At 38.8% G+C, this 64,061-nt stretch overlaps 2 protein-coding genes and 1 long non-coding RNA gene across 3 annotated transcripts; 2 read left to right on the forward strand and 1 right to left on the reverse strand.

Annotated features, from left to right (window-relative positions):
* Positions 1 to 18,075: 18,075 nt before the first annotated feature.
* LOC113039061 (GTPase IMAP family member 8-like) lies at positions 18,076 to 26,233 on the forward strand (the record flags this gene model as incomplete). The annotated part of the gene is made up of 4 exons (XM_026196935.1): positions 18,076 to 18,113; positions 18,460 to 19,017; positions 19,408 to 20,088; positions 24,885 to 26,233. Coding segments are annotated over exons 1-4 (2,589 nt in total), but the record flags the coding sequence as incomplete, so codon positions are not given.
* A 16,588-nt stretch (positions 26,234 to 42,821) lies between these two features.
* Positions 42,822 to 44,941, forward strand: LOC113039231 (uncharacterized). The gene is made up of 3 exons (XR_003274907.1): positions 42,822 to 43,162; positions 44,207 to 44,378; positions 44,570 to 44,941. It is a non-coding gene; the product is annotated as an uncharacterized LOC113039231 (long non-coding RNA).
* Positions 44,942 to 47,214: 2,273 nt separating this feature from the next.
* LOC113039062 (uncharacterized) lies at positions 47,215 to 53,276 on the reverse strand. Its single transcript, XM_026196936.1, has 5 exons — positions 53,176 to 53,276; positions 50,804 to 50,865; positions 48,643 to 48,760; positions 48,420 to 48,453; positions 47,215 to 48,167 (listed from the first exon to the last, which is right to left on the reverse strand). The coding sequence occupies exons 3-5, from the start codon at positions 48,725 to 48,727 to the stop codon at positions 47,321 to 47,323; spliced, it is 966 nt and encodes a 321-aa protein (XP_026052721.1). The 5' UTR covers positions 48,728 to 48,760; positions 50,804 to 50,865; positions 53,176 to 53,276; the 3' UTR covers positions 47,215 to 47,320.
* Positions 53,277 to 64,061: the final 10,785 nt, after the last annotated feature.

Raw genomic sequence — 64,061 nt, forward strand, 5'->3', positions numbered from 1 at the left:
ATGAACCGCAACACTGGTTTGTCTTTGGGTAGCAAGCGAACCTGGTGGAACATACCCTTTATGTCTCCACTCACAGCCACACTGTGTTGTCGGAACCTCAGGAGCACACCTAACAATGATGGTCCCAGCATCGGACCAGGAAGTAGCTGACTGTTCAAGGACTGCCCTTGATGTTGAAAGGAACAGTTAAAGACGATCCTGTCCTTACCATTGTGATGTACGATGTGGTGTGGAATGTACCAGGACTCTGAAGTATTGTGCGCTTCTTCTGAGGTTATCTTGGCTACATATCCAGCAGATTCCAATTTATGGATTTCAGTGCAGTAAGATTTGGCTAGTTCAGGATCTCGTGCCAGTCTGCGCTCTGTACTTCGAAGACTGGGAAGAACAGCATCCTTGTCGGCATGGAGTATGGTCATGGGCAGGCGTCGGAGCAAAGGTGTGGCATAACGCTGAACGCAATCTATGTTCACTCTAGTGGTGTCATTCTGGAGCATGGCGAGAGCGTCTTTGTCTTGTTTGGACCTGGTGACCATTCTCTCATTGTATGGGAGGGTGTCGACCAACCAAAGTCGTTCAACATGCCGAATCAGATCATCATGTGGTGGAGCGGTGGTGATATGAAGGCACTGCTGATAACGCCGTGAGGGCTGCTTGGGGCTCATGGGACCTTGAAGAGACCATCCCAGCTGTGTTCTGATGGCTATTGGACCTCCGTCTGGACCTCGGCATACAGGCAGTATTGGCATTAAGAGGTGTGGCATGTCAGAACCAATGAGAAGTAATGGTTTTACTCTGTCAACAGGGTGAAGAGGAAGAGCTCTCAGATGACGATAAGCTTGTTGAAGTGCAGCCACTGGGTAGTTATGTTCTGCCAGGCTCAAACCGGTCGCAGTAAAGGCATTGGGGATAGTGAACCTCTGCATGGGTTTGGTGACTGATGAGACCTCAAAGGAAACAGACGACCCTTCAAGTTCTGTGTGAGATTGTTGAACAGTCTGTAAATGAAGTAACTCTGGGGTACAGGTTAGCTTGAGCTGCTGCAAGACTGGGGAAAGCACGAGTGTTCTCTCTGACCCATCATCGAGAATGGCATGTGCCTCCATTGTGTGGTGTCCATTATGGAGGAGGACCTTGACGACCTTCAGCATGACTCTGGGTGTACGGTTTGGTCTGTCCAAGTAAACCCGGGTAGATGGAAGGCTGACGGTAAGGACAGCACTGGTGGTGTCTTTGATAGAATTGTGAAGAACTGTGAGATGTAGCTCTTTACAGATTGTACATGGACGTTTGAGGTTGCAAGACTCTACAGCATGGAACCGTCCGCATCTCCAGCAGCGTTTACTATCTTTAATCCAAGCTACAATCTGGGAGGTAGTCAACTTCTTGAAAGCCTCGCAAGAGTTGAGATAGTGTTCCCTGTTGTCACAGTGTGGACAGTATGGCTTGGGTTTGGAGCTGAACTTAGATGCTGTCGGCTCAGGAGTCTTGGTTGTACTCTCCCTTGTCAGGAGAACTGGCCTTGGCTGCTCCCTGGGATGAGGTGCTCCTCTAGCTCTACCAGGGGCCTTTAGAGTCTCACTCTGGTACATAGCCGCGGCTCTGCTGGAGATCCGTTTTGCTTGGGACTTTATCTGGAGCCAGTCTGCAAAATCAGGAAGTGTGTAGGTCTTGTCTGTGCCCGTTTGGAGAATACCCCGACTTAAACAGTATTCAACAAAACTGTCGCGATAGGCTGGTGGCAGTTTACTCAAGAGGCGGTCCACATGTGAGCCACACAAAAGCTCATAACCATTCTGGCCCTCAAGAGTTCTCAGCATACCCACTAAGGATTGTATTGACAATGCAAATGAGTCAAAGGCATTAGCATCACCCAACTTAAGAGGTGGGGTGCTCAGGATGGCACCCAACTCGGACTGAACAAGCTGTCTTGGCTGTCCATACTTGTCTTGAAGCGCCTGCAGAGCAGCGGTGTAAGGCTGGGGGTGGTACATGAAGGATTTAGCTAGCTGATGAGCACTGGAAAGTTTCAAATGGCTTAGTAGAACATGGTATTTATACTGTTCACTGATATGATTGTGATTACTCAACAAATTGTCCAATGCTAGTTTAAACAATGCAAAGTCACTCTCAGCACCACTTTTGAAAACTGGTAACGTGGGTCGTGGAATGCCATAGGCTGATGCAAACAGGAGCTCTGGACTCGGGTGAGGTGAGTGGACAGCTGGGGGGAAAGGCCCAGATGAAGCTGCTTGAACGTAACCAGGAGCATGAAGTGCTGTCGCCAATGTTTGGTGGCTGGAGACAGGGAGCTGCGATGGAACTGGGAGTGTTTTCACTGGCATTGTTCCTGTCTGTTGTAGCCCGTAGCCAAGGGTAGGTACTGTGGCAGTAACAGGTTGCTGGGTCACACCCTGGTATGCAGCGGATGTCGGGATGGTGTACACTGCTGGAGGCTGAGGTGCCACATTCGATGTTAATGATACAGAGTGTACTGGAACGGCAGTATGGGCAGATGGTGCAATGTCAGAGACTGGCAATGAGAATGCTTGTGGCCCTGTGTGAGGTGCAACAGGCAAATGTGTACCTGCAGAGTAAGTGACAGGTGGGGCCCACTGTGGCGGTCTAGGTGATGGCAGGGAAACTGCAGAGACATCAGGATCAGGCAGTTCAGTAGGACAGGGCAGCAGCGATGATGTCACAGCTGGTGACTGGAAGTGGTGCAGCTGAGGTGAACAAGCCTGCTTGAGCTCCATTGTAAGCTGTTGCGTGTTTGGAGAACCAGAGTCTGGAGGAACTGGAGTGGTCGTACCAGAGTCCATAGACAGCATGGAGGATACAAGTTTAGCTACTTCAAGTTCAGTCTCTGCTTGTTGAAGCTTATGCTGTCGTTCTAGTTGTTTCGACAAGGCCTCCTTTGCGGCAAGCGCCTCCTCTTGCATACGCTGGGCTTCTTTTGCTTGTGCTTGCAGTCTTTGGTGTTCCAGATCAATCAGTGAGTCCTCTTCTACTTGCTGCCGTAGACTGTCATACTGTCTCTGTTTAATCTTCTCCTCCAACATAGCAGTCTGGACGCTAGAGAGCTCTGGTGGGACATAGACACCAGCTGAAGTAATGGAACGCCTACTCGTCCTGGAGTGAGAGCTGACACCACTGTGAGACGTTTTCCTCGAGCTGCTTCGGGGCTCACTAGGACAATGAGAGGAAGCTTTTGGAGGAGGGTCACTTGAAGGTTGGTAGCCAACATCATAATCATCCAGATGGGTAGGTAGATTAGTCTTGCGTCGAGGTCTGGAGCTTGTCTCAGATGCGTCACTTTGTGCTTTGTCCATATTGGTTCAATCTTGCTCTCAATCCGGCTCGAAGGACCACCTTTGTAACGGAGGCACGTTACAACTCTATATTACACTGGCTGAGGCGGCCAAATATGGACAGGATTCCGGTAAGAGAATCAGGGCTGGAGAAGAGATTCTTCACAAAGATGCTTTTATTTAACAGTCTTTGGGTTGTCATCGGCACTAGTCATTCTTTGGCACTGACATCTGTATTAATGGTCTAAAAGAATAATAAAGAAATATAATTACAACAATATTCTGATAATTATTTACACTAACATGATAATCAAACATATGCAAATAAACACTGATTATACACTCAAGTCTGCATCTTTAACATTAACAGCAGCCTAATCTATGCAAATAAACATGACATAGTTGTGCAATGATGCGATATTAATGTAAACACAAGTCTGACGCAGAATAATAATACAGCTGATGCTAATACAGATTAGCGCATTTCTCTCGCGGCAAATTACGGCCGCTACGGCGCTCAAAAGTCACCGATGATAACCGCAGAACAATCGCGGGACATCAATAAGATACATTATATAGACATACATATGCAGATGTACTTACATCAAGGCATAAACGCATTATACAGAACAAAGCAATTGTGCAGAAATGAGCGTTCACCAAACCGTCCTTTGTGTGTCACATAGTACATCAGTCCGTGTTGATAACAACTCTGGTCCCTAGGACAGGCTTTCGTACAAAGTGTGTCTCACTCATATAACAGCTGTTACGTCCATAGGGACACAATTGATTTTGTCTTTTGATTACATTAACCATTGGGTTTACTGTGTGTGTATGTGTGTAGTTTGTGATCTTGTTTCTTTCACTCCTCCTTCCTCTCTCTGCTTGGCAGGCTAATGAGTGCCACCTGTCTCCTGTTTAGCTCATTAGCTGGAGTATAAAGGAACCTCCAAGATCTGCAGTCCAGTGTGAGAGGCTGAGGCGTTCCATCCTTGCAACTGCCATCTTCTAGTTCCAGTGTTGGGATTTTAAGCTCTTGTTTAAACTCTTGTCTACTTAAGTGTTTGTTGATTGCTTCACCTATAGTGTTAAAGTGAAGTTATTGAGAGTTGCAGAGTGTCTGTCATTTTTAGTGTAACTGCTTAAGTGGAAGTGGAATATTTTTCTTGTAGGGAGGTGGATGTCATTTATTTTAGAAACTACCCTTTTTCTCCTGTGTTTGAGTTAGAGAGGAAGTCAGGGAAGTATCTCTGTGCTTTTTAACTTCAAAGTCTAATTCCTTTAGATGAATCAATAAGGCCGGATCAAAGCTTGCACTTTCAGTAGGATTTACACCAGAAGCAAACCCTTCAGCCACCGCATTCGTCACAACCGCAGGGTGTTCGTCAGCTTCTGGTAAAATACCATTGTATACGAGCTGCCTAAACAAATAATCCTCAATGTCTTGCTTTTTCTCTTCTTTTACTATCTCGATGTTAAAGAATTCTGCAATCAAAATTAGATATTTTTTTCTACATTTCTGAAAGATATCTGTGGAGGGAGACAGAGTAAACGCCAACAAATCAAACTCCATTTCTACGTCCACAGAGACTCTCTCTCCCCCTCTAAAGCAAAGACAGCGAGAACTAGATGTTTAAGAGAAAAGAGTAATTGTACTCACCGAATCAACGCAGTCGTAAAAATAAAATAACGGGCGGACGAGCCCCCACTTGTTACGTACCCCTTTAAAAACAGAGATCTAGGGGTGAAAAGGGGGGGTAACAAATAAACGGTGCAGAGAGACTGAGAGAACTGCCGTCTCCAAGTTCCAGGGCTGACACACAAGAAAGCTCAGTAACAACAGTTTGAGCAAACAACCAGAGGTATTTTATTTAACAGAATGGAAAATATATATAAGGCTTCAGGAGGGGAAAGGCCAAAACAATAAACAAAAAGTTTCCTCTGACTAAAGGTTTTCAGTGTTAACTTACCTACCAAACAAAAAGAGAAAGAAAAAGCACAGAGATACTTCCCTGACTTCCTCTCTAACTCAAACACAGGAGAAAAAGGGTAGTTTCTAAAATAAATGACATCCACCTCCCTACACCTCTACCACTCTGGAGAATGAGAATTTACGGTTAAAACTCAGAGTGGTAGAGGCAGAAACTGATAGAGAGGTTAAATTCCGTACTATAGCATTACGGTTGGCGGAGGTGAGCAGGAAACCTATTCCAGCTCCGCGCTCGAGATCTCCCTCTGTTTCTTCTCCTCCTACACCTGTAATCGCACACACAAGGAGTGCTCAGGAATTTGATGTCAGCAAATACATCAAGCTTGTGCCTCCCTTCCGCGAGTCAGAGGTTGATGCCTACTTTGTCGCTTTTGAACGCATCGCAGGAAAACTTAAATGGCCGAGTGATATGTGGGCATTATTGCTGCAGTGTAGCTTAACAGGTAAAGCTCAAGAGATCTGCGCGTCGTTGCCAATTGAGCAGTCTCTTGATTATAATATCCTTAAAACTGCTGTTCTCAGAGGCTATGAACTAGTTCCTGAAGCATATCGCCAAAAGTTTAGAGTCCATGCAAAGTCAGAGAGACAGACGCATGTAGAATTTGCGAGAGAGAAAAGAGTAATGTTTGAAAAATGGTGTCTCTCCAGTAAGGCCACTACTTTTGAGCAATTGCAAGAATTGATCTTACTGGAGGACTTTAAAACTTGTCTTCCCGAAGGTGTTGTCGTTCATTTAAATGAACAAAAAGTACATTCGTTGTTGAATGCTGCTGTATTAGCAGATGAGTTTGTTTTGACGCACCGCAATGTGTTTCCGTCTGCCCGATTCTCAAACATGCCGTTTACTAATAAAAACACTCTGCGAGATTTGCCACGTATATCCCCCAATATGGCAAAAAGTAACGGAAATAGGGACAGGTCTGCTTCTTCAGGTGGAAAAGATAAACGTTCCTGTTTTTATTGCCTTGATGAAGGGCATCTAATTGCTGAGTGTCAGGCTTGGAAAAGGAAAAACACTGAGACTAAATCCAAAAAGGTGGCATTAGTGCAAACCATCTCTGAAATTAAGGATGAATCCATTCAACCTTTTCTTCTTTCTGGCTCTGTTTCCTTGTCTGACACTGCGCATCAATCTGTTGTGATTTTGCGTGACACTGGCTCAGCACAGTCCTTTGTCTTAAAATAATTACTGCCCTTCTCGCAAAGCTCGTACACTGGCACGGATGTGTTAATTCGTGGTATTGAAATGGGGTGTGATAGTGTTCCTCTCCATAAAGTACACTTAAAATCTGATCTTGTAAGTGGATTAGTTAATCTTGGAGTGCGGGAGCGGTTGCCATTTGAAGGGGTGGGTCTCCTACTAGGAAATGACCTGGCAGGTGGTCAAGTGTTTCCCAGACCTATCGTAGGGAACGAAGGCAAAGCTGATGATACTTCTAGTCTTTCCCAACAGTTCCCCTCTACATTTTCTGTGTGTGCAGTGACCAGAGCACAATCAAAAAAAATTTGAAGACGTTGTAAATCTTACTGACTCATTCTTACAAGTGCCCGTTGAACCTCTAAAATGTGAGTTAATGATAAAGCCTAAGTTTGGGGAAGGTGTTGATGTAATTAACCCACATGAAGCTCTTGGTGTTGACCGAGCTCAGCTAATTGCTGCACAGAAGGCAGATCCATCTATTACTTCATGTTTTGATGCTGCCCTTGCCTGTAAGAAAGTGCCCGAAGCTAGAATTGCCTACTACTGTGATAACGGGGTGTTAATGAGGAAGTGGAAGCCAGAGGATAGTGATTCTGATTACTATGAGGTTCATCAAATCGTCCTTCCTGCTGCTTATCGTCCACAGGTGCTGAAGCTTGCCCACGAAAATGTACTTGCAGGGCATTTAGGTGTCAATAAAACCTTTCACCGTATAACCAAGTACTTTTTTTGGCCAAAGTGCAAGTCCTTAATAGCGGAGTTTTGCAGAACTTGTGAGATATGTCAGAGGTCTGGCAAACCAAATCAGAAGGTCCCCGTTGCTCCTCTGCACCCAGTGCCAGTGATGGCTGAACCGTTTGAACGGTTGATACTATATTGTGTTGGTCCACTCCCAAAAACCAAAAGTGGTTACCAATATGTGTTAACCATCATGTGCACCGCAACCAGGTTCCCTGAAGCAGTTCCCTTGCGCACAATTAAATCCCCTGCTGTGATTAAGGCTCTTGTGAAGTTTTGTACTATATTTGGGTTACCCAAAGAGATCCAAACAGATCAAGGATCAAACTTTACCTCAAAGAAATTCAAGCAGATGTTAGTTGAAATGGGAGTGTCGCACCGCATGTCAACTGCATATCATCCTGAGTCACAGGGGGCCCTGGAGCGATATCATCAGACCTTAAAAGCCATGATTCGAGCATATTGTGTTGAAACTGGAAGAGAGTGGGATGAGGGGCTTCCTTTCCTTCTGTTTGCCACTCGTGAGTCTGTACAAGAGTCAACTGGGTTTAGTCCTGCCGACCTTGTGTTTGGCCACACGGTTCGTGGCCCGATGAAAATGCTGAGTGAACAGCTGCTTTCTGAGAATCATTCGCCTGTGTCCGTGTCAGAATATGTCAGTTCTTTCAAAGAGCGCCTGCATTGTGCCTGGGGCATTGCAAAAAGGCATTTAAGTGTTACCCAAGTAAAAATGAAGTCCCGCTATGACAAGAAAAGTGTTAACCGTAAGTTCAAACCTGGTGATCTTGTCCTGGTCCTTTTACCCGTTCCAGATTCTGTGTTTGCAGCAAAGTTTTCAGGCCTCTATACTATTGAATGAAAATTGAGTGACACTGATTATGTGATTGCCACCCCAGACCGGAAAAGACGTAAACGCGTCTGTCACATAAATATGTTGAAAAGATATCTGAAACGTGATGAGGGAACCTACGACGCTACTCCAAGTGTTACCCCTGTAGCTGCGGTCTCAACTGCCAGTTATTGTCTTGCCGAAGCTGGCTTGGTAGATAAAGTTCCTGTCAGCTCATGTGGAAAACTTAAAAATTCAGTGATTCTAAAAAATTTGCCTAATACTCTTCCCTATCTTACGGTCTACCAACGTAAAGAACTTCTTCAGCTAATCTCCAGATACCCTTCACTGTTTGCTGATGTACCAGGCAGAACTTCAGTGCTGACCCATGATATTGATGTGGGTGATTCCTTGCCAGTAAAACAGCATGCCTACAGAGTGAACCCAAATAAACGTGCAATAAAGAAGGAGGAGGTGGAGTACATGATACGTCATGATATTGCCATGCCCAGTCAGAGCCCCTGGAGTTCCCCCTGTTTACTGGTACCAAAGCCAGACTCATCTTTTCGATTCTGCACAGACTATCGCAAGGTGAACAAAATCACCAAGGCGGACTCATTCCCATTGCCTCGAATGGAGGATTGTGTAGACCGGGTGGGCTCCTCTAACTTTGTATCAAAATTAGACCTCCTTAAGGGCTACTGGCAAGTCCCCCTAACTCCCCGTGCTTCTGAAATTTCCGCATTTGTGACACCACATCATTTCATGCAGTACAATGTTTTGGCGTTTGGGATGCGAAATGCCCCCGCTACCTTTCAACGCCTGATGCAGAGGGTCCTGGCAGGTGTCACGCATTGTGAGGTCTATATCGACGATGTTGTTGTTTATTCACGCACATGGGAAGAGCATGTTAAAACACTTGAAAGTGTATTCAATAAGTTGGCAATAGCGTCACTAACTTTAAATGCTGCCAAGTGTGAATTTGGAAAAGCAGTGGTCACTTATCTGGGAAAACAAGTGGGTCAGGGATGTGTGAGACCTGTGGTTGCCAAAGTGGAGGCTATCTAACAGTTCCCTACCCCCAGCAATAAGCGTGAGTTGCGCCGATTTCTCGGAATGGCTGGGTACTATCGAGGGTTTTGCAGAAACTTCTCTGCAGTAGTTTCTCCACTCACTGATCTCTTGAGTAGTAGCCGAAAGTTCATCTGGGATTGTGAATGTTCGCTAGCTTTTAGTGCAGTGAAAGACCTGTTGCGTAACGCACCTGTACTTCTAGCCCCCAACTTTGAAAAGTCATTCAAATTGCAAGTGGATGCCAGTGCCACAGGGGCAGGTGCAGTGTTATTACAGGAAGATGAACATGGTATTGATCATCCGGTGTCCTATTTCTCAAAGAAGTTTGGGTCCTATCAGAAGGAATATAGCACCATCGAGAAAGAAGCTCTTGCTCTTTTACTGGCACTTCAGCACTTTGATGTATACATAGGAGGTAGTGCAATCCCTCTTCTTGTGTACACCGATCACAACCCCTTAACTTTCCTAGCCCAGATGTCTAACTCGAATCAACGCTTGATGCGGTGGGCGTTATTTGTTCAGGAGTATAATCTCGACATTCGTCATATGAAGGGCTCTGAAAATGTGATTGCCGATGCGCTGTCCAGGACCGGTGGGACTGAAATTTAAGTGATGCACTTTTTTTTTTCTTTTTCTCCAAGTCGGAGGATAAAAGAAAAAACTTAGTGGTGGGGGTGTTACGTCCATAGGGACACAATTAATTTGTCTTTTGATTACATTAACCATTGGGTTTACTGTGTGTGTATGTGTGTAGTTTGTGATCTTGTTTCTTTCACTCCTCCTTCCTCTCTCTGCTTGGCAGGCTAATGAGTGCCACCTGTCTCCTGTTTAGCTCATTAGCTGGAGTATAAAGGAACCTCCAAGATCTGCAGTCCAGTGTGAGAGGCTGAGGCGTTTTCTTTGTCCTTTTTCTTATTGTTTGGTAGGTAAGTTAACACTGAAAACCTTTAGTCAGAGGATACTTTTTGTTTATTGTTTTGGCCTTTCCCCTCCTGAAGCCTTATATATATTTTTCCATTCTGTTAAATAAAATACCTCTGGTTGTTTGCTCAAACTGTTGTTACTGAGCTTTCTTGTGTGTCAGCCCTGGAACTTGGAGACGGCAGTTCTCTCAGTCTCTCTCCACCGTTTATTTGTTACCCCCCCTTTTCACCCCTAGATCTCTGTTTTTAAAGGGGTACGTAACACAGCTTTCTGAACGAGAAGAAGAGACTGCGGGACTCAAGTTATTTTCACACTATACTGAATTCATCGTAATGAAAGAAAACACTGAACTCTGAAGAACATCACTGAAGAGAAGTTGACTTGATTGAGTTTGATCCAGCAGAAGTGTTACTGCAGCTGGACAGATGTGAATGTGTCTACTTTATAATACTGTAATGAATGTGGTTCAAAAGGTGAGAAGAGACGGCTTTTCAGCTTTCAGATCTATAATAATTCATATCTCATATGATCACTGTCTATCTGTATTATTTGTGTTACTTGTTGAAATCATATTCTGTCCTTGGGTTCTTGAAATGTGCTCTGTAAATAAAACATTATTATTGATCATATTATTATAGCTTTCATAGAACAGTATGACAGTATCAGCATGGCAAGATTTAAGATATGTGAGGCAGAATCTGCTGTATAGAGAGGGTTTGGAATGTGTTTGACTGTTGGAATGACTGGAATCCAAAGCATTAAAACATTAAAGATGCGGGGTGTGGTGGAAATATTCATTTAACATTGCTTCTGTAGCCTATGCCTATAAGTGCATGTGTTTTCTTAGAATTGCTGTGTGGGTGACTGCACCTACTGCTGGTCCGTGAAACACAGGAGGACGGTCACACAGAGTAGCAACAACAAAAATGCTGGAATCAGTCGACTGAGATGTATGGTAATTTAATGTTTAGTTATATCGTAGTTCTCTCTGAATGTGTAAGAAAAAGTCGAACTACACTGCACTGGCTGTTAAGCATTGAAGGTTAGAATACCGCCGGTGCAGCAGTCGATTCTGTTACCCTCGAAATGTCTGTTTCCCTTTACACAAACATAGTCAAGTCACCTTTATTTCTATAGCACTTTAAACAAAAATGATTGCATCAAAGCAACTGGACAACATTAATTAGGAAAACAGTGTGTCAATAATGCAAAAATGACAGTTAAAGGCAGTGATTTCAGTGATGTCATCATCTCAGTTCAGTTTCCGAGTACGATCAGAACTAGCGTTCACAAGAAGCAAGACTGCATGTACGGCAAGTCAAATGGTTTAAAATACCGTCTTAAATCCTTAACTTGAAAATAGTTTTAAGACAAGGGGTTTTACAACTCGAAAATTATTTTCTTTTTTTTTCTTTTTTTTTCAGATTTATTACCGATTTCAGTGTGATGCTTGAGGCTATGGCTATTCTGTTTTATACTGTCTTATACTTATTCATATGCTCATTTATTTTTAAATAAATACAACAACCCTGCTGTTTTTGTATTTATGTATGCACTGAATGCTTAAAAATCTTTGTGTGTGGTGTGTGCAAAACATACACTAGAATAAGTATACAATGAACCATAAATGTTGGTAAACAGACTCTGTGCCTTGGTCAGAAAGAATGATCTTTGTTGCCCCAAACCTGTGAAATAAAGTAATGCAGTACACAACTGCTTCATATTTAGTCAGAATAGCATATTTTGTGTCATGGTCAATAAATGTACTCATTTAAATTTTTGGTCCTGAACATGCATTTGTGATTTTCCCCAATAAATAAATCCTAGCTGTTAACATAACATAATCAGATTATATGTCTCACAGCAGTGTTGAAAAGGAAAATATTTAGTAGTCTTTTTAACCATTTATCAATGTCCACCCCATTACAGGCCAGTAGAATCCAGCTGAAATGGCAAGCTTGCTTTTTTCTAATCCTAAAATAAAAATGGTCTGGCCTCTTTTTGTCCAGCAGCCACCTTTCTTCTAAACTTTACATTGTTTCCTGAGAAGATGTGATTAAGTTTGCCATCTATTGAAATAGCTTTATTGTTAAAATCGAAACAAATAACCTGCAATGAGGATATAAAGGCCTAACTGAAGGAACATGCCTATATAAACTGAAATAACAAAACAGGTCATTGTCCATGTGCTAGTTGCTTTAAGTCAGTTAAGTATAGTTTCTTGACAAGCACTGACTTTTTGTTATTATAAAGTGTTGGTGTATCATTATACTCACTTTACTATGAAAAAAATGTGTCAGTGTAGAGAAGTCACTTACCATCAGCTCGGAAATGGGAGGACATATGCAAGTTAAATATTTCTGCTCTTTTTTTTTTTTTTTAAGACATGGATAAATACCTTGAATTTTGTAATTTAGAATTTCCTCATATAGGTTTGATCTATATTAACTATATTCCACTCTATCAGTAAGAAGGTTAACAGATTAATCAAATAGAATATTAGTTAAAATGTATTGTTGCTCTATATGGAAACGTCAGCATGGACTGATTACACTAATTTGCAATGGAAAAATTGAACTGCAAAAACTCGGACATAAGACAAAAACAAAGGAACAACTGCAAGATGAAGAAAAATAATAATAGAACATTAACTGGAGTGTGAGAATCATTTTACTATGCTGCAGTGTAGCAAGAGATTTGTCCCTTTTTGCTTTCCTTACATCCAGGTGTGTTTGGTGTATTTGCATGGGGCAGAGTTTAGGCTACTTTGGGGCAATGTTTGATAAACTATTTGGTTGGGTTTATTACAGACCTTGCAATCCGAGGGGAAACAAGAATTCCAGAGGGGAACAGAATCGACTGCTGCGCCATGAAATATAAAAAGCTATTTTCTGGACTCAAGACTGAGGATGTTTTTTGCAGATGTGTGTGTTCAGTAGAGCTAATGTTATATTTTTTGGCCAACCAGTGTGTAAAATATAGTGTGACAGTATAGATTTAAGTAACTATAACACAAGAGCAAGCTTTGACTTATTTATTTGCTCTGTGATTAAAGGGCTGTTTAAAGTCTTTTTTCTCTTGAAGATGTCTACAGCTAAGTCATGAAATTACAGAAAAGGCGATTAAGCAGGAAACCATGTCTCTCAAATGCAGGTTCAAATGAAATTCCAATTCGAGGTCAATATTAGACATAAGCTGATTTGTATTTTTTTATTAGTAATTTAATGCACAATTAATTTTGAGCACAGTGCACTTACAGTATATTATAAAATGTGAACATTTAACAATTTAAATGCATAAAAACAAATTTTATATTCTGGCATTTATTTCTACTGTTGATTTCTGGCCTTTTCCACATTTTTTTTTTTTTTTATCATTGCACGTCTCATCCATGAGTAATGTTGCAGAGCAAGCATTAATGAGTTTTGAGAAGCTGAATGAGCAATAAAGCTAAAGTGAGCCCCTTTATTAAAGTATCTGGAGGTGAGAAATAATACAAAAATTGTCATATTCACCCATTGTTACTTGATCTATTGCAATCTCAATTCAGTTAAGTAGAAATTAATTGTACTCAGTTGTGTTTAAGGCACTAAAATAGCCCATTATGCCTACATTATAGTCAAACACATTTTTTATATAAAACAATGAAGATTTCTGTGCCACCCCAGACTGGTTGCTGGCCCTTCCCTGGCCACCCCTATAAAAACATCCTGGCTTCGCCACTGACCTGAGGGGAAAACAGATGTCTGAGAATGACCTGAGGGGGTCATCTAAGTCCTAAATGTGTGAGAAACAGCCCATAGAGAGTGTTCCTTGTTATCAGAATCCACAGAAGAGCAAAAAACAAGAGAAATGGAAGCTTTAGCCTAAGTTCTGCCAGGAAGACTCAATCACTTCGTCACTAATTACCTTCATCATTATCCAATCACGTCTTTATACTCCTGTATAAAAGATCGTACTTACACTTGTTTGAGTTCGCAGATGCCGACGCGACAACAACCTCCACCCTCCCCCCCACCACCAGGATGTTCCTGTCCTTACCTTCCAGGGGGGTCTGCTGCGCCCCTGCCTTCGTCTTCAGGCAGGAAATGCAGATTCGCTACCCTCGGATTACGAACCATGGACGGGGCCTTCCGCCAAAGAAATTTATAATTGTGCTCGCTGAGCTGTCAATAAATGTATGCTTCGTACATACTTCTATCTCCTGAGTCTTTCTGGTAGAACTAGAAAAATAGAGGCTGGAAATGAGGCACAAACCAGTGGATCTCGAGAGAAAAGAGGGCAGAGACTTGTTAGACGGAGCAGTATGGATAGAATAAATCCAGAATGTAAGTATTTGTTTATTATGGAGCTTATGTTAGATATCACCTTTACACTCAAGAGATTCATCAGACTGACTTTCTGCAGTCACAAGAAATGTGCCGTTAAGAAGTTTTACAACAAGTTTTACGGCAGCGATTTCAAACGCTCATTGGCTCTTTTGACCCCAAAGTTTAAAGTAGTTTAAAGTGGTTTAAAGTGGGCCTGCACCAGGATTCAACCATGAATGCCGCTATGGGCTTAAAGTGGGCCCTGTAAGGATCTTTAAACCGATACCGATATTTACCAATATTGAATTTTAAAGCCAATATCAGCCGATAATATCGAGCATCCCTAGTTGTCTAAATATGTGTTTCTCCCCCAAGGGACAGGCGTCTGGGACTGGACTATTATTTGAAGTGTTACGGTAGGCCTGACACCTTTCTGAAAGTCCACTAATCAGCATAATTCAACACAGTGTAAACTTTGACCTATTTTGATGTTTTTTACATTTTTGGGAAGTTGCATTTTTAATTTTCTGCACGATTAACAAAAATGGCTTTGGTGACCAGCATGACTTGAAATGTATTGAGTTACAATTACTCAATCTCAACATGCTTGATTAGCCTACATGTAGAGTTACTACAAGGTTACTAAAAATTGTACAGTAAGTAATTACATAACTCAATAGGCCTACATAGTTACTTTGTGCCTCTGCCATGCAGGACCCATGTGTTCCCAGTTCAAACCCAACTTAGGACATAAATATGCCATGCAGGACCCATATATGTGTTCTCATTTCAAAACCATGCCCACTTGGACCATGCCTGTCCCTTATTGGGCCCATGTAATCAGCTCATATGGGCTTCCTATGTGGGACTCATACTACAAAACCTACATGGGACCTGCTGATTTCACCCAGTCAAAGCCCATGCCCGCACAGTAACCATGCAACCCGTACTTAACCCATCTGGGCCACACATGTCATTGCTGGCTGGGTGGACTTGGGACCTCCATAACTGCCAGACTTGGAACCACATGACTCCTGTAAGACGTGACTACCCTGTAAGGGAAATCAAAGTTCACCAACACAACAAGGAAAAGGAGAGAAGGGCAGGGCAGGGCACAATCAGGCAACATAGGAACATTAGACAACAATCTGGCACAAGACTGAAAACACAAGAAAAGTCAATTACAATATACAATGTCTAAAACAATTGTTTGATATTTTCTGTTACTTGCATTTTTGCTGTTTCATGAATTGTTTTGTTTCATAACTACATCTAAATGATCACTGAAAAGCCTTCAAATGGTACATACACACAGCAACACACTAAACAACTTTGATGGTGTTAAACCAAACTCACGATGGTGTTTAGCACAGACAACATGCGTTTAGTTCATTAAATGTCAGCAGGCATGGACAGATAAATGCACATAAGATTTGAATTACTTTCAATACTGGTCTATTCATAATGTGAACAATGCACACTCTTGATTTATAATACTGTTCCTAATATATTTAATTCAGAAAACACATCTAGTTTATGCATTTACACATTTGCTAAAGGAGATAAATATTCATAGCTACATAATTATTTTCAATAATATTTTTGCTGAAATCTTTCAAAATGTTTTAGGAAATTAAAACTACATGAATTTTTGAACTACATGAACATGTAAGACTTGTCTGCAAAGCACAGCTCCAGCCCATGTCTCCCCCTGCAGGATACTGTAATGATTTATTTTTTATGTTTTTCTTCATTTCCTCGTCATTCAAACCTTCCCTTTCGGTTGACCTTCAAGGTGTTGGAGAGAATGGCGCAGAGATCAGGTAAGACATGAGTTTAACAAGCTATTTGTGCATTACCTAGTTAAATTATTCGTATTTTCTATCATAATCTAATAATCACATTTTCGTCTGCATTATAACATTTTTGTCTCAGTAGGTGGAGGTACTTATAGGCCTATCATAAACGTATTTTATATTTAATAGGCCTACAAGTAATAGCCTAATCGTATTTCGTAAGTAGGCCTATATACATTTTTCTGTTAAATTTAGTTTCTTTGAAGAAATATCCCCTTGTGTATAATTGTTGTACTGCTGTTTATTATTTTGGCTTGCAAACTTTAATTTACATAGCTGTAAGATTTTATTCTGTTTGCATCATTGAATTAGTATTGTCCTTTATCAATGCAAAGCTGTTTTGAAACAGTGTATTGAGCTGTAGCTATATAGAAATAAAAGTGACTTTAATCGATCAAAGCGTGTTTATGTGGAGTAGGAAACAAAACACAATGCATGAATAACCTATATTTGTTTATTGTGCAGAAAATTATTAATTGGTTTACCTATGTTTTTAGATGATAATGCGGAAGTTATCGAAAGAGGGTATGCTTTTCTCTTGATCGTAGATGGCACAAAATTTAATCTCCGCAGTTTTGAGTAATAGCAACGCTAATTTGGTAATTTCATCTAAATATCACAACATTTGTGCATCGGCGTATGTTTGCTTTTGACATTGGTGGGGACATAAACCCAAGTAGGCTACCCAACCAAAAAAAAATTAAATAAAAAATTACAATTATTTTGTAAACCAACAACATCAGAGTACTGATTGTCTTTATCACACATTACTTTATTTGAATATTAATCAAATTGGTCCCAGGATAAATCTGAAAGAATACTCTGCTGTAATAACTAACACAACTTTCATGCGCATCTTGAACCACACACTCTTATTGCAGTGTTGTTTTTCTATTGTGGATATTTCAGCAAACATTTGATTTGTTAAACAACATCATTTTAAAGTTAAAGTTTGTCCGAGGCGGCTCAGGATGCTGTTCCAAATCCTGCTGCACCACAGACTGCACCTTATATATATATATATATTTTTACCATAAAATCACATTATATTTGTCCCAAATTATTGTTAATGTTCATAATGACTTTATCCTAGACTGGAAGATTGTGTATTTTAAACTCACAACCTTTTTATATCCGTAGGCTATGTTTTATATAGGCAGCTAATAATAGCCATAAATTGTGCTTTCTCTTTCTGTTTGCTCTGTTTTGTCAAAAACCTTCGAAAAACTTCAAACTCATCGATGCAACTTTGTTAAATCCTGAAGTGAACTTGTATATTAACTGTTCTGGTCTGCTGTCTTGAATTGGGTAAAATACCCGTGAGTTGTATTTTGTATTAGGCTAAATGCGCGTCATTGAAACCGCACAGTTTTCTAGATAAAACTTCTTAGGTAATATCAATAGTATGTCATTTCAGATGCGCTGTAAATTACAAAAACACATCCAAATATTTAAATGTTTAATCAAAATTATTGCTAGGGACAGTCTGGCACTCGCTGCATATTGGATATTGGTGGGGACACGTCCCTGGTGCCCAATAACTACACATACACACACACATACATATATGTATTTATTTAATTTGTATTTTTGTTACAAGCTGTACCACCCCCCCCCCCCCACCCCAAAATATACATTTCTGTCATCAGCAAACAGAGTTGTTTATACTTAGACACATTAAATATATAATTTAAACACAAACTATTTTGGGCATAGCACCAAACCTTGTGGAACACCACAAGTGACTTTTATTAAATCCAATTCAACATTATTTATTTGTACAAACTGAGACCTTCCACCAAGGTAACTCCTAAATCAAGAGGAGGCTTTTCCTCTAGAAAGCAAGAGAGACCAAAGTCCAGAGGACATTCGTCCTGACAGTAAGTTAATGTATTACTAGTAATTAATTTATAAGACTATACAGCCTGCATAGTACTTGAAGCTGGAGAAATTTGGTAGTTTACATTAATGCATTTAGCACATTCAGGCTGTACATTTTTTATTAGTATGTGTGTTCCCTGGGAATTGAACCCACAACCTTTTACACTGCAAATGCAATGCTCTACCACTGAGCCACAGGAACACCTTATTAATAAAAAAATGCTTAAAGCAAGACTAATTGCCAGCATGTTAATTCCAGAATTAGTGCTCTTAAAAAGATTGTTGTTTATTGTTTGATTCAATATATTAGAGGATTGTATCATTTGGCAAAATTGTGTGTTTCAGTGAGTGATCTCAGGATTGTCCTGGTGGGGAGGAACGCTCCAGAAAACAACCGAGTGGGAAACTTGATCTTAAATAAACAAGTGTTTGGAAAGAAAGCACCACAACCTGATGTGGAGACGTTCAGTGAAAGAGTGGAGAGAAGAAACATCACAGTCATCAACACAACTCACCCGCTCAACCGAAGAATCAAACTACACAAAATAGCACAGGAAGCATCAGTGGTGTCTCATCCAGAAGCTCATGTGATCATACTGGTGCTTCAGCACAAGGATTTTAGTCAGAAGCATAGAGATATATTACCTGCTGTGTTGAGCTGCTTTGGAGAACATGCAATGAAGCGTACAGTGATTCTGACTACTGATGATGAGAAACACACCATTAAACCAAAATCTGTAAAAGAAAATACATTTATTCAAGAATTATCTACAGAATGTGGAGGAGGACATCTACAGCTTCAAAACACACAACGCTCTCAAATACTTCAAAAAGTGGATGAAATTATCACTCGCAGTGGTTTTGAGGACACAAAGCAGGCCTCGTCGCTGGATCAAGTGGACAGTAAGTCTTATTCTTAAGAGCAAATGGTAAAATAGGCTCAGGCATCTTCTTCAGTTTATATCATTTAGTTTCATTATATTTATTGAATTTGTATTGACAAACTGAAAATACATGGAGACTGAATTTTAAGCGGATCATTTTATTTCAAAATATGAACACAGACACAGAATAAAGGTGAAAGAAAGTATTTAAGGATGAGCCTACATTATTAATAGCATGGTCAGGAAAATAAAACAAAGCATCATTTTACTACTAAAGAAATCCATTAAAGCCATAAGTGGTATGTCTGTGAGGGAAGTCACTAGACATTACTGGGCTGGACAGGTTAATTGTTCTTTTTAACTTTCAATTTCTTTTGTCTCATATTTTATGTCTCACTTTGTTTTTCAGAGCCAGATGTTTATCACAGATCTGGAAAACAAAAACTGACATTGGTGATGTGTGGATTTGATGCAGAACTGCAATACTCCATGTCAAAACTTTTACTGGGGACAAACACACCCATATCAGTACAAGATGAGTACAGCTTGGTGTGTCTGATGAAAGAGAAGAAGATTCATGGACGTCAGATCACTCTTGTGACGCTTCCCGTTCTCAGTCGTCTCTCAGAGGAAGAAGCGATGCATCAGACTCTCCGCTGTGTGTCTCTCTGTCATCCTGGAGTTCATGCCTTCATCATAACTGTTCCTGTTGGTCCACTGACTGATGAAAGCAAAGAAGAAATAGAAACGATTCAGAAGTTATTTGACTGTAGAGAGCATTTTATACTGCTCTTCACAACAGAGCTCACTGTTAAAGCACCAATGACAGATTTCGTCAAATCCACTCCAGAATGTCAGAGGTTAATCAGTCTCTGTGGAGGTCAGTACAGAGTGATGGGGTTGAAGGAACCTAAAAGCTCAAGACAGATCCCAGATCTACTGGATTATATAGAGAACATGAACACTGAACCATATTCACTTCAGATGCATGTGAAAGCTCAAGAGAACAGAGCCAGATGTGAACTTAAGAAAGAACTGAGTGATCTGGAGAGCAAAATCAAAGAGTTAGAGGAGAAACTTCAGTCAGAGGGTGAGCTCTAAAATTACTTTAAATGTCTCTCATGGGAATTGATTAAAAATAGTATTGCATTTTGGCTATAAGGAAAAGTTCTAGTGAACTCAAATAATTGCAGAAAAAAAAAAAAATCTAAATACTGTGAAATTGTATGGATATAGTGTAGATGAGGTCAACAGTCCAAAGGAATACATATTTCAATCAATCAATCAATCACCTTTATTTATATAGTGCTTTAAACAAAATACATTGCGCCAAAGCACTGAACAACATTCATTTGGAAAACAGTGTCTCAATAATGCAAAATGATAGTTAAAGGCAGTTCATCATTGAATTCAGTTATGTAATCTCTGTTCAGTTGAAATAGTGTCTGTTTTAATTTGCAATCAAGTCAATGATATCGCTGTAGATGAAGTGACCCCAACTAAGCAAGCCAGAGGCGACATCGGCAAGGAACCAAAACTCCATCGGTGACAGAATGGAGAAAAAAACCTTGGGAGAAACCAGGCTCAGTTGGGGGGCCAGTTCTCCTCTGACCAGACGAAACCAGTAGTTCAATTCCAGGCTGCAGCAAAGTCAGATTGTGCAGAAGAATCATCTGTTTCCTGTGGTCTTGTCCTGGTGGTCCTCTGAGACAAGGTCTTTACAGGGGATCTGTATCTGGGGCTCTAGTTGTCCTGGTCTCCGCTGTCTTTCAGGGCAGTAGAGGTCCTTTCTAGGTGCTGATCCACCATCTGGTCTGGATACGTACTGGATCCGGGTGACTGCAGTGACCCTCTGATCTGGACACAGACTGGATCTGGTGGCCACGGTGACCTCGGAATAAGAGAGAAACAGACTAATATTAGCGTAGATGCCATTCTTCTAATGATGTAGAAAGTACGGTGTTATGTGAAGTGTTCCGGTTCCAGTTTACCTAATTAATGCAGCCTAAAAATCCTTTAACGGATTTGGATAGTAAAAGCATATTAGTGTGTTATGTGTATGCCAGGTTAAAGAGATGGGTCTTTAATCTAGATTTAAACTGCAAGAGTGTGTCTGCCTCCTGAACAATGTTAGGTAGGTTATTCCAGAGTTTAGGCGCCAAATAGGAAAATGATCTGCCGCCCGCAGTTGATTTTGATATTCTAGGTATTATCAAATTGCCTGAGTTTTGAGAACGTAGCGGACGTAGAGGAGTATAATGTAAAAGGAGCTCATTCAAATACTGAGGTGCTAAACCATTCAGGGCTTTATAAGTAATAAGCAATATTTTAAAATCTATACGATGTTTGATAGGGAGCCAGTGCAGTGTGGACATGACCGGGCTAATATGGTCATACTTCCTGGTTCTAGTAAGAACTCTTGCTGCTGCATTTTGGACTAGCTGTAGTTTGTTTACCAAGCGTGCAGAACAACCACCCAATAAAGCATTACAATAATCTAACCTTGAAGTCATAAATGCATGGATTAACATTTCGGCATTTGACATTGAGAGCATAGGCCGTAATTTAGATATATTTTTGAGATGGAAAAATGCAGTTTTACAAATGCTAGAAACGTGGCTTTCTAAGGAAAGATTGCGATCAAGTAGCACACCTAGGTCCCTAACTGATGACGAAGAATTGACAGAGCAACCATCAAGTCTTAGACAGTGTTCTAGGTTATTACAAGCAGAGTTTTTAGGCCCTATGATTAACATCTCTGTTTTTTCTGAATTTAGCAGTAAGAAATTACTCGTCATCCAATTTTTTATATCGACTATGCATTCCATTAGTTTTTCAAATTGGTGTGTTTCACCGGGCTGCGAGGAAATATAGAGCTGCGTATCATCAGCATAACAGTGAAAGCTAACACCATGTTTCCTGATGATATCTCCCAAGGGTAACATATAAAGAGTGAAGAGTAGCGGCCCTAGAACTGAGCCTTGAGGTACTCCATACTGCACTTGTGATCGATATGATACATCTTCATTCACTGCTACGAACTGATGGCGTTCATATAAGTACGATTTAAACCATGCTAATGCACTTCCACTGATGCCAACAAAGTGTTCAAGTCTATGCAAAAGAATGTTGTGGTCAATTGTGTCAAACGCAGCACTAAGATCCAATAAAACTAATAGAGAGATACACCCACGATCAGATGATAAGAGCAGATCATTTGTAACTCTAAGGAGAGCAGTTTCAGTACTATGATACGGTCTAAATCCTGACTGGAAATCCTCACAAATACCATTTTTCTCTAAGAAGGAATATAATTGTGAGGATACCACCTTTTCTAGTATCTTGGACAGAAAAGGGAGATTCGAGATTGGTCTATAATTAACTAGTTCTCTGGGGTCAAGTTGTGGCTTTTTTATGAGAGGCTTAATAACAGCCAGTTTGAAGGTTTTGGGGACATATCCTAATGACAATGAGGAATTAATAATAGTCAGAAGAGGACCTATGACTTCTGGAAGCACCTCTTTTAAGAGCTTAGATGGTATAGGGTCTAACATACATGTTGTAAGTTTAGATGATTTAACAAGTTTATACAATTCTTCCTCTCCTATAGTAGAGAATGAGTGGAACTGTTCCTCAGGGGGTCTATAGTGCACTGTCTGATGCGAAACTGTAGCTGACGGCTGAATGGTTGCAATTTTATCTCTAATAGTATCGATTTTAGAAGTAAAGTAGTTTATAAAGTCATTACTGCTGTGGTGTTGGGAAATGTCAACACTTGTTGAGGCTTTATTTTTCGTTAATTTAGCCACTGTATTGAATAAATACCTGGGGTTATGTTTGTTTTCTTCTAAAGAGAAGAAAAGTAATCAGATCTAGCAGTTTTTAATGCTTTTCTGTAGGATATGCTACTTTCCCGCCAAGCAATACGAAATACCTCTAGTTTTGTTTTCCTCCAGCTTCGCTCCATTTTTCGGGCTGCTCTCTTTAGGGTGCGAGTATGCTCATTATACCATGGTGTCAAACTGTTTTCCTTAACCTTTCTTAAGCGTAAAGGAGCAACTGTATTTAAAGTGCTAGAAAAGAGAGAGTCCATAGTTTCTGTTACATCATCAAGTTGTTCTGAGGTTTTGGATATGCTAAGGAATTCGGATACATCAGGAATATAACTTAAAAAGCAGTCTTTTGTGGTAGAAGTGATGGTTCTTCGATACTTGTAACAAGAAGTAGAATTTACAATTTTGGCTATATGAAGTTTACACAGAACTAAATAATGATCTGAGATATCATCACTTGGCTGAATAATTTCAACACTATCAACATCAATTACATGTAACAGTATTAAATCTAGAGTATGATTTCGACAATGAGTAGGTCCTGAAACGTGTTGTCTAACACCAATAGAGTTCAGAATGTCTATAAATGCTGATCCCAATACATCTTTTTCATTATCGACATGGATATTAAAATCACCAACTATTAAGACTTTATCTGCAGCCAGAACTAACTCGAATGTAAAATCACCAAACTCTTTAATAAAGTCTGTATGGTGCCCTGGTGGCCTGTATACAGTAGCCAGTACAAACATAACAGGGGATTTATCATTAACATTGGTTTCTCTGGATAATGTTATATGAAGCACCATTACTTCAAACGAGTTATACTTGAAGCCTGCCCTCTGAGAAATCCTGAAAACGTTGTTATAAATTGAAGCAACTCCTCCCCCTTTGCCTTTTAGACGCGACTCGTGTTTATAACAATAATCTTGGGGGGTGGACTCATTTAAAATAATGTAATCATCAGGTTTTAGCCAGGTTTCTGTCAAGCAGAGCACATCTATATTATGATCAGTTATCATATTATTTACAAAAAGTGTTTTCGTAGAAATGGATCTGATATTCAATAAGCCAATCTTTATCATTTGTTTATCCATATTGCATTTGTTTTTTATTTGTTGAACTTCAATTAAATTGTTAACCTTAACTTGGTTTGGACGTTTTTTGTATTTTCTAGTTCGTGGAACAGACACAGTCTCTATAGTGTGATATCTAGGTGAAAGAGTCTCTATGTGCTGAGAATTAACTGACCTCTGTGACGGGAGGCAGCTAGCAGACGGTCGGTTTAGCCAGTCTGTCTGCTTCCTGACCTGGGCCCCAGTTAGTCAAGTATAAACACTAAGACTATTTGCCATATTTCTAGACAGAAGAGTGGCGCCACCCCAGGAGGGATGAAGACCATCTCTTTTAAACAGGTCAGGTCTGCCCCAAAAGCTCGTCCAATTGTCTATATAACCTATGTTATTCTGTGGGCACCACTTAGACATCCAGCCATTGAGTGATGACAATCTGCTATGCATCTCATCACCACGGTAAGCAGGCAGGGGACCAGAGCATATTACAGTTTATTTTGTAATGGTTATTTGTAATGGTTCCTGTAGCTGTATCTATCCCAAGGTCACAGGTTCAATTCCCATGAAACACACATATTGGTAAAATGTATAGCTTGAATCAAAGTCACATTAAATATAAGTAACTAATGAGGCCATTTAATGATTGTAAAGCCACAAAACAGGCGTCGAACCAGGTATGAATTTATTTATTTATTTTTGTTCTTTATTCGTGTGTGTCAGAAAAATACAAATAAAATTTTCAGCTGATTTGTTAACAGCTTTGCAAATCTATCAGAACTAAAAAAATGGTCTAAACCAGTTGGACTAATTACTCAGTTAATGGATCACTCTGAATTCTATTTAAAGAATAAACGTTCTGTTATTGATCGATTATAACTCCCATATAAAGGGAAGGCAATCTTGCAGTTAAAAAGTATTTAAATCTACAGCAATCCTAAAGATTTATTTTCTCAACATTTGTTTCTACCAATGTGTTCCAGGTACTAAAGAAGTATTGAATGATCAGCGGTGTCTGAGGATTGTGCTACTTGGGAGGACAGGAAGTGGAAAGAGTGCAACAGGAAACACTATTCTGGGAAAAGATACGTTTGTGAGTGAAGCAAGCATAGATTCAGTGACAACAGTTTGTATGAAGGGAGTTGGTGAAGTTGATGGTCGATCAGTGGCTGTTGTTGATACTCCAGGACTCTATGACACAACACTGAAAAATGAACAAGTGGTGGAAGAAATAGTGAAATGTGTTTCGCTCTTGTCACCTGGACCTCATGTGTTTGTCATTGTGTTGAGTGTGGGAAGATTCACCAAGGAAGAGAATGATACTATGCAGTTGATTAAGAAGATGTTTGGTCATAAAGCTGCTCAGTTCAGCATCGTCCTGTTCACTGGAGGAGACAAACTGAAAAATAAGTCCATAAATGAATATGTCAGTGAAACTAAAAATGCTGAATTCAGGAAGCTGATCAGTGATTGTGGAAACCGATTCCTGGTTTTTAATAACACAGAAAAACAAGAAAGAACTCAAGTGATTCAACTGTTAAACATGATAGAAGAGGTGAGAAATAGTAGTCAGGGTCGATATTTCACTAACAGCATGTTTGAGGAAGCAGAGATGTCCATTAAAAAGAGAATGGAGCAAATACTGAAAGAGAGAGAGAAAGAAATTCAGGAGCAAAAAGAAGAGTTACAAGCCAAATATGAGATGGACATAAATAACATGACAAAGAGACTCGAGGAAGAGAAACAAAGAGCAGATGAGGAGAAAATACAAAGAGAAAATGAGTTCAGACTGAACAAGGAAAATCTCATTAAAGAGTTTAAAGAGAAAGAGAAAACAGAAAAGAAGAAAAGAGAGATTGAAAACCAGAAACGATCAGAGGAGGTAAAACGACGAAGAGCTGAATATCTTCATAAAATAGAAGAGATGAAGAGAGAGATTGAAAATCAGAAATCACAGTATGAAAAACAGCAGAAAGAAAGAGAAAAGGAAGAGAGAAAGAGAGAAAAGAAATACAGACAAGATCTAGAAAAGATGAAACATGAACAAGAACGTACTATAGCAGAGTTTCAGAGGAAACAAGAAGAAGAAACTAAGAAGAGAGAATCTGAGGAAAGAAAGAAGATTGAACAAGAAGAGAAAGAGAGACAAGAATGGAGAAGAAGAATAAAAGAGGCTGAGAATGACAGAAAAGAGACTCAAGAGGAAATTAAACGACAGCAGAGAAAATGGGAGGATGAAAAGAAACGAAATATGAGAGAACGAGAGGAAGAAGAAAGAAAGAGAAAAGTGAAACAGGTGGAACAACTGAAAGAAAAACAAAAAGAACTGGAGAAAATGAGAAAGAGTTTTGAAAGAGAGAGAGAAGAAGAAAGACAAAACATAGAGGAGGAGATACAGAAACAGAGAATAGAAGGAGAAGAAAAAGTGAGAGAATATGAAGAAATGAAAACTGAAATGGAAAGACATAAAAGAATGGAACGAAAGAGAAAACTAGAAGATGATGAGAGACAAGAAGAAGAGAGAAAGAGATGTAAGAAACAAGAAGAAGAGACCAAGAAAAGGGAAAGAGAGGAGAATTGGAGAAAAGAAAGAGAAGAGAAAGAGCGAAATGAAATGAAACAGAAACATGAAAAGGAAATGAGAGAGATGAATAAGAAACTTGAAGATGAAGCCAGAAAACAAGCAGAAGAACTGAATGATTTTAGAGAGAAAAAAGAGAAGCACGTTCAGGAGCTTCAGCAGATGCTGGAAGATCATCAGAAACAACGTGAAGTACTGGAGAAACTCTACCAACTCCTGAAAAATCAGAAAGGAGATGAAATAAAACAGAAAGATGACGAAATAAAAGAGCTGCAAAAACAAGTTGAAGAGCTGAAGAATAAATCAAGAGGATGTGTCATTCAGTGAAAATATATAATGAAAATCATATATGAAAAAGTTAAGAATCAAATAAGATTATATGTGTGTGACAGGGTTCAGATAAGTAAGGAGGAAAGGGTCGGCTTGACTAAAACTGTGATTGGAATGTTGCTCTAGGATCAACAAGGATGTTGATCCAAGAACATGCTGTACTTGGTGAAATCACACTCACACAGCTCTCCAGAGCATTCAGCTTCCACGTCTCAGTTCACAGTTCACAGTCACCACTCTGTCTCTCCCCTCTCTGTCTCCCATCAGCTTTATTAGCGGTCTCTCCACACCAATCACTGCAATACATGAAACTGGTGTATGTTATTGTACTTGATCAGTGCTTGAAGTGGGTCAGTACACACTGGTGCGCAGTACCAGCACTTCTATATTTTAGTCTTTAGATTACCTGTACTTTTTTCATGCATAACACAACTTCTGACATGTTGCCAGTACTCAGAGTAAAATCATCTGTCTTGGTAATTAGAAAGGACACTATATAAATCACACTACCTATGTGTCTACCAAATGTTGACTGTATTAAATAGAATTAAAGGCATTGTAAATAACAATGTGTAATTAATAGTATTTGTATTTATTGTAATGCATTGATGACGGTTGTTATTCTCAACCACAGAAGAAACTCATGTTAATAATTCTGATCACCTATTGGATGGATTTTGTTCCTCTGATCAGGATTTTTACTGCCAAAACCCGTCACCTGAAGCCCCACAAACTAATTTCTTGTCATGTTGCTGTAAGAACAATAAATGTGAGGAATGCTGTGAATGAAGAAAGAGAAAAGTGTGTTTCTGAAGATGTTGATGTTCAGCTAAACTTTCAGGTAAAAATGAACACAAGCTCATGCTGCATTAAGATGAATTAAATCTGAATCAGATCACGTTCATATGAACACAGAACTCATGGTCAATATAACGGAGCACATTAAGATTGTTGTAGGATTGTTTTTGATGGTGAAAAAAAAAGCATCTGAACCGGTTCTCAGCCCAGAAGTGGAAGTAAAAGTCAAAGGAAAAGGAAAAGCATTGTTTACATGTGTGTAAGAGGGAAAGATTTACCAAACAGACTGAATTATCATGAGACAGCAATCCTGTAACGGAAGAGGAAAATAAATAAAATAAATCTTACTTAAAGACATTTTCTGCAAATTCTTTACTTTTTATTATTATTATTATTTATTTATTTATTTACCACTTCAGTAAGACTCACTGAGAGTTACCTGAGATTGCTTTGATGTAGTTCTTCCAACTTTTTATAATGTACTGATCCATGATTGATTGATTGATATATTTATTTGTTTTGGTCATATGTGAAATCAGCAATTCTGAAGTACTATCACATGTTTTACTTCTGTTCTGCAATCTTATAATAAAAATGTTGATGTTTACATTTTAATAACAAGTGAATAAAATACTAGACCATACCATAATGTGCATTTACTGTAAAAGTTTAAAAAGTTCTCATGAGAGCATCTATGGGATCTATGTTAGTCTTATTCATAAATGTGGAAAATTCATGGCACATTTAATTAGCAAAAAAATCAATTTGGTATTAAACAGAATATGTCTAAAACTTGAAAACTAGAATCAGTTTAACAAAAAAAAGTCTGGTGTATAAGGATATGTGCACAGGCCAAGCACATTTCTCACTCACACTTTTCAGAGAAATCTTAGATGAATTAATTTCTTAAAAAAAACATCTACTGTATAAGTTATTCACTTCTTCCCCATCGGCTCTGGAGGCAGTGTGGAAAAACAACATACTGACATTACATTGACAGCAACATTGATCCTTCTTAAAAGACAGATTTCCCAGAGTTTGTCAAGTCAAGTCATCTTTATTTATATAGCACTTTAAACAAAATACATTGCGTCAAAGCAACTGAACAACATTCATTAGAAAACAGTGTCTCAATAATGCAAAATGATTGTCAAAGGCAGTTCATCATTGAATTCAGTTATGTCATCTCTGTTCAGTTTAAATAGTGTCTGTGCATTTATTTGCAATCAAGTCAATGATATCGCTGTAGATGAAGTGACCCCAACTAAGCAAGCCAGAGGCGACAGCGGCAAGGAACCTAAACTCCATCGGTGACAGAATGGAGGAAAAAACCTTGGGAGAAACCAGGCTCAGTTGGGGGCCCAGTTCTCCTCTGACCAGACGAAACCAGTAGTTCAATTCCAGACTGCAGCAAAGTCAGATTGTGCAGAAGAATCATCTGTTTCCTGTGGTCTGTATCTGGGGCTCTAGTTGTCCTGGTCTCCGCTGTCTTTCAGGGCAGTAGAGGTCCTTTCTAGGTGCTGATCCACCATCTGGTCTGGATACGTACTGGATCCGGGTGACTGCACTGACCCTCTGATCTGGATACAGACTGGATCTGGTGGCTACGGTGACCTCGGAATAAGAGAGAAACAGACTAATATTAGTGTAGATGCCATTCTTCTAATGATGTAGCAAGTACATAGGGTGTGTTTCCGGTTCCGGTTTACCTAATTAATGCAGCCTAAAAATACTTTAATGGATTTGGATATTAAAAGCATATTAGTGTGTTAAGTGTAATCCATCATAGAGATGGGTCTTTAATCTAGATTTAAACTGCAAGAGTGTGTCTGCCTCCCGAACAATGTTAGGTAGGTTATTCCAGAGTATAGGTGCCAAATAGGAAAAGGATCTGCCGCACGCAGTTGATTTTGATATTCTAGGAATTATCAAATTGAGTTTTGAGAACATAGCGGACATAGAGGATAATAATGTAAAAGGAGCTCACTCAAATGCTGAGGTGCTAAACCATTCAGGGCTTTATAAGTAATAAGCAATATTTTAAAATCTATATAATATTATATTATAATATTATAAATATCTATATGATGTTTGATAGGAAGCCAGTGCAGTGTGGACAGGACCGGGCTAATATGGTCATACTTCCTGGTTCTAGTAAGAATTCTTGCTGCTGCATTTTGGACTAGCTGTAGTTTGTTTACTAAGCGTGCAGAACAACCACCCAATAAAGCATTACAATAGTCTAACCTTGAGGTCACAAACGCATGGATTAACATTTCTGCATTTGACACTGAGATCATAGGACATAATTTAGATATATTTTTGAGATGGAAAGTGCAGTTTTACAAATGCTAGAAACGTGGCTTTCTAAGTAAAGATTGCGATCAAATAGCACACCTACTGTAGGTTCCTAACTGATGACGAAGAATTGACAGAGCAGCCATCAAGTCTTAGACAGTGTTCTAGCTTATTACATGCAGAGTTTTTAGGTCCTACAATTAACACCTCCGTTCTTTTTTTTCAGAGTTTAGCAGCAAGAAATTATTCGTCATCCAGTATGTTATATCGACTATGCATTCCATCAGTTTTTCAAATCTGTGTGTTTCACTGGGCCGCAAAGAAATATAGAGCTGAGTATCATCAGCATAATAGTGAAAGCTAACACCATGTTTCCTGATGATATCTCCCAAGGGTAACCTATAGAGCATGAAGAGTAGCGGCCCTAGTACTGAGCCTTGAGGTACTCCATACTGCACTTGTGATCGATATGATACCTCTTCATTCACTGCTACGAATTGTTGGCGGTCACATAAGTATGATTTAAACCATGCTAATGCACTTTCATTAATGCCAACAAAGTGTTCAAGTCTATGCAAAAGAATGTTGTGGTCAAACACAGCACTAAGATCCAATAGAACTAATAGAGAGATACAACCATGATCAGATGATAAGAACAGATCATTTGTAACTCTAAGGAGAGCAGTCTCAGTACTATGATATGGTCTAAATCCTGACTGGAAATCCTCACATATACCATTTTTCTATAAGAAGCAATATAATTGTGAGGATACCACCTTTTCTAGTATCTTGGACAGAAAAGGAAGATTCGAGATTGGTCTATAATTAACTAGTTATTTGGGGTCAAGTTGTGTTTTTTATGAGAGGATTAATAACAGCCAGTTTGAAGGTTTTGGGGACATATCCTAATGACAATGAGTAATTAATAATAGTCAGAAGAGGATCTATGACTTCTGGAAGCACCTCTTTTAGGAGCTTAGATGGTATAGGGTCTAACATACATGTTGTTGGTTTAGATGATTTAAAAATTCTTCATCTCCTATAGTACAGAATGAGTGGAACTGTACCTCAGGGGGTCTATAGTGCACTGTCTGATGCGATACTGTAGCTGACGGCTGAATGGTTACTATTTTATCTATTATAGTATCGATTTTAGAAGTAAAGTAGTTCATAAAGTCATTACTGCTCTGATGTTGGGAAATGTCAACATTTGTTGTTAAATACCTGGGGTTATGTTTGTTTTCTTCTAAAAGAGAAGAAAAGTAATCAGATCTAGCAGATTTTAATGCTTTTCTGTAGGATAGGTTACTTTCCCGCCAAGCAATACGAAATACCTCTTGTTTTGTTTTCCTCCAGCTGCGCTCCATTTTTCGGGCTGCTCTCTTTATGGTGCGAGTATGCTCATTATACCATGGTGTCATACTGGTTTCCTTAACTTTCCTAAAGCGTAAAGGAGCAACTGTATTTAAAATGCTAGAAAAGAGGGAATCCATAGTTTCTGTTACTGTCACGGTGCAGGGTGCCTTATCAGCTTCCCCTGCGGTCTGTGTTGTCCTGTCTGTTCGGTAGCTCGTGGTCTGGGCAATCAGCGCTGATCGTGGCAGGGTTGTGCAGATCACGAGCTGATTCTTCCCCACCTGTCGCTCATTCCCCCACTCCCTTATATGTCTCTGCTTTTCTGTCTGTCATCGTGAGTAGATTGTTCTGTCTTTGCCCATGTTTTGCATAGTTCCAAGTCTCAGTCTCACCTTCTGTTTTCTGTATTAGGATCCGTAGTTCGGAGATCCGGCAGCGTGAGTGGTCTGCAGTGTGCCAGCCAGCTCGGAGATCACTGTGTGCGACAGAGCATTTTATTATTGTATTTTATTATACATGTCAGTCATTTCTGTCCCAGTGCTCACTGACTTTCACTCTCCAGCCTTCCTGTTTCCCCACGGAGCAATCCAGAGTGGCGGTCGTCATCACTCTCCTGGTGGGTCAAGTGAGAGAATGGGGAACGGCCATGTGGGACAGCAAGCATGACTGTTGTGCGTCATTTGAGGCATTCTCGAGGGAGCTGCGCAAGGTGTTTGACCGCTCGGCACGCGGTATTGAAGCAGAACGAGCATTGTCGCTGCTTCAGCACAGATAGCAGTCGGTGTCTGGTTACTCCATTCAGTTCCACACGATCGCCACGTACTGCGGCTGGAATGAGAAGGCTCTCTGGGATCACTTCCTCCACGGCCTGGCAGAGCAGGTGAAGGATGAGATCTATTCACTAGAGCTGCCCCCTGGCTTGGATGGGCTTATCGACCTAGCCATTTATGTCGACAACCGGATAACTCTCCGTTCTCGGCACCGTAGAGAGGGGATTCCCCATGAACACGTCACCGGGGTCCCGTATGGAGCAGCATGTGACACGATGTCTCAACGCCGCATCCTCCCGGAGGAGGAGCCTATGCAGATTGGGAGAGCATGGCTGACAATAGGAGAGCGACGCCGTCGCTTGGATAATCAGATCTGTCTGTACTGCGGTGAGGTGGGTCACGTGGTAGCTGCATGCCCTGTGGCAGGGCGACGCTTTTCACGCAAGGGAGAGCACATGGTGAGCGTCACTACAACTCGACTGCCACCTGTTGGCCATTCAGAGTTCCAAGCTTCAGTACAGTTTTGGGGAGCTGTTTTCCAGGTTTCAGAATTGATTGACTCTGGAGCGGAGGGCGACTTCATGGATTCCAGATTGGCAACTCGTCTGGGGAACCTATTTCTGCCAGGACCCTTTGTGGCACCCATCTCACTAATATCACTCACACCACCCAGTTTGTCACATTAACTTTGTCTGGTAATCATGCTGAAGAGATTAGATTTCACCTCAATCACTCGCCCACCTCTCCAGTGGTGTTGGGTCACACCTGGTTGGTTAAACATAACTCTCATATTGATTGGACCCGTGGTTCTATTTTGGCTTGGAGCCCTTTCTGTTTAGCTCAGTGTTTGGGTGCTGCTTTTCCCGCTGTCTTGTCTCATTCTGTGTTGCAGGAGGAGCTGACTAACTTGGTGGATGTACCAGAGGCTTACCATGATTTGAGAGCGGTTTTCTGTAGGTCCCGACTTTCATCTCTGCCTCCACACTGCCCGTACGACTGCGTGATAGACCTGCTTCCTGACACTTCTCCACCTAAGGGGCGCCTTTACTCTCTGTTGGGTCTGGAGCGGGAGGCCATGGAGAGGTATATACATGATTCTCTGGTTGCAGGCATTATCCGTCCCTCATCCTCTCCAGCCGTGGCGGGGTTCTTCTTCGTGGAGAAGAAGGATGGTTCGTTGTCCCCCTGTATTGACTATCGGGGCTTGAATGACATCACGGTAAAGAATCATTATTCTTTGCCATTGATGTCATTGGCCTTCGAGCTCCTTCAGGGGGCAAACATCTTTACGAAGTTGGACCTTCGCAATGCTTATCACTTGGTTCGGATTAGGGAGGGGGATGAATGGAAGACTGCCTTTAACACCCATACAGGGAACTTTGAGTATTTAGTTATGCCGTTTGGGCTTTCCAACTCCCCAGCGTTCTTTCAGGCACTCGTCAACGACGTGCTCCGAGACATGGTCGATCAGTTTGTTTTTGTTTATATTGACGACATCCTGTTTTTTTCCCAGAATGAGCACAATCATGTCCAGCACGTCAGGCGAGTGCTCCAGCGGCTGCTGGAGAGTAATTTATTCATTAAGTTGGAGAAGTGTGAGTTTCACGCACAGTCGGTTCCGTTCCTGGGTTTTATTCTCTCGCCTGAAGGTATCCGAATGGATCTCACCAAGGTAAAGGCAGTTGCTGATTGGCCCACCCCAGATAGTCGTGGAGCGGTCCAGCGCTTTCTGGGGTTTGCCAATTTTTACAGGCGATTCATTCGGAACTTTAGCCAGATCGCCCTTCCTCTTACTGATCTCACCTCCACAAGGAAACAATTCTGTTAGTCGTTGCAGGCCCAAGCTGCATTTGAGAACCTTAAGAGTCAATTTATTTCAGCCCCCATTTTAACTACCCCTGACCCGTCTCATCAGTTAATTGTGGAGGTGGATGAATCGGAGGTGGGGGTTGGGGCAGTTTTGTCTCAAAGATCAACTTTGGATGAGAAAATACATCCCGTTTAACATATATGGTTTAACCCCCGCGGAATGCCGGGCATTATTTTTTGGACCTTTCAGGTTAACAATTTCTTATCGCCCGGGCTTAAGAATGGTAAACCTGACGTGGGTTTTTGAGGCTGAGGCTATTCCCACCCTCCCGGTGGCCATTTTGCATCTCAAACGGGTTGTGGCTGTGGTCACCTGGGGGGTGGAGTCCAAGGTCCGCGCGACACTACGCGATACTTCTGTTCCCACTGGATGCCCAGAGGGTCTGCTCTTTGTACCTGAATCAGTCCGAACTAGCGCTCTTCAGTGGGGCCACTCTTCTAGTCTAGCTTGCCACCCTGGAGCGACTAGTACTTGTAGGTTAATCAAGCAGTGGTTTTGGTGGCCGTCCGTGGCGCAGGATGCTCGACGGTTTGTGTCGGCCTGTCCAATTTGTGCTGCGGGTAAGGGATCCAATCGACCCCCAGCAGGGCTACTTCAGCCGTTGTCGGTCTCTTCATGGCCCTGGTCACACATAGCGATGGACTTTGTGACTGGGCTTGCCTCCATCTAGGGGCAAGATGGTAGTTCTCACTGTGGTGGACAGGTTCTCAAAGGCAGTCCATTTTATTCCCCTCCCCAAATTGCCGTCAGCGAGGGAGACAGCGACTACGGTCTTAGATCACGTTTTCCGTATTCATGGCCTCCCGGTGAATGTGGTTTGTGACAGAGGTCTCCAGTTTGTGTCTAGGTTTTGGTCAGAGTTCTGTCAACAGCTCGGGGCGACTGCGAGCCTATCTTCCGGTTATAGACTAATGGTCAGACCGAGCATGCAAATCCAAGATTTGGAGAGAGTCCTGCGCTGTGTGGCGTCTGCTGAACTGTCATCTTGGAGTTCCAGTTTGACCATGGTAGAGTATGCACATAACTCCCTCTCGGTCTCATCTACGGGTTTGCGAGAGGAACAAGGAATCGGAGGACCGTCACCATACTAAGCCCCCTCTTTACGTGTGGTCAGAGAGTCTGGTTGTCTACTAAGGATATTAACTTCAGACTGCCCTCACGTAAACTGGAACCCAAATTTGTTGGACCGTTTATCATCGCCAATGTGCTTAGTCCAGTGTCAGTATGGTTCAAATTGCCCCCTCAGTTTAGAAGGATCCACCCAGTTTTCCACGTTTCTAAGATTAAACCCACCTTTCACTCCCCCCTTCAGCCGCTGACCTCTGCCCCTCCGCCTACTAGGCTCATCGAGGGGTCGCCTGCCTATACTGTACGGCGGCTCATTGATGTGATGCGTAGGGGTAGAGGTCATCAATATCTGGTAGACTGGGAGGGTTATGGTCCAGAGGAGAGATGCTGGATTCCGTCTCGCGACATTTTAGATCGCGCTCATTGATCAATTTCATCAGCGTCCTGGTGAGTCCTCCGGGGATGCCAGGAGGGGTCCCTGAGGTGGGGGGTACTGTCACGGTGCAGGGTGCTGTCTCAGCTTCCCCTGCGGTCTGTGTTGTCCTGTCTGTCCGGTAGCTTGTGGTCTGGGCAATCAGCGCTGATCGTGGCGGGGTTGTGCAGATCACAAGCTGATTCTTCCCCACCTGTCGCTCGTTCCCCAACTCCCTTATATGTCTCTGCTTTTCTGTCTGTCGTTGTGAGTAGATTGTTTTGTCTTTGCCCATGTTTTGTATAGTTCCAAATCTCAGTCTCACCTTCTGTTTTCCCGTCTAAGGATCCGTAGCTCAGAGATCCGGCAGCGCGAGTGGTCCGCAGTGTGCCGGCCAGCTCGGAGATCTCTGTGTGTGCCAGAGCATTTTATTATTGTTTATGTTATTTTGTGTTTTGTGGCGAGAATAAAGATTCTCCTTTTTCTCTACTCTGCTTCTGAGTCCTCTGTCTAGTATGCACCCTGACAGTTACATCCTCAAGTTGTTATGACATTTTGGATATGCTAAGGAATTCGGATATTATAGGAAGATAACTTAAAAAGCGGTCTTTTGTGGTAGAAGGTATGGTTCTACCATACTTGTAACAACAAGTAGAATTTACAATTTTGGCTATATGAAGTTTGCACAAAACTAAATAATGATCTGAGATATCATCACTTGGCTGCATAATTTCAACACTATCAACATCAATTCCATGTGACAGTATTGAATCTAGAGTATGAGTTCGACAATGAGTAGGTCCAGAAACGTGTTGTCTAACACCAATAGAGTTCAGAATGTCTATAAATGCTGATCCCAATACATCTTTCTCATTATCAACATGGATATTAAAATCACCAACTATTAAAACTGTATCTGCAGCCAGAACTAACTCGGATGTGTAAGGGTGGTTTGCCAACAGAGGTTTAGGCTGTAGGATTGCCGAAATGACTAAAGAAACGTTATCAGCACGATGTTATAAAACTGTACATTTCTAGTCTATTACCACCCACTGCCACTTATACCAACGATGGAAATAAGTGCAGTTACAATAGCTTAATATGTGGGAGAGCGTGGCTATTAAGTGACTATATTGTATTGCAATAGGTAGCACTTCAAAGTTAATATTGAATCAAGACTAGTTAACACAATTAATAATTAAAATGGTTTAATAACAATATTTTGTTAAGGTTACACTTGAATTGGTTACAAAATAGATGAAGGATGGTAAAACATAGAGTTAACTGTACCCAACATGTATGTAAAATATTACCTGAAAAGGAAAGAGAGAGGGGGAGATAGAGAGAGGGAGAAATAGAGGGAGAGAGGGCAAGGCCCTGAGAAGAGAGCTCCAGCAAAGGAAAGAGTCAGCAAAGAAAAGCCAGAAGAGAGAAAAAGCCTTGAGAAACATTCACAGTCTTCTTTTATCCCTTCCTTGACCATGTGACTGAAACCCAAATGTGAGACATTCAACCTGACCAATCAGCAGACTACAGCTTCACCCATTGTGCAAAAGGTGTGACAATTATCAGACCCCCGATGTAAACACATGCTGGCCTACAGGCCTTGATTGATATCATCACTTTAATGTCATCAGGAATGCCAAATGGGCCTTTTGTTACTCAAGATAGTTTGGGACAGGAAAAACAGAAGTTTTTGATCATTTTTGACCGTCTTTGATCATTTTGACCTTACAGATGTAAAATCACCAAACTCTTTAATAAAGTCTGTATGGTGCCCTGGTGGCCTGTATACAGTAGCCAGTACAAACATCACAGGGGATTTATCATTAACATTTGTTTCTGTGGATAATGTTAAATGAAGCACCATTACTTCAAACTGTCATACTTTAAGCCTGCCCTCTGAGAAATCCTGAAAACATTGTTATAAATTGAAGGAACACCTCCCCCTTTACCTTTTAGATGCGGCTCATGTTTATAACAGTAATCTTGGGGGGTGGACTCATTTAAAATAATCTAATCATCTGGTTTTAGCCAGGTTTCTGTCAAACAGAGCACATCTAGATTATGATCAGTGATCATATTATTTACAAAAAGTGTTTTTGTAGAAAAAGGACACTATTTTAAGTTGTCCTTGTTATAGTGTAATCATACATTTAAATACTGAGTAATATTAATTAACTACATGTTGTTAGACACGAAGGCCTCTTGGGGCTTATTGCTTTATTATAATAGTCAGTACATGTAACATGTAACAAGGACACCTTAAAACAAAGTGTTACTGTTAACTCTAACCATCATATAGTAGCATTCATCTTCATGTCCTTTAGTATTAAGCAGATGCATTTAACTGAAAATAGCAAGTCAACAAGTCACTGCATCAACAACAGCAATTATTGCAGTTTAAATAAAGCAGTTTATAGTCTTAACATTTGTAATAGACTCATCCTTGACCGACTGTAACCATACTGTAGGCTCTACTCTTCAACACAGTGGTAACCTTCACAAAAATACAGACATAACAACCATTTTAAAAACACAACAGAAGATTAATAAAAAAAATATTATGGTAATGTGTGTGAAGAAAGAAATAGACCTATCCACAGAACAAACTGGTATCAGTTAGCTGAAAGTCCAGGGTTTATTTGAATCGTTGTTCCAGTCAGTGATCAAGAAGCAATGTAAAATTAAATGACTAAATAAATTTGGATGGTAAAGTCAATGTCCTGCATGTAAACATGCTTTAGACAAACACTTACTGAAATGCTGTTCATTGCCGGTAAAAGCATTTGCCCTTTTGCCTTTTTTTAAAACTTTCACAAGCTTTTTTTTTTTTTTTTTATAATAATAATAAACATATATTGTTTAAAGCAGAAACTGGATATACTGAAAAAGGGTTATGAACTGTTTTACTTTCAAGTGCATGCACATTGCACTATTGAGCAAGGTTCGTTGGGTCTTTGTCATTGCTCATGCTTGTTTGAGTCTTACAGACATTTGGTCTGTTTCTTGTGGTTTTATTCAGATTCTCCTCTCTTGAGGTGACTGAAGAGCATGTAAAGATGACGTGATAGGATTGCACATGATTTCTGCCTCTGTTGACATCAAATTGAAAATTTGGAGAGTCTTTGCAATCCGTGAGGGCTGCTGTGACCTGGTTGTTTCATCTGGAAGCTGAATTGTCAGGACGTTTTTAAACCAGCTTCTAGATCTCTTCACAGTCGTTTAATATTTCCAGACCTTTAACACGAGGTATGTATTGCAAGCAGCCATTTAAGAAGTCTGAAAATGTAATCTGTACTGAATCAACGCTGAACTGACTTGATCTGAATAATGACACGTCTTTTGGAGCTGCTTCACATCAGAATCTGAACTGTGATTTACAGTAGATGAAAAGCACCAGAACAGATTCAAATAGTTTAAATAGTTCAATATATATATATATATATATATATATATATATATATATATAGTTTAGTTATTGTGCTTTAACTACAAAATACCACAGTAAAACCACAGTTGTGAGCATCTTTATTCCTTGCTTTAATATTCAAATTTAATAGAAATGCATGAGAACACAGAACAGTGGGAAACTGAACCTTGTAAGGTTCCTTGTAACAAGAGAGAAAAATAGAGACCAGAAATGAGACACAAACCGGTGAATTACAAGAGAAAAGCAGACAGACACTTGTTAGACGGAACAGTATGAGGAATTATCAACCACTGTGTAAGTGTTTGTTCATAACTGAACATTTTAGTCTTGCTGTTGTAGATTTAATTGTTTTCTCTTCTGGCACAAAGAGACACATTCAGACAGATTCATCACTTTCTGAAGGAAACAGATGTGTGATTGTTTAACTGACATGTTTTACTTACCAAGAAGATTCATTTCTAAATGCAAAACAATATATTTAGATAATCTGAAATCTATATTTGTGATTTCTAGTCTAATGCGATCCAGACGGGTCTGTGAAGTTTCATTCTGACATAAAAACTGAGGTGAGATCCTCACATCAAAACCCTTCAGACGATCTCAAGAACAAACAACAGCAGCTGAAGACCTGAACATCATCCTCATCATCATCTCTGACTCCATCACTCCACACTACAGTCTGTTCAGCTCCTGGACACTTTCCTGGACTCATCTGATCACTAACAAACACACTAAGCCCTTTCTTTCTCAGGTCAGTGTTTCATTGAACTGTAGCTGCTGCACTTTGATCATTTTCACACCATGAACATGAGTATCTGAATCACACAGAGACTTGTTTTTGTATGATATCATATTTGTTTCAATTTGCACTGCCTTATATTTCATGCATTTTCGTTTACTATGTGTGTTTTTGTATTCCTGTATTTTGTAATGCATGTACGAGATTCTAAAATAACCAAATACATTCAAACTACAAACAGATATTTCTAAAATAAGTGCGTTCATGGCTGTTTGTAAACTGAATGTATTTGGCTTCCGCTGTCATACACTTTCAGTTATTTTAGTTGCACAAAACATCTGGTTATGCTGTCTGACGTTACAAAAGCTGCTGCTGTATTGCAGAGGCCCTGAACTCTGGCCCTCGGGGGCCACTTTCCTGAAGATTTGATCAAAACGTTTCTAGTGATCCTGCTGAACCTGATTGGCTTGTTCATGTGTGTTTGATGAGGGTTGGAGCTGAACTCTGCAGGAAAGTGGACAATGAAGGCCAAAGTTAAGAAACCTTGCTGTATTTCTCACCATGTTATTTTAATGAATTGTCATAATTATAAATACACTGGTCTGTAGTCTAAACTGTTTTGCTGTTTACAACACTTTATTCTTAGTTATTTCCATATTGCAGCTCATGAATCTGAAGTCTTGCATTCAAAGAAAATTTCTTCTGTTGCATAGTAAGGTGAACTTGTTTTTGCATCCTTCCATAGTGTTTATTGTATATGCATTCATTACTCATATATATATATATATATATATATATGCTGAAATAACATAATATTTGTCATTATATTTGCATGTTGCTTGTATGTGAAGGTGCTTTATAGTGTTACATGCACATTTCTGCCTAAAGACTGTTCCAGTGTTTACCGTACTGTACTTGTATTGCTGTGATATAGTTTTTTTTTCTTTTCACAATGACATTGTACTGTAATTTGTTGACAGGCTTACAGTAAAAGCATAACTGTGAGTCCTGTCCAGTGTCTTGCTCTCAGTATCTACTGTACTTTGTACCATTGAAATTAAAACCTGATGTGCTACAGAGAAAGTCCAGTCATGAGTAATTCAGTTATTATCATCAAAACCACAGCCACGGTTTACACTTGGGAAATACATTTATTAAAGTAAGTTTTGTTTGCGATGGTTTCTTATCGAGGAGTTCTTTTGTTTGTTTTGATCTAATTAAAGTAAACGGATTATTGCTTGCTCTGTCTGAATGATTTGTAATCTGTGTGGTTTGTGTTTCTGTGTCTGTGTACAGGACCAGGCCTGTACTGATATATGTTTCAGGTTTCAGTGAATCTGATGTGGTTGTCTTCATTCTTTCCTTCTGTGTATTACAGGAGGAGAGGTGCTTTATTCAACGAGGGAGATCCTCCATCTATCACATAGAAGTCTGCTTGAAAACAATGAGACTCAGAGCATGTTATTATATCTGTTATTTAACAATTTTTAGCTGTCAGCATTTCAGAGGCTTTCAATTAGCCTTTAGATTGAAGGTTTAGTGCCAAATTGAGCAAAATTCAAGACTCTCAGATATGGACCCAAAGTTAAAAAGTGACTTGTTTGTCAGTTGTGTTAAAGAGGTAGAGAGTGCATGTGTTATATGAAGATCTGAAGGGGGAGGAAGGCCAACTCATACCTGTATTCTTAACTGGACGGAGGGTATAATTGCTGGATGATTGTGTAGGAGAAGGAGAAGATGTTTAGTTGGCACAGTTCTTTGGACGCTGTTAGCTTGTGTGAGGCTGTGCATGTGCCGAAATTCAGGCTTGCAGCTCCACAGTCTCGATATGTTGGATGACACAGTGTTTAATCAAAAAATCATTTAGGTTTGTTTTGCACAAGCCTTTACACATTAAAGGACTTCAACCACGGTCTGTCTGATGCAGCTTGGCATGAAATGAGTTCACTGCGAAACAAGCTCAAAGATGATCACTCCTCTTTATCAGCATCATTATCAGCAGCGGAACTCACTGATGTCTTCACAGACATATTCAACATCTCGCTGAGTCAGGCTGTTGTTCCCACGTGTTTCAAAACTACCACTATCATCCCAGTCCCGAAGAAGCCATCTCCATCCTGCTTCAATGACTACCGTGTTGCACTTACCCCCATTCTCATGAAGTGCTTTGAACAGCTAGTCATGCACCACATCAAGTCTGCCCTCCCCCCCTCCCTGGACCCCTTCCAGTTTGCATATCAGTCCAACCGCTCGACCAATGATGCCATCTCCACTACCCTTCACTCAGCACTCAGATATATAGACAAAAATGACTGTTCATAGACTTCAGTTCAGCTGGGGCTCAACACTTTGCTGTGCATCTGGCTGTTGGACTTTCTGACTGGAAGACCTCAGGCAGTACGGGTCTGATAAGTGCATACACTCATGAATAAAAGATGAGAGAAGTTGAATGAAATCTAGAAACAGTGCTTGTCAGACAGATTAAAACAAGTGTCTTGTCTCAAAACGCATGATTTGTGTCGATTGCGATTGAGGATCGCGGGTAACGCAGAGTGTAGGTAAAGATTGCAAGTGAGGCTGTAATTTAGTTCCTTTTTCTTGTCTTCTCCTGGCTAGATTCAAACAAAAAATAAAAATGAAGCATGCAAGTGTCTGAGAGTATAAGTCTGCAGCCAGACCCTCTGATCACAACTTTTGATTAAAAAGAAAGGTGAATACAGATAAAAATTTGCAGTTTAAAAGGGGATGATATCATGCTGAAAACTACCATCAGAAACCAGAGGTGTCAAAACCAACAGCACTGTGGGGAAAAAAACAACTGAAGCCAGAAATGAGAAACGTATTTGCATTAGAAAGCATCAAGAAATTCAATGTGAAAGTCAAAGTGGAAGTGTTTGTACATTATGGCACTTTATTGTGTCATCTTATTTTAGATTCAACGTTAAATTCACTGCCTTTTTTCATGTCATAACGTACCACATTACACAGATTCATCAGACTAATTTATTGCAGTCACGGGTGACTGTTTACAGGTCAGTGTGATTGCATATAAATTACAGGATTGATTATAGATTGAGAATATAAAAACCCTATTAATTCGAAACAAGAATAATCTGATATGTGATTTCTATTCTCTTGTGTAGACCTGAACATTTTCCTTCATCACCACATCAGCTCCTGAACTCATCTGATCACAAACAGATCTGTCTCAGTGCTGCATCATTCAATTCAATTGCAATATCATTATTATATTAGACAACAGTCAGAGGTTTTATTCATTATAAGGTCTTATAGTGGTGTTGGTTTGAGTATCGTGAATAATGACTATATAATGAATATAATGCAGGTGTTATACTTTAGTCAAGATCATGATCTTCCTCTGAAGTTGCATTTGTGGTGAGAGCGTTTTCCATTTTTGTATTCTTAGAATTGAAGCCCTTTGCTCACAGGATATAAGAATCTTTCATTTCTCAGAATTGAATCCCTTTCTGCTGTTTAATATGCATCTTCTCACTATTTAAAATCCCCCTGAAGCTCAGACGGCACAACATCAGCAGAGATCTCAGAGTTGTGATGGACATTTTCTTCTCTTCAGCTCAACACATGGTGATTAAAACAATCATATTTATTTATTTTTTTTTGTCAGGAGTTTTTATTATTCATTATTTAAGCTCTTACTGTACTGTGAAATAGAAATGTAAAAAAATATACTCAGCAAAGATAGTAGTAAGATTATGTTTTGCATTTTTGCAAGTGTTTTGCATTTCATGTTTTGTATGTAAGAAAGCACTGTACCTGTATTGTTTTTATTGCTATGCACTGTTCATCTTCTTCTTGTGTGAATGACAGAATGATGATTTTTGGGTGAACTGGGTAGATTGTGGAAAAAACCTCTCTTAACTGGACGTTTAACCCCACTCTATCACACAGCTGCACAAAGACTGTGTTTTAAAGGGGTTGTATGATGTTGCTAAAAAGAACATTATTTTGTGTATTCGATGTAATGGAATGTGTTTATGTGTACATTACTGTTGCTTCTCTATGCCTTTCCTTCTGAAACGCATCTTTTTTTCAAACCTCATCGTTCTGAAAGCGAGGTGTGAAGGTTAAGATGTTAAGATGTTAAGCAGAAAAGTTTCACATAACTAAAATAAGTTTTTGATTCAAATTCCCAAACACTACAGTCTAACCCTTATGAAAACTGGTTTTACTACAAGTGGAACCAAAAACCATGGCTAATATAGTTACAGTACATGTCAACCACAAACTAACTATGCATGGTTTGGTATATATTAAAACTATGGTTAAACAAATAGTATTCAATATGCACAGACAAAATTTCACTTTCACTTTAGTTTTGTTTTTGGAGATTTCACTTTCATAAAGAAATGTGCAGCATTTTGTCTGAGAAATAATAAAAGGACACCTTTTAATTTACAAAATTTACAAACCTCATTTTGTTAAAGAATCAAGAAAAAAATCATATAGTGAAATCAGTATCATGAATTGCATTGAGTTGATTGAATGGTTACGTTCCTACTGTTGACTGTTATTTGTTACTGCTTTAGTCACATGGATGATATAAACTGAACTTGAACTAAAACCACTGGATTCATCTAAACTCTTCATGTCTTCTGTGTGATTTAACAGATGGGATGTAGAAATGAAATCACACAGAGAGAAAACTGCTGGAGCATAAGAAACCAGATAGGAAGAACTACAAACATGGAGGCCAGAAATGAGACACAAACCAGAGAAACACTAGAGAAAAACAGACGGACACTTGTCAGATGTGACAGTATGAAGATAATAAAACCAGAATGTAAGTGTTTGCTCATTATGGAAATGCTAGTCTTCACACAACTCTCCTAAAGTTTCACATTCAGACAGATTCATCAGATTTTCTGTGAGATGAAAGTTTACGGATGTGTGATTGTGTGTTAATAACAGAATGTGTTATAGATCAAGAACATTAAACAATGAGTTTAATCTGATGATGTTTGTGATTTCCAGTCTCATGTGATCCAGACAGACCTGTAAACTTTCCTTCTGATGAAACTTCATCATGTTCTGAAGAACACACAACGTCCCTGAGACAACAGCAGCGGCTGAAGACAACACCATCATGATCCCAGACTCCATCCATCCACACTACAGTCTGATCACATCCTCAGAGACGGAGGATTACTCTATAATAATCCTGATTACTGATCTCTATGAGATCATTATTCATTCACTAATAAACCCCACATGATTAAAATTGGCTGCATCTATTATAATAGATTATAGAACATTTTAATTATTTTGAGAATAGTTTTTAAATTATAATCTTTCAAAATAATTTTGTTCTGGTTCAGTAAGGTGCACTCAGTGGTTGAGTCAGATTTTCAGTATCGCCTTCACTTAAAATAATAGATTATAATCCTGTTTGATAGTGAACATTTATATAATATAAGACATGAAAACACAACACAGATGACAGGTCCATCAAAAAACACACATTCATATAATTCACACACTGAAATCAGTGATGAACTGCCTTTAACTGGAAACTGAGTGTTTTATCCTTTTTCATTATCAACGCACTATTTTCCTGTTTGATACTGTGAAGCTGCTTGGACACAATGTGTAATGTTAAAATAAACAGCTGAACAACACTAGAAACTGAGCTCTATATGAACTCAATCACTGCTCAACAAACACTTTTATGGTTTCATGAAATTATCAGAATATATTAAAATTGAGTATATAGACTGAATAACTGTGAGACTGAAGCGCTGCTGAAGCTTCATCATGTTCAGGATCAGGAAGCAGACTTACACCAGACTAAAGATTAGATCCAGACTCTGATGAACACAACACTGAGAATAGATGATGCTGACCCTGAGATGATTCAGATGACCCCAGCTCTCAATCAGAACAAAAACTGACCAGTTCTCTGTGAAGCTGCTTCAAAACAACATGTAGCCTATTGTCATACACAGAAATAACGTGAGAAAACTCTTTGAAATAAACCAAATCAATATTTATGTGAAGAAACTCAAACATTTCTTAAATGAAGAGTATAAACGGACTCAATGTTCCTCTTCCTGCAGTCAGATAGTGTCTGGATTGACCTTTGACCCTGTGATACAGTGAGGTGTCTCCCTCTACAGGCGATCCTCAGAATCACACAGAGTTACAGATCTACAAATATATATGAAAGTATTTTCATATATAACACACGCACAGATTTCACTTCAGCAGCTGATATGATCTTATCTACTGGATTCATTTCATAAAGTCACAAGAGTTTGTGAGAAATCACTAAACACAGACAGAAAAGTGTGAAACATTACTGAAGTCAAACACAAAGATGTGAATGTGACTCAGGATCAGTTCTGCTGTATTCATCTCTTCTGAAGCGCTGAATCCACATCTCTTTCATTTCTACTCAATTCTGTTCATGATTCACTCCAAACCTTTGCTCAGTGTTTCATCTGTGCTTCTGCTTCTGTGTTGATGCTGTTTCTGACAGAAGAATCACTTTTATTCTCAGCTTTCTCATGTGCTTCATCTCTCATTTCACACACAACATCTCTCAGTTTCTCCAGATTCACAGCAGATGAAGAGAAGCGTTTCTGTTCTTACCACAGAACAGACTGAAAACAGATGACAAGTCAAATTCTGAACTGTTGGTGGAGCGTCTGATCAGAAATAACCAGGTTCAGAGGTCAAGTGTCAGAGGTGATGAAACATCCTCAGAGGACTACTGCTATCAATAGTCTGGGAACTGATACTGTTAAAACTAAATGTTGTATTCCAATTCACAAATATTAAGAGATCTGATCATTATTAACATTATTTTTAATAGAAAATAATGCAGCATCCATTATTAATGCGTTTAGTTTTCTCCCACTGATGTTTAGCTCACTGTACATTTATATGGCACAAAAACAAATCAGCATCTCAGTTTTAACAAATACATTTCTCTAAATAATACATCATAAAATAATCACAAACACAACCAAACAGAAAATGGATACACCAAATTGATTTGAAAGCAAATGATAAACTTCAAAATAATACATTTAAGAATATGTCAAATGAAGAATCAATCAGTAATATCAGTCAGATAATGTGTTTCAGGAGTCAATGTATATCGAACGGAAACAGTTCATATTTATTTTTCATATTTACATTAGCAGTCAAAAGTATTTGGACAGCAAAATTGTTTAAATGATTCTTAAAGAAATCTCTTCTGCTCACCAAGCCTTCATTTATTGATGCAAACATAGATATTGAGTTTTACTGCTTAAAATAAATGCTTTCTATTTTAATATATTTCTAAATATTATTTTAATAACTGTATTTTATTTCTCAATTCTCTCCCAAACTGACTAATAAACAGGAAGAAGGTTAAGAAGAAGAAGAAGAAGAAGAATGGCATCTTATACTGCTTCAATGGTGACAATATGTACAATATTTATATATTATATTTATTTGAAGATTTATAGTTTCTTTTTTTTTTTTCTTTTTTTTTTTTGGGTTAACTTTTTTTCACTCAAAATTCCACATAACATGGAAAACCAAATTAGAAACAACAGAACAAGACTACTAAAATAAATTGTATATATATATATATATATATATATATATATATATATATATATATATATATATATATAGTATATAAAAAAGCCATGTTGTCATTTTTCCTTTCTTTTTTTAATAACTGTGTGATCATTGATCTCTGGGCCTGAGAGGTGTGCTGTTTATAAACATTTAACTAAAAGTGTTTATGACATATTTAATTTTATCTAGAGTCTCCTGAAATTGAGAAGCTGTTTGTCTCGTGTGATTAATAAACTTCAGAGTTTGTGATTTGATTTCTTCTGCTTTTCTCTCTTTTGCTGGTTGATTCATTTCAAAGATCTCTATTAAATCTAGAACAATAGAAGCAGGAAACAGAACTGAGAGTTTGCCAGCGGCTGCTGCTGCTTTACGCTTAGTTCTGGCAGCCTTTGCAGGATCACGTACAGCTCTGACAGTCTTCTCATACACACAGATTTCTTTGGCAGCCTCTGCACAATATTTTCCAACTAGAGCCACATCAGCTGCTTTTGCAGTATTAAATACATCATCAAAACCTCTTACTGGTGTCTGAAACTGCAGCTTACTTAATATCTCATTATTCAGTTGAACATCTGCAGTGATGTTAGAAATTATATTCAGATGCTCAGTCATTGGTTTGAGTATCTCCAGGAAATCACTGATGATCTTCTCAACAGTCGGACGTAGTTTTCTTTGCTTGAGCATGTTAGTGATTGATGCTGCACGTGTTACTCCTCCAGCTGCTCCAGCAACAGTTCCAACAACAATAACACACAAAGAAGCTTCTAATGTGAATGGAGCTAAAGCCAGACCCACTAGTACAGCGATTGCTCCAGCTACTACTACAACTGATGATCCAGCCAAACTGCCCACTGTAGCTTTCTTGTGCACAGATTCAATCTCATCAGCGATGTCATTCAGTTTCTTTATTTGACCACTGAGTGTGGGGAGATTTCTTTCATATTCTGACTTTAGTTCCTCAGAGGATCTTTTGAAAGAATCAACAGTTTGAAGTTTCCTGAAACATCAAAACCTTTATCAGGATTAAAAAGTATTTAAGATTTGTTTTGTGTGCTTTTTAATTTTAACATAATTGCCATTGATTTGCCAATCATGTTCTGCATGTGTATAAAGTACATTGTATGATTTACCACTATATAAGTACTCTTACAAGTATTTAGCAACTAATGTAGTTAAAAAAAAAATTACTTTTCTTCTAATAACACCAATAAACTGATGAGGCCAAGACTTAGAGCAAGGAAACTCTTACCACTGTATTATCTCCTCTGGTTTACTCCCAGCACCTGCATTAGATATTAAACATTTCCAAAGATTATTATAAAGATTAAATAATTGCCAGTACAAATAACTTTCTTTGATTTTTCATCTACATTTGACATGAGGATGTGATTTCTGAGGATCATTTGTTTATTTATTTGAACACAAAATTAATGACGATAAAAAATTCTTCATCATGTAATTTATGGACTTACAGTTAAATACAGGAGGAAGTTCAATACTCTTATCTGAACCATCGCTGTCATCACCGGATTCAGACAGCTGGGGATGGCGATCCATTTCTTGGGATAAGTTTACTTCAAGCAGAAGGAGCTGAGTGAAATATTCAGAAAGAAATTCAGAAATATCCACAGTTTGACTTGTGATTAAATCATACATGTTGATTCGTCTGGTCTCCGGCTGATCCTGGGTTCTCCCAAAGTTTTTTATTTTGTATTTTTTCCTCCATATCCTTGCCACTGTCGACTTTGGCCTGCTTATACTTACCCTTTCCTATTTTTTTCAGTATTAATAAACTGAATAACATCAGTAATATGGTTTGCTATAAATAACAGGTAAAACAAGCAGTTTCAGTTAATAAATGTTTCTGTTGATGGATGAATATTCTGGCTTCCCAGACATTACAACAACAGCGAGAGTGAGAAGATTTGTGCGTGCGATCTTCCAAAGCGCTCAAACCCGCGCCTCAGATTGTGTGCAAATATAAGCTCTCTCTGAAGTATTGTTTAAATGGACAAATTCACACTAAAATGATGTCTTGGTAAGTATCCTACAGCCGACTTAAAGTAGGTGAAAGTGAGAAAGTGACGTGACATTCAGCCAAGTATGGTGACCCATACTCAGAATTTGTGCTCTGCATTTAACCCATTCAAAGTGCACACACACACACACACACACACACAGAGCAGTGAACACACACACACACACACACTGTGAGCAGTGTTCATCATTTATGCTGCGGCGCCCGGGGAGCAGTTGGGGGTTCAGTGCCTTGCTCAAGGGCACCTAAGTCGTGGTATTGAAGGTGGAGAGAGAACTGTACATGCACTCCCCCCACCCACAATTCCTGCCGGCCCGAGACTAGAACCCACAACCCTTCGATTGGGAGTACAACTCTCTAACCATTAGGCCTACTGGATCAGTGCAGTGCAGTGCAGTGCATTAAAGTGACTTTATATTAATCAAACAGCAACAACAAAGAAATCACTCACTGCTCTTGATTAAAAAGCTTTTGCAACTTTAATAAAGAATAATCTTTAATTTATAGTCAAATATGCAATGCTGTTTTACATTTGATTACTTTATTCAGTTTCTGTACCTAAAAACTAATACTAGACCCCCTAAATAAAACCATGAAAATCAGTTTATTTTATTTGTATCTTTACTCTTTTGTATTTATTTGTGCTGTTGCTTGTAGTTAGATAGAATATTCTTAATGATATGATAAAATATATTGTGACGAGTGGTGCGGAGCCGAGAGCCGTGGGAACAGAGCGAGGCCGGTGAAGTGATTGGGAAATGAGCGACACCTGCTCGACTCACCGGTCTCGAGTCCCACGGAGGAGATGGAAGGATATAAAACTGGAGCGACGACAGTGACGGACGAGAGAGGACCAGGCCTGGGCTTTATTTTATGTTTTGTTTGTGCGCGGCAGTCGTCCGTGAGTGGCTGTCGAGCTAGTTTGTGTTTATTTTATTATTAAAGTCTTTATCAGATTGTCCGCTGGTTCCCGCCTCCTTCTTCCCGTGATCATGGAGTTTTATTGTTACATTGGTGCCGAAGCCCGGGAGAAGGAGGGACGCGCTGCTGAAGATCCCTCGCCGCTGTGGGGAATCCGCGGTGCCATCGAGCTGGTGAGGAGTGTGGTGCCATGGACGCTTGAGGCGGTGGGCTGGAGTGAGTTTCCGGGGACGGATGAGAAGGTATCACTCATTTCCAATCACTCCACCGGCCTCGCCCCGTTCCCACGGCTCTCGGCCCCGCCTCACTCGTCACAATATGTTTTTTTAAAGTTTAGTTTTTTCCATGAATATAGCAATACCGAACCAAAACCAATTTTATTATGTGCTATCAGCCTATTTAAAGCTATTATAATCCCCCTGTATCCTCTGAGTAAGAACAGAACTGTGAGTTTGTGCCGTGTGTTCACTGTTGGCCAAGCAAATTACTACAAATAATCAAAAGTATGGGATTTCCAGAATAATCAAATATCTAAATTAATACATAAACAAAATTTATGATCAGTTTTTAATAAACTTTGTCTAAATTTGATTATCTCTTGGAGCCAGACTAAACTGTAAAGTAAATCCTGATAAATGTAGAAGTGCAGGTAAAAGACTGAATATGCATCAAACCTTCAACCAGGAGCCGGTGGGTGGATCCTTACACCATTATCTGTTTTGGCCTCAGAGGGGATCTGTTAAATACAGCAGAAAGTGTAATGAAGCAGAATGTATAACCTCCTCAGTTTTTCATTTTGGTAAAGAATTTATTTTTCATTTTAATTTACATTTGTCTACAAAACATATTTAAGATATCTATCTATCTATCTATCTATTATATATATATATATATATATATATATATATATATATATATATATGCAGGAATCTTTATAGCCTATCAAAAGATCTTTAAAAATAAAAATAATAATACTGTCATTAATTACTCCCTCATGTCGTTTCTAATCTGTAAAACCTGTAAAACCATCATCGGAACACAAATCAAGATATTTTTGATGCACTCAAGGACACAAACACGATCAAGGCTCAGAAACGTAGCAAAGACATTATTTAAATAGTCCATGTGACACCAGTGGTTCAACAGTAACGTTATGAATCTATAGAATACTTTTTGTGTGCAAGTAAAACAATAATAATGACTTTATTCAGCAATTTCTCTCTGTCGTGTCACCCTATTGTGCATTTTGGAGAGTATCACATATACAAAGAACGAATGCTGTTCTGTGTCAGAATCACATTCATGATACGCTGTTTACGTTATTCTTACGCTTTGATCTGAACATAAACAATGTATCCATGTACATACGTTGCATATGTTGTTTACATGTGATATTCTCAAATGGAGTATAGCGTGATGTGGAGGAGACAAATTGTTGAATTAAGTCGTTATTATCGTTTTACACAAATTCTCGTAGATTCGTAAAGTTACGTGGATCCGTGTCACATGGACTATTTTAATGATTTCCTACGTTCCTGTAACTTGATCTTCTTGTGAGTTTGGAACAACATGAGGGTGAGTAATTAATGACAACATTTTCATTTTGGGGTGAACTATCACTTTAAGATCATGAGATTGTCGGCTTGTACTGTCTGATTACACGCGCTAACATGCTAGTGTAAAAACAAAAAAAAAACCTACAGAGAGTAACTATAGATGGTAGTGGTTTTCAAACCGGTTTTAAACATATAACATTAAACATATAACGATGATGATTATTGTCTGCTGTTGTCAATAATGTGGCAGTAGCCTGAGAGGTTAAAGGTTGAAGCTAAATGTCTCATATTTTCAGTTTATTCTAAGACTTTCACAGTTTGTTCTAAACAAAATTATAATAAAGAATTTCAACAACACTGCAGCTGAGGAGACTTTATCTGTGTCTGGAAATACTTTGGATCTGGAAAAACTGAAATGAAACGTAAACCAGCACTTTGTTGGAATATGTAATTAAAATATTGAATTGTTTAAAACATTTATTTATTAATTTAATTTTATAAAACTTTTTTTAAAGAAAGAATAATATGCAAATAAAAAATAATTATATAAAATAATTATATAATATAATTCTCAGTATGATTTAACAGTAGGCCTAATCAGGTTTCCATCCAGTTGTTTTATGCATAAATAAAAAACAAAACAAAAAAAAAAACACGGCAAATCAGTAAGTGGAGAAGCTCAGCTATGGCTGAAAACTAAACAGAATTAGCAGCTGCCCTGAGAGTGAAGTTAGATCGGAACAGATAGGCCTACAGTATGTCCAGAAACGGCCTCTCATAAATATCTGACTGAATCAGACTGTCTCTGTTATGACCCTCACTCTCGACATACTCTTTTGGTATAATATGACATAAACATGTTTTAATAAATGATGCAAGACACAGAAAGTCACAGCATTAGCATACAGCAGGAGAACAGAAACACTGGTTGACCCCGCTCTCCCCCAACATTCATTTACACGACATAAAATCATTAAATCAGATTTAGACTTTTTAAAACTTGCCTCACAGAAAAAAATAACTTTGAATATACAATATTTTTTTGGGATCTGACCTCGAGCGTCGAAATGTTTGTCTGTCGTCAGTTTAAGCGAGAAAATACTTTCGTTTTCAAAAACAACGAGCAGCACGATTCGTGCAGAAATTAGAGGCAAGAGAGTGACGTCATCAGAGAAACATGTTGTGTTCAGCTCGCATCCGAATAGTTTAAAGTTTTACACAGAGTCTGAACAGTGACAAACATACTTCATACATAAGATTTGCAATTGCATTACGACGATCCTCTAAAATAATTTATATATATTTGTTTTTGTATTTTATGAAAAGATAATACGACATGGGATCAACAACGAAGAAAGCTTTCAAACCGAAAGTAAACCGAAAGTAGAACGTAAGTACAAAATGAGGAAATATTCACGTGTGTCAATTTAAGATACACAATTAATTCATTGAAAAGTAATCTCGAATCATTCCTAATGGCAGAAAGTTACCTTTTTGACCACGATTGAGATTTACAGCAGATCACAGCGACGCTCGCGCAGTTTATAGCGGAACTCTCCACTGAGAACTTCCGGAAGCAGAAAACGGGCCAGAACTTAAAGTACGTCATAAGAATAATTTCTGCCGTGTATCATAAAATCTGCGTGAGGCTGAAATATGATATCAAGGATAGTAATGTAAAATATACTGGATTTCTGCTAACGCATGTGCTTTACAAGTATGTGCAGTATTTATTATGTGTTTTGGAGCTGATGATTGTCAGTCATCAGCTGAACATGAACTCTCTCAAAATACCACACATGTAGGAACTACTGCACTGAATAAATGCTCAAAGCATGAAAACAAAGAAAGAAAAAGTGTCAAAATGCCAAGGGGCTCCTCATTAGGGCAGATATATTACAATAATATTTTAATTATGATATCTTGAAGTTAATTAGCTACAATACAACTAAATGTAATATAAGATATAAATAGAGTGAATATATAGCTATAGAGTGAATATATAATCATTTAGCAGATACGTTTATCGAAAGTGTCTTACAGATAATAAATCCCAAACCAGACTGTCATATAAACATAGATTATTGTGTTTAGACTGCCATATACTTATTTTACATATAAACTATTATAATGAAGAGAAATAAACTGATTTGAAGGAAACATGAAGGCAAACAAACTTGTGTGTGGATGTAATTTTGATGATGCAGGGACAACAAGACTTTACCTTAAATAAGACTGAACAAGTACACGATTAAACAATATAGAGTAAAAACACATTATCTGCAAACCTAGAGATGACTCTGTGTCCTATCAAATAAAGGAAAAGCCCACAAAATAATAATAAATGAAGATGTAATCTGGCTTTGATTAATAGTGGAGTGATAAGATCATCTGCCGGTGAACGAGTGAAAGGTGAATTAATAATTTAAATGAGAAATTACATTTTGCGTAACCAGCATTTCTCCTGATGTCTGTCCTGCAAACCTAGAAAACTTGCTGCTAGATTTTCTTTATGTTAACACAATAAACTGTGCACATTTTTTTAGTTTATCATATTAACTAGACTGCTAAAACTAAAACTACTGTCGTTTGCAATGTGTAATTTCAGTAGCTAATAAGAAAATTCACAAAATCACATACATTTTAAAAACAAATATAAATGAACATATTACAAATCTCATTTTCAATCTCATCTCACCATCTAACCAGCTTTTAATGATAAGAGACAGACACAAGAGCAAATCAGCAGAGGAGGACACTTACACTTACAGTACAAGTGCTGATTAACAACAGGTGCTGCTAATTAACCTAGAAAATCTAGAGATACATCAGCCATACACAAAGATACCTACAATAACATAACACACACACACAGTCACACACACACACACACACACACACACACACACACACACACAGTCACACACACAGAAGATTTGACTAAATACATAAAAAATTAAGGTCTATATTTATAAGCACTGAATTTCAATTGCATAAAAAAAGTATTAGGGCATTATAAATAAAACAAATTCATGAATGTGTTCCCTGCTGAAGACTCGCAGTAATTTCTATCTTTGTCCACCAGATGACAGAAGAAGATCTCAAACTCAGAGGACTTTAGTTTCAGGTTGAAGACAGTGAAGGAGGATCGTGTTTCTCATCATGAATCATAAACTCACTGATCCTCAAACACACATCTGAATCTGGATCATATTCTGTTACAGAAACACTGTTATCATGACACAGACAGTTCATGAAGAAACCGGTTTTAGAGAAGAAGAAAGAGCGATGCATGCCCTTACGAAAAAAAGAAGTTTATTCAAGTTTGCTATTAGTGTACTTCTTTTAAACAAAGAATAGGAAAGTATGCTTTTAGTTTACTTTTTATGTACTCCTCAGAAATATACTTAAAATAATATTTAAGTATACTTTACTTATACTTACAAAAAGTCTAAATATATTTGAGCTATACTTGTGCTCCTAGAATGTGCTGCCTTCGATATCCCACAATCCTGTGCGTTCCATTCTGTGACAGTTAAGGTAAAAAATAAAGATGGTGTCTGAAGTTGCAGTCGGTGGTCAGTTTGTGTGTAAATGTATGTTTTTGTGCAAAGTTTTCCACTTTTTATGTATTTTCTAGTGAGAAATTATCTATTTTTATCACCACAGCTCTCTTTGTTTTGCTGTAGATTATTAAACCCTTACTCTGCCTCAGAAGATGTTCCCTAAATCCCTAAATCAGTTTCATGAGATGCCTGCAAAGTTATTTCCTGATACGACAGAGAGTTTTCAACAGATACTAACACACGTAATCTAACACGATCATCTGACATAAAACAGCATCAAAACTGTAAGGTTATAGATTAAAATGTTGACGGATGAAGAGGTAATAATTACAGTCAAGCTTCATCTATGTTTTGATTATCATTCTGAATCCAATTCATAGTCTTTATTCAGCTTTTCGTTCAAATGGTATTTCTTTATTTTTTATGAAACTTACCCACATTAAAGTGTTTTAGAAAAGAATGAATAAAGCTAGAATAAAATGTTTTTTTGTTTACAATCAGATACTCTGTTCTTTCTTTGGATGTTGTGTATGTTCAGATATCCACAAAACAAAATATATACACATTAATACCTAATGTAAAGTTCACTTAAAGAAAACTTATAAGTATACTTGCAGTATAACACAACTGAACTAGTTGTTTACTAAGAATATACTCCAAAGTGAATAAAGTATTTATTTAGTAAACTATCAGTGAACCTATAAGTTCACTTTTAGTATTTAAAATATACTTGAACGTTACTTAAGTATACTTAATAAAAGGAACTTGAGTTCTACTACTTTTTGGTAAGGGTGGGTTTGAGATGAGTTATATGATGTACAATGTTTATAATGACTGAAATGTTGACAGTTATGACAGTTTTTCCAAATAAATAATGTTCACAGCTAAACATGTTTTAATAAGAGCGATCACTGCTGACGGGGATCTTTATAATGAGAGAGACCAGTTGTACTGTAACGAGACAGACTTTATCTAATATCTCATCTCTTAAGATCAGAGCTAGATTTGATAATGTGACTTTGTTTGATGATGTAGAAAGTGGAGGCACAGGGCCAGGGGTATGAATTAGTGATGAGGGTCGTCTCATAACCCGCGGGTTAAGAAATTTTTGTTGAGTTTCTATTAATTGATTACAGAAGCTATTAAAGTAGTCAAACTGTGAAACTAAAATAACGAAAATTTAAATACACAGTGACGTAGCAAAGATAGTAAGAAGAATATATTGTATTATAGTCTAATAACACCAACACAAGAACAACAGACTGGAGATTTCTAAACAAATGCTTTTGTCTCTTTTACATCATTGATGTAGAAACATGTTTTTACTGAACAGTGTTTTATTCCTGCAGGAATTGATTCAATAATATATTTCTGTTTTGCCACAAGAAGCAAAGTAAAGTCCACGTGCTGCATGCAAGAAAGAGCTCGATCTATCGTTCTGATGACCAATGTTCAAAATATCTTCTTTTGTTCATTACAGACTGATGATTTTTGGGTGAACTATCAGTTTAAGAGCTCTATAGTTTAGATTGGAGAGAGGGTCCTGGAGGGCAACTATCATGAAGAGTTTAGCTCAAGTCAAACTGGACGGATGTACTGTTACTTCCTCTACAGTCAGAAATCTGGGTGTTATATTAGACAGCAACTTGTCTTTTGAAAATCATATTTCCAAAGTTACAAAAACTGCATTCTTCCATCTTAGAAACATTGCCAAGCTACGAAACATGTTATCTGTTTCTGATGCAAAAAAGCTAGTTCATGCATTCATGACCTCTAGACTGGACTATTGTAATGCACTTCTAGGTGGTTGTCCTGCTTCGTCAATAAACAAGCTACAGGTCGTCCAAAATACAGCAGCTAGAGTCCTTACCAGGTCAAGAAAATATGATCATATTACCCCAATTTTACAGTCTCTGCACTGGCTGCCTATTAAGTTCTGTATCAGTTACAAATTATCATTACTTACCTATAAGGCCCTAAATGGTTTAGCTCCTGCGTACCTAAGTAGCCTTCCTGATAATGTTCGGGGTTCAGACACACTCTCTCTGTTTAAATCTAGATTAAAAACACATCTCTTTCACCAAGCATTCGAATAATGCATCTCATAATTTGTGACTGCAGTTGTATCTGATCAAATGTGCATTTTTATTCATTAGCTTGGGTTAAAATAATTAATTTTACTCTGTTGGAACAGCAGCTATGCTAATGATGTCTCTTATGTGTTTCTCTGTTTTGGGAACTAGGATTTACACAAGCTCCAGTCTGGATCCAGAACATCTGAGAAGAGATGATGCTGACCCTCAGAGGACCCCAGATGATGCTAACCCTGAATCAACAACAGAACTAACAAATATTGCTACTTACTATGCAATCACATTATAATTGCTATTAATAATGTTCATTGTCTGGGTAACTACGTCTTGTTTTAATTTTTCTGAAAATTCATGTCATATGCAAATTTAAACATTAGTATATTAACTAACATGAACTAACAATGAGTAAGAAATACATTTGTTACAGTATTTATTCATCTTTGTTAGTTAATAGAAATAAAGCTGTTCATTGTTAGTTCAGTGCATTAGGCTACTATTAACAAGATTATAATAAAGTATAGTAAATGTGGAAATTAACATGAACAAAGTTGAACGATTGCTGTATAAGTGCAGATCATTATTAGTTAATGTTAATTAATGTAGATAACTAATGAACCTTATTTCAAAGTGTTAGCAATTTGTTTATTACGGTTAAGGTGAAGGCCTACAGTCAGACACATACGCATTATTTTAAGAGATAAGATAGATATATTTAATTATAAAAAATATAGTGCCTAAGTGAAGCAAATAATTGCATTATTCAATAGGCTACTGTAGAATTAACAATAGACTATATAAAATAGATTAACTTACCAATAATTTAAAAAAAAAAGTGAAATGTGAACATTTAGAAATGTTTGTAGATCAGTTGTTTATTATGTGGTTTCACTGTTTGGATGGTGTTACTGTCTGCAAACAATGACAAATATTTTTTTCAAAAAAGTTCATTAGCAGTTAATATTTTCATGAAAACATGATTTAAGTTGTGATTTACCACCACTGGCACGTCATCTGACCTGTGGGCATCGTGGCCCAGAGGGGTCCCCCCCCCCCCCCCCACTGCCACTGTATTGAAAGTGGCAACCCTAGATGAGATGAATCTATATTGGATCTGAGGATATTTGATCAAAATAAAACTATTTATAGTTATAGTTATATTTGTCTCTATTCATCTCATTTCAAAGCTGCTACACAGAAATACAAGTATTTGTCATTAATACCAAAGGAAATTGTGGCTAGATGAATCATATTCAGTTAATAACTCAGAAGAAAATGTATACATACAGTAGAATACTGGGTTAAAACAAGACAGAAGCAGAGATTGAGTGTTCATGCAGAATGAGTGCAGCATGTTGAGTCCCGTATCCTCCACTGTTTGTATCTTGACTGATATTCATCTGTTCTCTCTTATTTCACTGCAGCTGCTCTATCTGACAAGGTTCAGTGTTTTACTCTTCTGTCTTCGTGTGTTTCTGCCGAAGGTCAACAGAGAGATTCACTGTGTGATTATAGAATCATATGAACTGTTTGTAGCCAAATTCTGAGAATGTACTCATTCTGTGGACTGGTTCCCTTTCTCTTTTTTCATTTGGGGAAATTACAGATTTTTTTATTCGCTTTGGTACTATTTTCACAAATAAGGTGTACATTTTCAAAACTCTTAGTACAAAAATCGAAACTGATCACACTTGTAACACAGCTAGTCATTCTTTCAAAACCTGATCTTATGCTTTAATTCAGGAGCGCATGTTTTCATTCCATATAATCATTGTTTTAAACACCAGATTATTGTAATATGTAATGAGAACATTTGGTTTAATCACCGAAACACAACAGTATGATCTTCTTTCAGTTTAGTACAGTTTAGTTTACAGTTTAGTATGGGGAAGTCGTGGCCTAATGGTTAGAGGGTTGGACTCCCAATCGAAGGGTTGTGGGTTCTAGTCTCGGGCCGGACGGAATTGTGGGTGGGGGGAGTGCACGAACAACTCTCTCTCCACCTTCAATACCACGACTTAGGTGTCCTTGAGCAAGGCATCGAACCCCCAACTGCTCCCCGGGCGCCGCAACATAAATGGCTGCCCACTGCTCCGGGTGTGTGCTCACAGTGTGTGTGTGTGTGTGTGTTCACTGCTCTGTGTGTGTGCATTTCGGATGGGTTAAATGCAGAGCACAAATTCTGAGTATGGGTCACCATACTTGGCTGAATGTCACTTCACTTCACTTCACTTTAACATTCGGTTCATCCAATGGCAAACAATACAAGATACTGGTTTCAAATCGGCCTTAGAAGTGCTGAAATTAATATAATACAGTATTATAAAAGACAGATTACACAGTTTTCACATTAGGCAATACACTTTTATATACCAATATATTTAATACATTACCCAACATTTACATAATCTATAATTTCCAAAATATCCATCTTATGTGTAAACAAGTGAAGGATCAATGAAGACATCCTCTACAATAATTTGGGCAAATTATTTTTTATTTTTCAGATATAATTGTAACATGGGCATAATTTCTACAATGAAATTTAACTAAATGGGAAGAAAACATAACATTTAGTGCACACATTACATTATTTTGGATCAAGCCTGTCTTGAGCATTTGGCCATAGATTCTCATCCACATCACAATGAATGTTATCATTGTTCAAGCACCTGGGAAAAAGCCTTTTGGCGTGGCGAATCCATGCTTGACATTGGTCTGCACTGATATCATCACATGCATCATCCATGGCCTGAAGGAGGGTAGCACGCTCAAGGGGTTGGCGATCGTAGACCTTCCACCTCCATGCTGAAAAACATTCCTCAATAGGGTTGAGGAAGGGAGAGTATGGAGGCAGGTAAAGGATCATGAATCGGGGATGGGCCTGAAACCATGCTTGAACTACATCTGCGTGGTGGAATCTGACATTGTCCAACACAGTTACATAGGTGACCCCTTCACCTTGACAGGCTGGTTCAATTTCATTGAGGAACTCAATAAGATGTGCAGCATTATAGGAGCCAAGTAATGGCCTACGTCCTACAACACCGTCTTCAGAGATAGCTGCGCACATGGAGATGTTTCCTCCAAGTTGTCCAGGCACTTGGACATAATTTATATGTTCGTACAAACCCGCATTTTTATTTCTGTAGTTCTCAAAATCCATATACTGTATATTCCTGAAAAACCGATTTAAAATCTGTAGGTTTACCAAACGGTTCAGTGATTAACCATTAAGATCAGTTGGATTAAATAATAGACAAATGTATTAAACTGAACGAGAAGAGATGAAAATCTAAAGTTTGAGAGTAAGAGATTTATGAAAGGTGGTTACTGTGAATGAAACATTTATTAAGATGAAACACTTATTTTGTGTAGTGAAAATGATACTTTGTGGTTTTGTGTATTGTACTAACACAATCGAAAATATGCTGAAATGTTTGAAAAAAGTGCACTTTTGATGATCTGATGTGATATTAGTACTATGAGTTGTGAAAATGTACACCTTGCTTGTGAAAATAGTACCAAAGCAAATAAAAAAAACTGTAATATCGTGTTCTAAAGATGAAAGAAGGTCTTATGCGTTTTGAACAATATGACGGTGAGTAATCAATGACAGAATTTTCAGTTTTGGGTGAACTATTTCTTTAACTTATTCACCAGTGAGTGAAGAACACGAACAAATTGAACAAAATCTTAAATTTGTTCTTAAACAAGTTACTCAATATTAAGTTTTATAATATATATATTTGGTTTAACTGTAGAAGCTGTGTGAGTATGGAGCTGCTTTGTTTTTTCTGAACTGGTGTAATAAATGTTCATTATCTGCTGCTTGTGTTATTACTGTTGTCATATTGTGTGTGATTTTAATTTAAACCCTAGACTCTAGAATATATGAAAGTTTCACTTTATGAGTTACCAAAAAAAAAGTGTGTGTGTGTGAGTGTGTGTGTGTGTGAGTGTGCGTGTGTGTGTGTGTGTGTGTGTGTGTGTGCATGTGTGTGTGTGTGTGCGTGTGTGTCACTGTGTGTGTGTGTGTGTGTGTGTGTGTGTGTGTGTGTGTGTGTGTGTGTGTGTGTGTGTGAGAGTGTGTGTCTGTGTGTGGTGTGTGTGTGTGTGTGTGTGTGTGAGTGTGTGTGTGTGTGTGTGTGTGAGTGCGTGTGCGTGTGCGTGTGCGTGTGTGTGTGTGAGTGCGTGTGTGTGTGTGTGTGTGTGTGTGTGTGTGTGTCTGGAGCTCTGCAGTGAAACTCTCACATGCTGCTGTGTGTCTCTCTGAAGTCAGATATGCATTTCTCACTGAATCTAGAGATTAATCTTCTAGCAATTGATTCTATGTTTTTATCTGAACTGTGACTGAATTTTATTCTGAATTAGATTCTCAGTTTAATTATGTAATTTAATTATGTAATTGGCACAATGTATTCTTATCTGACAAATGAAATGTTGGGCCCTATTTTAACGATCTAAACACAAAGTGTAAATCACACGGTGCAGGTGCACTCAGGGTGTGTCTAAATCCACTTTTGCAATTTTAATGATGGTTACAATATCTCTTAATATCCCTATTCTCTTAATGAGTAATGGGTGTTTTTTGGGCGTAACGTGCAATAAACCAATCAGAGTAGGGTTGCCACCCGTCCCTTAAAATACGGAATCGTCCCGTATTTGAGAATAAAATACCGCGTCCCGTTTTGAATCAATACGGGACGGGGTTTTTCCCGTATTTTCGGAGTTGTCTTCAGTGCAGCATCTCATGCAGATTCATCCCACCGGCATTCTGTGAAGGCTCGTCCTATTCTGCCCCTGATTGGGTAATACTCGCTGACATCGGTGGATTGATTGGTTTATTTCAGGTTCACGACCAATCAGAGTCAGAGGAGGGCGGGTCTCTTGGCAGAGAGTCGTCCTCCAGATACCCTGCCGCATCCAGCGCTGAAACGAAAGCGGATGCAAAAGTACCGACGAGAGTGGGAGGAATCAAATGCTTGGCTGGAAAGTGTCAGCGGAAATGAGCATCAAGCACAATTTGTCGGCGAGTGTTTTCTGTTGCGCACAGTGGCTTGTCAGATGTGCGACAGCATGCCTCGGGAGAACAACATTCATACACTTTACAATAAGGTTCATTTATTAAACATTAGTATATTAACTAACATGAACTAACAATGAGTAAGAAATACATTTGTTACAGTATTTATTCATCTTTGTTAGTTAATAGAAATAAAGCTGTTCATTGTTAGTTCAGTGCATTAACTAGGCTACTATTAACAAGATTATAATAAAGTATATTAAATGTGGAAATTAACATGAACAAAGTTGAACGATTGCTGTATAAGTGCAGATCATTATTAGTTAATGTTAATTAATGTAGATAACTAATGAACCTTATTTCAAAGTGTTAGCAATTTGTTTATTACGGTCAGGGGCGGATTTAGACATTTTGGGGCCCAAGGCAAACACAGACATGGGGCCCTCTACATCTCTTGTTTCCCTCTTTTTGTCAATCCTTATTTTAAAAAAAAAGCCCTACTTGTTACTTCTCTTCAGCAGTCTTCACACAGCAATGATGTATAGACATCTGGAGTTGTATCTGTAAGAAAAAAAGAAGAAAAATAAAAAAGAATAAATTCTATTCTTGCTCTGAACTGGGCCTCTCTGCACTATTAAGCAGCGTTCTTTGTCAGTGAGATGTTTTGGCCAGAGTGCTTGGTCATCTTCAAGTTCAAGTGTAACAAATTGGTCAGAATAGCCGTGTTTCCACTATCGAGCTAAGACCGGGCGTGCTAGTGCGTGCCAGGGCCAGTCGCGTTTCCACTGTCACTCCCGGGGCTTGATCGTGCCTCGCCGGGGCTTCCTCGGGGCCAACGGCCAGGGTTTTTTGGCCCGACGAAAACCTTGGGCCAAAGCGGGCCAGCTGGGGCTAGAGGAGGAGTTATGAACAAAGGCGGAGTTTCTCCGTGTCTAGAGAGCGTCAGCGCGGATAAATTCAGAAAGATAACAGCTTTAACAGCAGCATTAACGATGTTTTAAAATAAGTTGAGCTCAAAACTCACTCTTAGTTCGCAGCAAGTGTTTGCTTGATCCGATGTGGATTATAATCACTAAACAAGGCAGAAATATTTATAAGCGATGTAAAAGACTATGCACGGTAAACATTAACGTTACCATAGTAAACATGTTAAATATGACCGCTTGGAGAAATCAGACGTCAGCTTCTTATTCTCTATCACAATTGTGTATTTATTAAGTAACATTTTATCTGTCGTCTCGTTTCAAGAGTTTAGCTCCATGTTGCATATCATCAAAATATAATAATGATTTTTGTTCGGGAGCTTTTATAAAAAATAGCGAGTCTGCGCCGAGGATCATTTCAGAAAGATAACAGCTTTAACACCAGCATTAAACACTTTTTTTTTAAATAAGTTGAGCTCAAAACTCTCTTTCAGTCAGCAGTGAGTGTTTGAAATAACTTGATCCAATGTGGATAATCACCATACAAGGCAGAAATATTTATAAGCGATGAAAAAGATATGCACGCTAAACATATTACCATAGTAAACATGGTAAAATATGACCGCTTGAAGAAATCAGACGTCAGCTTCTTATTCTCTATCACAATCGTGTATTAAGTAACTTATATTATCTTTCACAAGCCTCGTCTCGAGAGTTTATCTCACGTTGCCTATCATAAAAGAATATAGCCTAATAATGTTTTTTGTTCGG

Source organism: Carassius auratus, chromosome 21 (assembly GCF_003368295.1).
Source record: "Carassius auratus strain Wakin chromosome 21, ASM336829v1, whole genome shotgun sequence".
NCBI classification, from domain to species: domain Eukaryota; kingdom Metazoa; phylum Chordata; class Actinopteri; order Cypriniformes; family Cyprinidae; genus Carassius; species Carassius auratus.

What these genes read in the sequence shown, in the direction of transcription:
- LOC113039062 (XM_026196936.1), bottom strand. Translation starts at nt 48,727, where the DNA reads ATGGATCGCCATCCCCAGCTGTCTGAATCCGGTGATGACAGCGATGGT. An exon ending in ACTTCCTCCTGTATTTAACT is followed by an intron (nt 48,454 to 48,642) that starts GTAAGTCCATAA and finishes TATCTAATGCAG; the next exon opens with GTGCTGGGAGTAAACCAGAG. An exon ending in CCAGAGGAGATAATACAGTG is followed by an intron (nt 48,168 to 48,419) that starts GTAAGAGTTTCC and finishes TTGATGTTTCAG; the next exon opens with GAAACTTCAAACTGTTGATT.